Below are 72,089 nucleotides of genomic sequence, written 5' to 3'. Positions count from 1 at the left end.
ACTCGTGATCCAACATTTATACAGGCCAGGTCCTGTGCTGTGCCAGCCAATCACAGCCATGCCAAGTATTGGCATGGCTGTGATGGCTCAGGAAGTGACCACAGTCTAAATGTATGTTGATTGACTGTGCTGCAGCCTTTTAATCAGCTTTATTAGAATGGCGAACGCAAACAGAAAACCGGACATACAGCAAAAAGCCTGTGTTCAGGGTTCAGTAACAGACACTAGGTTGGGCTTAGCTCATCCCTACTCTTACAGAAGCCCTCCTATTAAATTTTGCCACGAAAACTATGTGTAAGTGTATGTACTATATTGTCAGTGTGCTAATATACTCACCTACTGCCATCTTCTCTGATGTCCAGCTCTGTTCCAGCCCTCTTCAGAGTAACTTCGCCACTCTGCAGACTGTCCAGGTCACACTGCGGCTCTGAATGATCTGAAAGTCACTTGGAGAGTCAGAACAAGGATTCATAGATTTACATTGTAAAAGACACTTCCGGCTCACATAGAGCGCAATGTGACCCCTGAGAATCTGAAGAGTGGTGACATCACCCAGAAGAGGACCGGAATGGCACAGGATACCAGAGAAGACTGTAGTAGATTAGTATATGTACACACTAATAGTACACTACATACACATAGACAGAGTTTTAGAGAAAAAAAAGTTCATGGGAGGATTTTTTTAAGTGTATGTCCCTCTTCCACATATCTTACCAATCCTGACACAAAATCCAACCAAGTCATTGTTCCACTGGAGAAATAGCGACAGTTTGCACACCACATGTTGTCACAATTCAGAAGTCTGTAGTCACGTAAGGTGAAGGAGACCTAATGATAGAATACATACTGTATATGGATCTTAAATAAACAAGCAATTTTACAGTTCAAATGGAAAAAAGACAAGCTATTAAAATGTTTTATTGCTTTATTAAAACTTTTTATTAGATTATTTTCAGAAAGTGTGTATATTGTTTAAGGGAAAACCCTGACCGCGACCTGGATCCAGGAGACAAAGTGACCTTTACCCGGCACCATGGAGAAAGGGGTTACTATGCCATTCATGCAAAAAGGTGCCTAGGACAACATACTAGTACCACTGAAAGTGGAGTGCATAACCAGGCTACATAGACCTCTGATGATGGACAATTTTCCATGGAGTCACCAGTTGTGACACACACCAAAGGACTTCCCCAGTCAGGAAGTTGTGGACACCGGGACCTGCTCTGGAAAAGGAACAAGTAGAGAGACATTCACCTGCGTGAAAGTAATGTTGTTGATTATGTTTTGTTGATCTTTCTTTCAGTTGAAAAGGACAATAGGGTAATTGACAATAATTACCTGAGAACTTTCTTGCAAATAGTTGGCACCTGTTCAGATGCCCCTCATTGGTTTTGCCATGCGCTGGTAGCGTGAGTAGGGCAGAGTTTTCCTTGTTTTGCTTTACAGACCTGAAGCAGAACTGCATGGCGTAGTGGCGACCAGGACTGGTCATCACGCCTTGTTATTTAAATGTTTGCACTTTCTTTTACCTGTGTGCACTTATAATAAATAATTGTTTGTTATTTAATGTTCAAGAAACCGTACCTCCCATAAAGGGATGCTTAAATTTGACCAGTTATCCTGTTGACATGCATGTCCAAAAATATTTTATGTCTTTAACCTGTACTGTACGTTTTTCTTTTCCCAGTCTGGGAGTACTGGAGTTAATGGGGGGGGAGTGTAACACCCCAGGTAACTGGTTGTTACAGTGTTGTTGCCTTCCTTTCGGGGAGGGCGATATTATGCATGGAGACAAGGAGGATTCTCTTTACCACATAACGCACCCACATTCAACACATTCTGAATCCATGCCAGAAGGGGGAGCTCAGGACCTAAATTCAGGGGAGCTGCGCCAGCTTTAAGTGTTCTGGTCTAGAGGAGGAGTTAGTTTAGTCTGGAGCAGACAGTGAGGAGGAGGACAGAAAAGCAGAGGGGCCGTGCACGCTCTCATGAGAGTGGTGCAGCCCCTTGAAAGAAAGTTGGACAGAGATTTCCAAGAGAGGAACAGGTCAAGGAACCTCAGCTAGGTGGAGCTAGTTAGAGAGCGGTGCAGCTGAGTAGACGTGGGAGTCTGCAGCTCCTGGCAGAAAGTGGAAGAGAGCAGTGAGAAGGACTAGCAGAGCCGTGTAGCCAGGACTGAGCAGCAGCTCAAGGAAAGGAAGTGAACCCAATGGGTTGAATGTAGTGAGCATCAGCAGGAACCTCGCATACGAGCGTAAGTATGAATGCTTACGGACCTCACCTCGGAGAGAGATAAACTATAGCCTCCAGGCTGGCCAGACTATACCACCACCTGTTCCTGGTACCCTGGACTGTGGACTGCGCCAGTAAACCAGATAAAGACTTTACAACTCTGTGTCCTCCACTTATTTGCCGGCATACACCATCCTTGCCCATACACCTTGGGAGCCCTGGGGACCCTGCTTCACCTGTGGGAAGCATCACCATCTTGCTGCAACAACATCACCCCAGAGGACCCCTTTAAAGCAGTGTCGGTCCCCTCTGACAGAGAATCACAGGTGGCGTCACGAATGAACTTTATTACTAAATTCCCTTAAAAGACTATTCCCTTTTAAGTGAGCGCCCAGGGCCACGGACCGGGTTGCAGCCACTGTGACATCCCCTTTAACAGCAACCGGACCCGGTACCGAGTACTCCACGGCCCTGGCGGGCATTCCACAAGCAACCCACCAAATGTAGACCCAACATGGAATCTACACATTTAAAAAAAATATTGTCGCACACTATTAAACTGGCATCAATTTCCACAGAGTATTAATAGTATAATTGGGCTACTCGACTCCCTTTCTTTGGCAGTCACACAATGGTATCATTATTATTATTCATTGTTAGAGTACCATTTATTCCATGGCACTTTACATGCGAAAAGTGGTATAAATAATGGTTGGAGAAGTAAACTAGTAAACATCTAGGGTTGAATAACTAAAGCACTACACACCAGAAGATGGAGAACTACACTACCAGACAACAGGGGTTGGAGAAGTTATCTACTAAACACCTAGGGTTGGAGAACTGAACCACTACACACCAGAGGATGGAGAATTAAACCACTACACACCAAGGGATGGTAAACTAAACCACTAGACACCAAGGTGTCACTAGACAGTAAGTCTTGGAATCTCCAAGGCTTGCGGGACAAACCTCTGTATCTAACACTTCCTCCAATTCTTCTGCCTCCTCCACCTCCTCTAGGGCCTCCACCAGTGCCCTCAATCTCTCCCTTAATGAGACACACATTCCAACAGTGCAACCCTGCTCTCTACTAAAAGGAGATCCGCAGTCCTGGGCTTTCTCTTTGCCGCAGGATTCGGTTTGTCTCCAGTCTGTGAAGGTTTTTTGGGGGGCTCTAGCCCTTATGTATGAAGACTCTGACAGAGTCACCTTGGATGAGTCCAGGCTGCGTCGCTTTAGCAGGGAAATCAGTCAGTGGCAACGTATAGCTCTGAATTCCGCAGGTGGGAAACTGATACTAAGTGGAATCACCCGACTCTCAGAACAAAATTTCACTGAAAGGTTGAAAGATGCCTTGGCAGTATTTGAAACCCCTGAGTCCTTGGAGGCCTCTATGTCGTTGGCTATATAGACAGACACCTTTGGGATAGGTAAGTAAGACCACCTTCTCAGGAGCCTCTTTTTCATGGTATTGCCCATTTGCCAGGAGAGCAGTCTAGCGACGAACCCATACGGGAGAGGGTGGAGGAACCCATGCAGTTCATCGTACATTTCCCAGGATGTTAGCAAAGAAAAGGGTGTGTGGGGTTTTTTTGTGGAAAAAAGGGACATTTTATTGGGGCCTGTCTTTTGATGCCTCAACAAAAGGGGACTTGTTTAACACTTGGTAGTCTAGAGTGGAATAAGCAAGGGGTGCATCTATCGTCAACATGCAGTTCCCAGTGTTGCTGAGGGAGGTGGTGTTGGAGAGCAAAACTGAGGATATTTCTGTGTTTGTTGACAGTGGAGCTGGAATTAGCATGGTTTATGCTGAGTTTTCCAGAACTCACAGGCTGGTTTGCTGTGCTTTAGCTAAGCCCATTCCCATTTTCGCCATCGACTTAGCGCCACTTGAACAGAAAGCTCTCACTCAAATTGTACAGAATATAAGACTGAGGGGGGGTCGGTTCATTCTCAAATAATTCCTTGTTATGTGCTGGACGGTCTTCCCACCCCAATTGTATTGGGTCTTCCTTTGTTGGTGAAACATAATCGGTTGGTGGATTGGCAAGCCAGGGAGATCATTGAGTCGGGGGATTACTGCCATGAGAACTGTTTAAATATTTCCTAGGGGTCTCCACTCCCCCCTTCCATAGTATTTTGCTCCTGTCCCCTCATCCCTTCTTGTTTCACTTAGTCTTTCCTACACTGTGCATTACAGGTTTCTTTCCACAAGTTGGGCTTGGGTCCCTACACTTGATGTTCCCTGATAAACTTAAGCACCTCCTGATTGTACCAGGGGATGTCCCAGTTGTAAGGATAGGAGCTGTCCCACTTCATCTGTTCAGCATGGATGGGCTGAAGAGGAGGAGGAGAAGGGAAAAAAAGATATGGAAAGTCATCCTCCTGGTGAGGACACGGAAGTATTGCCTGTTGGCCAACAATTATTACTGGTAGTTCACCCTTCTTGACCCACGCTACAAGCAGCACTTTCCATCTCTCCTTCCTGCAGCAGAGAGGTCTAGTAAAATAATCCGATACCAGAAGGCCCTTGTTGAATAATTAGTACCAAACTATGCATCTGACAATGCGAGCGGCAGTGGTCCTAGATCCTTGGGCAACCAAGAATGAGAGACGAGGGAGACGCACAACAGATCCAACAGAGGCAGGTGAACACTATCAAAGTTCTGGGACAGTTTCATTAGTCCCTCGCAGCACTCAGGCCCTGATGCCCGGGTAGTCTGACAAGAAGGGAAACATTTTGGAAGAATGTGAAGGAGTACCTAGCCAACCGTACTAGCGTCCTCCGTGATTCCTCTGTGCTGTGCAAGTATTGGATATTCAAGCTGGATACTGCCCCAATACATCTTGGAGGTGCTGGCCTCCTCTGCAGCTAACATTTTGTCAGAGTGGATTTTTAGTGCCGCCATGGGCATAATAACTGATAGGCACATTTGCATGTCAATGGAAAATGCTGACAGGCTGACTCTTATCAAAATGAACAAGGCCTGGATTGGCCAAGACTTCTCAACCCCACCGTATAACAGACCATAAAGCCAATTCAAATGTTTCTTTTTTTGTGCAATCCCATGCATCCCTTCCACCTAAAAAAAGGGTATACAGGTAACGGTTTCTTCTTTTTCTTGTCCTCCTCTTATCCAAAATTATCCCTCCTCCAGCACCTATCCCTATAATAAATGCATCTAAGGGTACCGTCACACAGTGAAATTTCCATCGCTACGACGGTACGATTCGTGACGTTCTAGCGATATCGTTACGATATCGCAGTGTCTGACACGCAGCAGCGATCAGGGACCCTGCTGAGAATCGTACGTCGTAGCACATCGTTTGGAACTTTCTTTCGTCGCTTGATCACCCGCTGACATCGCTGGATCGTTGTGTGTGACAGCGATCCAGCGATGCGTTCGCTTGTAACCAGGGTAAACATCGGGTAACTAAGCGCAGGGCCGCGCTTAGTAACCCGATGTTTACCCTGGTTACAAGCGTAAACGTAAAAAAAACAAACAGTACATACTTACATTCCGGTGTCAGTCCTCCGGCGTCTCAGCTTCTCTGCACTGTGTGAGCGCCTGCCGGCCGGAAAGCGAGCACAGCGGTGACGCGGTGACGTCACCGCTCTGCTTTCCGGCTATGGCGCTTACACAGTGGAGAGAAGCAGAACGCCGGGGACAGACACCGGAATGTGAGTATGTACTGTTTGTTTTTTTTACGTTAACGCTGGTAACCAGGGTAAACATCGGGTTACTAAGCGCGGCCCTGCGCTTAGTAACCCGATGTTTACCCTGGTTACCCGGGGACTTCGGCATCGCTCCAGCGCCGTGATTGCAAAGTGTGACCGCAGTCTACGACGCTGGAGCGATATTCATACGACGCTGCGACGTCACGAATCGGGCCGTCGCAGCGATGGAAATTTCACAGTGTGACGGTACCTTTACACTGGTATTGATAGGGAATAGAATAGAATAGAATAGAATAGAATAGAATAGAATAGAATAGATGTAACCTTGATAAGGACTGTTGGTTTTAGGTTGCAGCAGCAAGGACTTTAAGGCTATAAACACTGCATATGTGCCTCTGATGCACTCCTATCCCTTCTCCAGCAGCAATCCCTACACTAATTGAGCTAATGGTGGTCTTAATAGGGACTAGAGTAAAATAGATGGAGCCCTGATTTTATTTTCTTCAGCAACATCTGTAAAGCACTATCCCTTCTCCTCCAGCTTTCCATACATTCAATAGTACAGATTACAGCCGTATTGAATAAAATAGATGGAGCTCTGATAAGGATTTAGTTTTTCTTCAGCAATGCCTGTAGTGCACTGTCCCTTCTCCACAAGCTTTGTTGCCTACACTCAATAGTACAGATCACAGCGGTATTGCATATAGTAAAAGAAGGAGTCCTCATAAGGACAGTTGGTTTTAGGTTTCTTCAGCAAGTCCTATAACGCTCAATTTCCCTTATGCATCGACTCACCCTTCTCTTTTTCCGAGTACAGTGTGGCGAGCATCGTGACATCGAGTCTTGTGTAGACCTTATGAGGAGATGTAGCCAGTCAATCACAGTAATGCCAGGAGCAAACATGGCTAAGGCATTACCGTGATTGGTAGGCAATCCCTGCATGTTTAGTGGCATAAAAACAGCCGCAAAATATGCGGGGTGGGGAATCGAGCATGGAACTTGAGTACCCGGATACTTGATCAAGTATCAAGCGCCTTAAGCAGCAGGATGCTCGATCGAGTACTGAGCAATGTCGAGCACGCTCACCCATCTCTACTTTTATGGGGCATAACTGTGGCTCAGTGGTTGCACTGTTGTGTTGTAGTGCTGGGATCCTGGGTTCAAATCCCACCAAGGACAACGACTGCAATGAGTTTAGTTTGTGTGTTCTCCTGTTTCCTCCCACAGTCCAAAGATATACTGATAGGGAATCTAGATTGTGAGCCCCAGTGGAGACAGTGATAATAGTGTCTGTAAAGTGCTGTGGAATTAATGATGCTATATAAATGAGTAAAATTAATAAATAGAACTGGATTAAAAGAGGAGAAAAAAGGCTTGATTGTATGCATCTGGTCCACCCTTAATTCTCTGACCAAGATGAGCAGAGACGACTCCTCTCTGCTTCACACTTGAACGCACTTAGTTTTACAAATATTGCATAGCTAAAGTCTGCATGACTTTAGTCTGCAGTGTGATTCCTAGAAGTGTGTTCTAAAAGCGTGAAGATAACAGTAGAATTAAAACCTGAATTGAACCTGAAGGGAACTGAAGCTAACTGGCCAGTCACTGTAAACAATGTTTCTGTTTATTTTCACTCTCACCCCTATAATCCTTCACTTTATGCTACCTCCCCTAATCCCTACACCAAGTAAGGAACTGTTTATCTCTGCTTCAATCCTCCCCATCCATCTCACCTCCTCCTCAGAACTGTTCCTTAACATACAATCCTCTGTCTCCAAGCACAGACAGCCCCCTCATGCCCTCTCCTGCTCCCACCTGCTAACACTTTCTCTGCTCCTTCTCACTGCTGGTGACATCTCTCCAACTCCTGGTCCTCCTCACCACATTCCCACAGTCATTTCTACCTCCCAACCACGCTCTATCACAAATTTCCGTAACCTCTCTAACCTTATACCCATTCGCCCAGCCCCCACTTCCCCAGTCCCACTAACAGGAGCTCTGTGGAACGCTCGCTCTGTCTGCAACAAGCTTTCCTACATCCATGATCTCTTTGTTACTACCAAACTTTCCTTCCTCGCCATCACCGAAACCTGGCTCACCCCATCCGACACAGCCTCCCCTGCTGCACTCTCCTACGGTGGCTTCCACCTTTCTCACACACCCCACTGCAGCAGCAAACATGGCGGAGGAGTTGGTTTTCTCCTGTCAGACACCTGCTCCTTCACCCCAATCCCACTTCCACCCTCTGTTACCCTCCCTTCCTTCGAGGTGCACTGTGCGCATCTACTCCCCCTCCAGCCTCCAACTGGCTGTCATTTACCACCCCCCAGGGCCAGCCACCACCTTCTTTGACCACTTCACCACCTGGCTACTTCATTTCCTTTCCGCGGACATCCCCACTATCATCATGGGCGATGTCAACATCCCCATTGACACTTCCCCCTCAGCTGCCACTAAACTTCTATCTTTCACTTCCTCCTTCGGCCTCACTCAATGGTCTTCTGCAGCCACTCACAAAGATGGTCACACACTGGACCTCATCTTCACCCGCCTCTGCTCCCTATCTAACCTCTCTAACTCACCTCTTCCTCTCTCTGACCACAACCTTCTCACATTCTCTTCCCTCTCCACTCCATGTCTACAATCCCCACCCCACAAACTTTCACAGAAATCTTAAACATCTTGACCTACATTCATTCTCTGAATCCCTCCTCCCTCTCACAGACATAAGTTCTTTACACAATGCGGATGACGCTGCCGCTCTATATAACACCACAATAGCTGTAGCTTTGGAATCTGCTGCCCCACTTACACATACCAAAGCTTGCAAAATCAACAGACAGCCCTGGCACACCAGCCTGACCAAAGAACTGAGGCGAGCTTCCAGGGCTGCTGAGCGCAGATGGAAAAGATCCCACTCAAACGACCACTTCATCGCATTCAAACAGTCCCTCACTACTTTCAAGACCACACTCGCCACAACTAAACAAACCTACTTCTCATCTCTTATATACTCCCTGTCTCACAACCCTAAACAGTTACTCAACACCTTCAATTCTCTCCTCCGTCCCCAAGCACCTCCTCCCTCCCCACTTATCTCAGCTGAAGACTTTGCCTCATATTTCAAGCAGAAGATTGATAACATCAGAGACAGTTTTGGTCAACAACCCCCAGAGCCCTTCCTCCCGACTTCCCAGCCCTCCACCTTCAAATCCAACTTCTCCACCACTACAGAAGATCAACTCTCCGCTCTACTCTCAAGATCGCATCTCACACCTGTGCACTTGACCCGCTCCCATCCCACTTCATCCCAAACCTCACCAAAGTCTTCATCCCAACCCTAACCCATCTCTTCAACCCATCACTAACAACTGGTGTTTTCCCCTCAAGCTTTAAACATGCCTCAATCACATCTATCCTCAAAAAGCCTTCTCTTGACCCATCCTCTGTATCTAGCTATCGCCCTATATCACTTCTCCCTTATGCCTCCAAACTACTGGAACAACATGTCTACCTTGAACTGTCCTCCCTTCTCTCTTCTTGCTCCCTCTTTGACCGCTTACAATCTGGCTTCCGGTCACACCACTCCACTGAAACTGCCCTAACTAAGGTCACCAATGACCACTTAACTGCCAAGAGCAAGCAACACTACTCTGTCCTCTTCCTCCTCGACCTGTCGGCTGCCTTTGACACAGTGGACCATTCCCTATTATTACAGACCCTCTCATCCCTTGGCATCACAGACTTGGCCCTATCCTGGATCTCATCATACCTAACAGACCAGACATTCAGCGTCTCCCACTCACACACCACCTCCTCACCTCGCCCCCTATCTGTCGGAGTCCCACAAGGTTCAGTCCTTGGGCCCCTGCTCTTCTCCATTTACACCTTTGGCCTGGGACAGCTCATAGAATCTCATGGCTTCCAGTATCACCTCTATGCTGATGACACACAGATCTACATCTCTGGACCAGATATCACCTCCCTACTAACCAGAATCCCTCAATGTCTGTCCACTATTTCATCCTTCTTCTCCGCTAGATTTCTGAAACTTAACATGGACAAAACAGAGTTCATCATCTTTCCCCCATCTCATGCGACCCCCCAACGAACCTATCCATTACAGTGCATGGCTGCCCACTCTCCCCAGTCCCACAAGCTCGCTGCCTCGGGGTAATCCTTGACGCTGATCTCTCCTTCAAACCACATATCCAAGCCCTTTCCACTTCCTGCCGACTTCAACTCAAAAATATTTCACGAATCCGTACATTCTTCAAACAAGAATCTGCAAAAACCCTAGTCCATGCCCTCATCATCTCTCGCCTTGACTACTGCAACCTCTTGCTCTGTGGCCTCCCCTCTAACACTCTCGCACCCCTCCAATCTATTCTAAACTCTGCTGCCCGACTAATCCACCTGTCCCCCCGCTATTCCCCGGCCTCTCCCCTCTGTCAATCCCTTTACGGGCTCCCCATTGCCCCGAGACTCAAGTACAAAACCCTAACCATGACATACAAAGCCATCCACAACCTGTCTCCTCCATCCATCTGTGACCTCATCTCCCGGTACTTACCTACACGCAACCTCCGATCCTCACAAGATCTCCTTCTCTACTCCCCTCTTATCTCCTCTTCCCACAATCGTATACAAGATTTCTCTCTCTTTGGGGTTGCGGCGTCTCCACACATGTGCTGGTAAGATTCATTCATACTTATTTATGCTGACCACATTGATTGATTTAGTTGTACATTTGGGTTTCATGTACCTGGGTAGCTAGGACTTGGCTTGGTGTTTTTTTTTTTTTGTTTTTTTTTTTCCCCCTAAGTCTTTACACTATGCACCTTTATTCTTACCCATGGTCCAGAATCCATTTCCATCATTGTTTACATATTTAGGATTTTTTGGTTCCTAACACTGGGGTATATATTTATACTTATTTATATTTATCTCTGGTAACTATTTTATACTAGCCCTTTGTGTACGATCCCTTTTCTCCTATTCATCCCATTGTGGTCTTGCTATGTGTTTATTTATTTATTTTTGTTAATATCTTGCCCTCCTGTTGGTGACGCCTTTTGTTGCTATTTTTGACTCACTAAGCACTATTGGCTACAATATTTTACTGACTTTTTATATGTACTAATAAAGTTTTCTATCATTGTTCTTGCATACGTGTCTTTTTGTATGTTTAAATATCTGCTTTCACGTTGAACCTGTTTCCCATTAGTACTAATTTAGATACCACTATAGCACCTTCTGATTAGTGTACTTGACTATAGTATTATAATCCGAGGTATCTTTTTGCTGGAAATATCAATATGATGTAAGATTTCTCTCGCGTATCACCCCTACTCTGGAACCCTCTACCACAACACATCAGACTCTCGCCTACCAACGAAACCTTCAAAAAGAGCCTGAAGACCCACCTCTTCTGACAAGCCTACAACCTGCAGTAACCACCGATCGACCAAACCGCTGCATGACCAGCTCTATCCTCACCTACTGTATTCTCACCCATCCCTTGTAGATTGTGAGCCTTCGCGGGCAGGGTCCTCTCTCCTCCTGTGCCAGTTATGACTTGTATTGTTTAAGATTATTGTACTTCTTTTTATTATGTATACCCCTCCTCACATGTAAAGCACCATGGAATAAATGGCGCTATAACAATAAATAATAATAATAATAATAATAATAATAATAATAATAATAATAATAGTATATGGCTCAATGTGTTGCACTAAAACCACAAGATGTCAGCAAAAGATAAGGATTTTTTTTAAATTGACTATGGCTTCATTAATCAGTCATCAAACACAAACATACAATGTACTGCGACTCAGTGTAAGGGCTTTCACAAGTCCTGATTAGAGATGAGCCACCTCCCTAGTGTTCGGTTCGGTTTGGTTCGGTTCGTCGAACAGGGAGATGTTCGCCGAACTGTTCGACGAACACCGTCGAACCCCATTGAAACCAATGGCAGGCAAACACAAACGCATACAAACACATGGAAAACACATTGAAAACACCTTAAAAGGTGTCCAAAAGCTGACAAACTGCTCAGAAGACACAACAAACACATGGAAAAGTCACAACTACACATAGTCATGCGAAAAGAAAAGAGGTGGAGGAGTAAAAGGAGGAGGAGACACAGATATAGGCATGTCATGCCCTTCTAAAGTTAAGAAAGGCTGGAGTAAAAATCTAAACTCACTCTACCAACACCCAGACGTCTTGACAAAAAAAAAGAAATATCTTTAGGTAGAATGGCGGCGGGTCCATTCAGAACACTTTCCTTAGAAGACGTAGTGGTACCCCTTTGACGAGGCAATCAGGTGGGTCAAGAAGTTGGGAAGGGGCACCCTAATGGCCAAAACAGATATTGAGGGGGCGTTCCGGTTACTACCTGTGCCTCCGAATAGTGTCCTCCCATTGGGCTGCTTCTGTGAAGGAGCATACTACATAGATCACTGTTTGCCCATGGGGTGCTCCATATCCTGCTTACTATTTGAGGCGTTTAGTTGCTTCCTCGAATGTGTCGTCATGGACGTTTGTAAGGCGGCACATATTATCCATTACCTCGACGACTTCTTATGCCTGGGCCCCAAAGATTCACCACAGTGTGAAAACACGCGGTAGTCCACCTGTGAGAAGGAGAGAGCTGGAGGGAGAGTGGACACCCCAGAGCCGAGGGGTTAGATTGAGAAAGAAAGAAGGCGGTGTAGCTTGCTTCATGGGTGGGGTACTCTGCTGAGTAGCAGAAATTGCTACTAGGCCCAAAAGGATTTCCTTGGCCAAATGCCATAAAAAATAGTAGTTAGGTAAACAGGCGGTGTAGCTTGCTTCATGGGCGGGGTACGCTGCTGAGTTGCACCAAATTCTACTAGGCCCCAAAGGATTTCCTGGGCCAGATGCTGTTAAAAATAGTACTTCGGTAAACAGACGGTGTAGCTTGCTTCATGGGTGGGGTACGCTGCTGAGTTGCACCAAATTCTACTAGGCCCCAAAGGATTTCCTGGGCCAGATGCTGTTAAAAATAGTACTTCGGTAAACAGGTGGTGTAGCTTGCTTCATGGGTGGGGTACGCTGCTGAGTTGCACCAAATTCTACTAGGCCCAAAAGGATTTCCTGGGCTAGATGCAGTTACAAAATAGTAGTTAGGTAAACAGGCTGTGTAGCTTGCTTCATGGGTGAAGTATGCTGCTGAGTAGCACCAAACTCTACTAGGCCCCAAAGGATTTCCTGGGCCAGATGCTGTTAAAACTAGTACTATAGGTAAACAGGCGGTGGGTGGCTGGGCTACTCTGCTGACTAGCAGACACTGAAGCTTTGGAGCAGACCTCTGAATCCCAGGCCATAGTATGAGAAAACAACTCTGCAGACGACCCCACCCACCTGGAATTGACGACGGCAACGTCATGTAAAACTCAGCAAGGAGACTAAATCATAGAGTCTCCATTTTTTCCAAAAATTCGGCCACAGACACCACTTAAGTGGTATCAATTTCGCCAGAGTTTTTTAAAACGGTTGGTGAGGTGATTTGCAAAAATCATCAAGCTTTTAGTCTCCTCAAGATGACACAGGGGTAGAAAAGTCCTTGCGGATCCAGGATTTGTTCATCTTGATGAACGTTAGTCTGTCTACATTGTCACTGAACAGCCGCGTGAGCTTATCTGTCAGCACACCACCAGCAGCGCTGAACACACGTTCAGAGAGAACGCTGGCTGCGCGGCACGACAAGATCTCCAAGGCGTGAGTGGCGAGCTCAGGCCATTTTTCAAGATTGGAAGCCCAAAATGAGCAAGGGTCCAGTTCCACAGTCATGGCATCGATGTTAACTTGGAGATACACTTGTACCATCCTCTCTAGGCGTTGGCTGTGCGTCAGACTTCTTGTCTCCTGTGGCCTTGCAAAGGATGGTCTAAAAAAATCTTGAAACAATTGGAAAAAATTGCTGTTACCACCAGATACGATGTTACTGTTACGGTTAGAGTGATGACTCGATAGTCCCACGGTTGGCAAGTTAGAACTCAGAGATTGACTACGTGCACCACTGGTGTTTTGTGGAAAAGCAGATGTTAGATTCTATAACAGTCTCTGCTGATACTCCTGCATGCGTGAATCCCTTTCTATGGCAGGAATTATTTCGCCAAATTTGCTTTTGTACTGGGGATCTAAGAGTGTGGCAACCCAGTAGTCGGCATTACTTCGGATTCTGACAATCCGAGGGTCATGTTGCAGGTAGTGCAGCAAGAAGGCACTCATGTGTCTTGCGCATCCAGGAGGACCAAGTCCTTGTTGTCTTGGTGGTGGCGAGGTGAGAATCATGCTTCCATCATCTGCCCTCTCCCCCCAACCTCGCACAACAGAAATTTGATCAAGGTCTCCCTCATCTGATGAGTCTTCCATGCCCAGGCCAGTTCGTCCTTCACTTCTTCCTTGCCTCCTGCATCTTCCTCAACAGTTTGGCTGCTACCATGTGCCCTCGGTAATCCCTCTCCCCCAGCCTCCAATGCCAACCACCTTGGTGCTGCCAACCTTCTTGACCTTGGAGATATGATCCCTTCCTCCTCCTCTTGTTCCACCACCTGACTCCGAACACTGTGTAAGGTGTGCTCCAGCATGTAAATCACCGGAATGGTAATGCTGATAATGGCATCGTCAGCACTAAACATCTTTGTTGCTATTTCAAAACTGTGCAGAAGGGTGCATAGGTCCCTGATCTGAGACCACTCCTGCAGCGTGATTTGCCCCACCTCTTGATCTCGTTGGCCCAGGCTATACATCATAACGTATTGCACCAGGGCTCGTCGGTGCTGCCACAGTCGCTGCAACATGTGCAGAGTTGAATTCCACCGTGTGGGCACATCGCATTTCAGCCGGTGAACTGGCAGGCCCAACGACTTCTGTAGAGATGCAAGTCGTCGAGCTGCGGGATGCGAACGGCGGAAGTGAGCACACAGCGACCATGCCCTCTGCAGAAGCCCATCTAGTCTGGGATAGTGGGATAAAAATTGCTGGACACCCAGGTTCAAAACGTGAGCCATACAAGGCACGTGTGTGACATTGCCCCGGCGAAGGGCCGCACCTAGGTTTGCAGCATTGTCGCACCCGGCCTTCCCTGGCTGCAGGTTGAGTGGAGACAACCATTGATGGAACTCGGTCTCCAGAGCTGACCACAACTCCTCAGCTGTGTGACTCACATTTCCCAGACATTTCAATGTAAACACTGCCTGATGCCGTTGAGCCCTGGTGACAGCATAGTGAGGAGGTGAGCAGGATTCCTTCTGCGCAGTTACAACGCGGGTGGCATTACCAGACAGGCTTTGGGTGCAGGTGGAGGACCGAGAGGAGGTTGAGGAGGCAGAAGCAGTGGAGGAACTTCTAGATACAGAGTATCGACGAGCAACTCGTGGGGACGGCAAGACTTGGACAGCAGCCGCTTCTTCTGATGTCGCCGTAGTTACCCAGTGCCCAGTCACCGACATGTAACGCCCCTGTCCATGTCTACTTGTCCAAGTGTCTGTGGTGAAATGCACCCTGTCACACACAGAGTTTCTCAAGGAAGCGGTGATGTTGTGTGCGACATGCTGGTGTAGCGCAGGCATAGCTTTCTTTGAGAAGTAGTGGCGACTGGGCGTCTGGTACTGGGGCACTGTGATGGACATAAGGTCTCGAAAATCCTCTGTGTCCACCAGGCGGAAAGGCAGCATTTCTGTAGCCAACAGCATGCAGATGGAGAAATTCAACCTCTTAGCTTTGTCATGGCTAGGAGGAAATGGTCTTTTACTTGTCCACATCTGAGGGACTGAGGGCTGGCTGCCATGCTTAGACGGTGTTGAGTAGGGTGCCCCCGGCAAACTGCTGGTCTGTGAGGAAGGTGCAGGCGGAGATGTTATGTTGCCTTGATCAAAATGTGGTGTCGATGTCGGAGAGCGCTCAACACCAGCAGGTGTTTCCACTTGCAAATGTCCTGACAACCTGCCAATCACACTGACTGTTGCGGGTAAAGAGGTGGAAGGTCTGCATCCAAAACCATGTGCGACTGCTGTCCCCAGTCACAGAGGATGAAGAGGATGCGGATGCACTTGATGGGGCAGACGGTGGTTGACCCTGCCCACTAGGCCGCATTGTAGCACAGTGAGCTTCCCACTGCAACTTATGCCTCATATCCATGTGACGGTTCATGCATGAAGTACTCAAGCTAGTGATTTTTTGGCCTCTACTGAGATTTTGTTGACAAATCTTACAGACAACATGAGTTGGGTCATCCTTTGCAATGTCAAAAAATGCCCAGGCTATGCAAGGCTTAGAGCCCGTGTGACCTGAAGAGCCACCACGACTTCTGGTCTGAGGCACAACTGGGGTTGAGGATGCAGTTGTTGACGTGCTTCCAGTACTCTGTCTCTGTCCAGGAAGGCGCACCGTTACCTCGTCGTCAGACTCATCACTAGCATCCTCCTCCACCTCCTTTGCTGACCTCATGGACTGGCGGACTGGGGGTTGACAGTAAGTGGGGTCTACAACCTCGTCATCATCATCCTGTGTGTTCTCACACCCGTCGTCCTCAGAGCAAACTCTTCCTGCCCCGACCGAAAAGTCAACATTTTGTTCCAATCAGGTATCTCAGTCTCATCATCATCTTCCTCATTGTCTCCACCAACAGGAGTTACAGTTTGGGAACGAGGGTCTACATTATACTCAGAACCTTCTTCATCTGGGCCTGGATCCAACTCACAAAGATTTTGGGCATCAGTGCAGATCATTTCCTCGTCTGGATTCACAGAAGCTCTGGAGCAGACCTCTGATTCCCAGGCTATAGTATGCGTAAACAGCTCTACAGACTCAACCATGTGTGCTACCCCATGCTCAGACAGGCAGCTGGAGACTTGTGAGCTGTGAGGAAGCAAGTGCGATTGGGGTGACAACTCTGAGGACTGGAGTAGTTGTGATGTTGAAGTTAACATGGAGGAGAGCCCACTTGAACGAGCACTTGATATCCGTTCAAGCACCTGCTGTTTTTGTGCCTCATCTGGAATTTTTGGCGATGCTTGTAGCAATGGTCGTAAGAAAGGGATCATATCAGATTGTCCACGAAAAGAAGTAGACATCTTACTTTGGCTGGAAGATGGTCTTTCTTCTGCAGATGTTACTGTTGCTTTACCACCTACCCCATGGACACAACCTTTTTTTCCCTTTCCAACACGCCTATTCCCCTCTCCACCAGCAGCAGGCCTTTTGCCACTCATTTTAGTGCTTAATCGGCAACTCTGTATCTGAAGTTGTTGGCACAACAACCGATGGATGAAAACCGAGCAGAACTGAGTGGCCAAACTGTGGTACTAGGCCCAAAACTATCAACTGGATTAGATGCAGTGAAAATAGAGATACACAGGCGGTATAGTTTGTTTCACAGGCGGGCCACTCTGCTGATGTGCAGACACTGCTACTAACCCCAAAATCCCAAAACGATTTACTGGGTTAGATGCCGTAAAAATTGATTGAGATACACAGGCGTTGTAGCTAGCTTCACAGGTGGGCTACTCTGCTGATGTGACGTTATTTCAGCACAGATCTATCCCCCGCCCACTATACACTGAAACAGTCCATTAACAATGATAAACAGTTTTAATGTGCAAATCAAGCTAGGCTTTTGGTGAACAAACAGTTATCGAACAGAAACTCGAACAGCCAAATTTTAAGCAAATTGTTCGGGTTCGTCGAACGACTCGAACACCGCCCAAAACAGCTTGAATTTGAAATTGGCGAACAGTTCGACTCGAACACCGCTCATCTCTAGTCCTGATATTTCCGGTACCTGAAAAAAACAGTACCGGACATATCAGTGTCTGTGTGTACATGTGAGTAATACTTGTGGCATACTTGTGGGAACTGTGTGACGCATCAGTACTGCACGTACCAGCTCCAGGGAAGCATTGGTACTGTTCACTCTGTTCCTTGGCACTGGGTGCTGAAGACAGCTTTCATCATTCTCCCCTGCTCTGCTGGCGATCAGCGCTAGCAGGGGCAATATTGAGAGTTGTAGTCAACTGATAACAGCGAGAGAAGACAGCAGATGTGATTACTACTCCCAACAGCCTACACCAGCTGTCACTAGTAAGGGTATGTACCCATATGCGAGAAAAATGGAAGAGTGCAATCAGATAAAAAAAATCGGATTGCACTCTGACCAATGTTATTCAATGAGTTACATTTCATCTGCAATTTTTTTCTCAGCTCAAATCGGACTGAGAAAAAAAATTGCAACATGCTGCGATTTGCAGCGTATCTCGGACAAGGCTCACCAATGCAAGTCAATTGATGCGAGAAAAAAAAACACACACCGAGTGCTTACTATTTTTTATCCACCGGTGTCCTTTAAAAAGCCGGAAATTCATGTGCTGCATACAGTAAAATCACACTGACAGGTTAGAATAGAACAGATAGAATAGAAATATACACATACAGTAGAATACACATATACATATATATATATATATATATATATATATATATATATATATATATATACACACATGGCAGTAACACACACACATATATATATATATATATATATATATATATATATATATATAAATATATATACTCGAGTATAAGCCGACCCCCTAATTTTGCCACAAAAAACTGGGAAAACTTATTGACTCGAGTATAAGCCTAGGGTGGAAAATGCAGCAGCTACCGGTGAATTTCAAAAATAAAAATAGATGCTCCATACCATTCATTATGGCCCCATAGCTGTGCCATATAGTGCTCTGCACCGTTCATTATTGCCCCATAGCTGTACCATAGAAAGCTGTGCCATATAGTGCTCTGCACCGTTCATTATTGCCCCATAGCTGTACCATAGAAAGCTGTGCCATATAGTGCTCTGCACCGTTCATTATTGCCCCATAGCTGTGCCATATAGTGCTCTGCACCGTTCATTATTGCCCCATAGCTGTACCATAGAAAGCTGTGCCATATAGTGCTCTGCACCGTTCATTATTGCCCCATAGCTGTGCCATATAGTGCTCTGCACCGTTCATTATTGCCCCATAGCTGTGCCATATAGTGCTCTGCACCGTTCATTATTGCCCCATAGCTGTGCCATATAGTGCTCTGCACCGTTCATTATTGCCCCATAGCTGTGCCATATAGTGCTCTGCACCGTTCATTATTGCCCCATAGCTGTGCCATAGTGCTCTGCACCGTTCATTATTGCCCCATAGCTGTACCATAGAAAGCTGTGCCATATAGTGCTCTGCACCGTTCATTATTGCCCCATAGCTGTGCCATATAGTGCTCTGCACCGTTCATTATTGCCCCATAGCTGTGCCATATAGTGCTCTGCACCGTTCATTATTGCCCCATAGCTGTACCATAGAATGCTGTGCCATATAGTGCTCTGCACCGTTCATTATTGCCCCATAGCTGTGCCATATAGTGCTCTGCACCGTTCATTATTGCCCCATAGCTGTGCCATATAGTGCTCTGCACCGTTCATTATTGCCCCATAGCTGTGCCATATAGTGCTCTGCACCGTTCATTATTGCCCCATAGCTGTGCCATAGTGCTCTGCACCGTTCATTATTGCCCCATAGCTGTACCATAGAAAGCTGTGCCATATAGTGCTCTGCACCGTTCATTATTGCCCCATAGCTGTGCCATATAGTGCTCTGCACCGTTCATTATTGCCCCATAGCTGTGCCATATAGTGCTCTGCACCGTTCATTATTGCCCCATAGCTGTACCATAGAATGCTGTGCCATATAGTGCTCTGCACCGTTCATTATTGCCCCATAGCTGTGCCATATAGTGCTCTGCACCGTTCATTATTGCCCCATAGCTGTGCCATATAGTGCTCTGCACCGTTCATTATTGCCCCATAGATGTACCATAGAAAGCTGTGCCATTGCAGCTGCTGCTGCTGCAATAAAAAAAAATGACATACTCACCTCTCTTGCTTGCAGCTCCTCAGCGTCCCGTCCCGGCGTCTCTCCGCACTGACTGATCAGGCAGAGGGCGGCGCGCACACTATATGCCTCATCGTGCCCTCTGACCTGCACAGTCAGTGCGGAGAGACGCCGGGAAAATGGAGCGGCGCCCGGCGTGTGGAACGCGGACAGGTGAATATGTAATACTTACCTGCTCCCGGCGTCCCACTCCTTCCCCCGGACAGCTGGTCTTCGGTGCCGCAGCCTCTTCCTCTATCAGCGGTCACCGTTACCGCTCATTAGAGAAATGAATATGCAGCTCCACCCCTATGGGAGTGGAGTCCATATTCATTTCTCTAATGAGCGGTCCCACGTGCCATATATACAGAGCCTTGCAAAAGTATTCAGCCCCCTGGAACTTTTCAACCTTTTCCCACATATCATGCTTCAAACGTAAAGATACCAAATGTAAATTTTTGGGGAAGAATCAACAACAAGTGGAACACAATTTTGAAGTTGAATTAAATTTATTGGTTATATTAACCCCTTCATGACCTTGGGATTTTCCGTTTTTCCGTGTTCGTTTTTCGCTTCCCTCCTTCCCAGAGCCATAACTTTTTTATTTTTCTGACAATTTGGCCATGTGAGGGCTTATTTTTTGCGGGACGAGATGTACTTTTGAACGACATCATTGGTTTTACCATGTCGTGTACTAGAAAACGGGAAAAAAATTCCAAGTGAGGAGAAATTGCTAAATAAATGCAGTCCCACACTTGTTTTTTGTTTGGCTTTTTTGCTAGGTTAACTAAATGCTAAAACTGACCTGCCATTATGATTCTCCAGGTCAGTACGAGTTCATAGACACCTAACATGACTAGGTTATTTTTTATCTAAGTGGTGAAAAAAATTCCAAACTTTGCTAAAAAAAAAATTTGTGCCATTTTCCGATACCCGTAGCGTCTCCATTTTTCATGATCTGGGGTTGGGTGAGGGCTTATTTTTTGTGTGGCGAGCTGGCATTTTTAATGATACCATTTCGGTGAAGATACATTCTTTTGATCGCCCGTTATTGCATTTTAATGCAATGTCCCGGCGACCAAAAAAAACGTAATTCTGGCATTTCGAATTTTTTTCTCGCTACGCCTTTTAGCGATCAGGTTAATACTTTTTTCATTGATAGATTGGGTGATTCTGAACGCGGCGAAACCAAATATGTGTAGGTTTGATTTTTTTATTGATTTATTTTGATTGGGGCGAAAGGGGGGTGATTTAAACTTTATATTTTTTTTATTTTTTTCACATTTTTTTTTTACTTTTTTTTTTTTACTTTTGCCATGCTTCAATAGCCTCCATGGGAGGCTAGAAGCAGGCACAACGCGATCGGCTCTGCTACACAGCAGGTGTGCTGTGAGCGCCGACCACAGGGTGGCGCTCACAGCTGGCCGGCATCAGTAACCATAGAGGTCTCAAGGACCTCTATTGTTACAATATACAAGCATCGCCGACCTCCGATCATGTGACGGGGGTCGGCGATGAGCTCATTTCCGGCCGCCCGGCCGGAAGCGCCAGTTAAATGCCGTTGTCTGCGTTTGACAGCGACATTTAACTAGTTAATAGGTGCGGGCAGTTCACGATTCTGCCCGCGCCTATTACGGGCTCATGTCAGCTGTTCAAAACAGCTGACATGTCCCGGCTTTGATGCCGACTCACCGCGGTGCCCTGCATCAAAGCAGGGGATCTGACCTCGGACGTACTATCCCGTCCGAGGTCAGAAAGGGGTTAAATGTTTGTGGAAATTCAAAAACTGAAGAGTGGGGCGTGCAATATTATTGGGCCCCTTTACTTTCAGTGCAGAAAACTCACTCCAGAAGTTCATTATGGATCTCTGAATGATCCAATGTTGTCCTAAATGCCTAATGATGATAAATATAATCCACCTGTGTGTAATCAAGTCTCCGTATAAATGCACCTGCTCTGTGATAGTCTCAGGGTTCTATTTGAAGCACAGAGAGCATTATGAAGATCAAGGAACACAACGGGCAGGTCCGTGTTACTGTTGTGGAGAAGTATAAAGCTGGATTTGGATACAAAATGATTTCCAAAACTTTAAACATCCCAAGGAGCACTGTGCAAGCGATCATATTGAGATGGAAGGAGTATCATACCACTGCAAATCTACCAAGACCCGGCCGTCCCTCTTGCAGCGGCATGCTATTCCATCCGGTTTGCGTTTAGTTGGACCATCATTTATTTTTCAACAGGACAATGACCCCAAACACACCTCCAGGCTGTGTAAGGGCTATTTGACCAAGAAGGAGAGTGATGGGGTGCTACGCCAGATGACCTGGCCTCCACAGTCACCGGACCTGAATCCAGTCGAGATGGTTTGGGGTGAGAGGACCGCAGAGTGAAGGCAAAAGGGCCAACAAGTGCTAAGCATCTCTGGGAACTCCTTCAAGATTGTTGGAAGACCATTCCCGGTGACTACCTCTTGATGCTCATTAAGAGAATGCCAAGAGTGTGCAAAGCAGTCATCAAAGCAAAAGGTGGCTACTTTGAAGAACCTAGAATATAAGACATAATTTCAGTTGTTTCACACTTTTTTGTTAAGTATATAATTCCACATGTGTTAATTCATAGTTTTGATGCCTTCAGTGTGAATATACAATTTTCATACTCATGAAAATACAGAAAAATCTTTAGATGACGTGTGTCCAAACTTTGTCTGTACTGTATATATATATATATATATATACACTGTATGTGTGTGTGTGTTTTGACAAATGTTTCCTGTGAAAAAAATGTGTAAATGACAGAGAATTGCTGTATGTAAAAGCTCATGTTAAATTCGCATTGAAATCGGATAGCAATCGCAATGCATTCAGATGTAAATCGGATGCTAGGTGTGAAAATTGCATTGTACTCGCATGGCAATTGTCTGTTTTTTTGGTCCAGATATCGGAACTTTTTTTTCTCGCATATGGGTACGTACCCTTAGGCCGGCGTCACACTAGCGAGTTTTACGGACGTATGAGAGGTGCAGAAAATACGGATTGCATACGGTACAAGGATTCTCTATGGCCCAGCTCCTATCTGCCGTATTTTACTGATCCGTATTATACGGTCTTGTACCGCCGTAGAAAATCGCAGCATGCTGCGTTTGTCACCGTATTGTGCAAAAAAATTGCCAATGAAAGTCTATGGGGGCGATAAAAATACGGATTACACACGGACCATGCTTGTGTCTTGCGAGAAATACGCAGCGGTGTTAAAGAGAAAAGCCGGCAATTCAGTGCGGTGTACAGTAAAATCACACTGACAGGTTAGAATAGAATAGGTAGAATAAATGTCTACACATAGAATAGGTATATATTTATATTTCATACAGTGCTAGATATCATAAATGCCGGTAATTCAATTGCCGGCTTTTGCTATCCCCTTCCCAAACCCGACAGGATATGAGACATGGTTTACATACAGTAAACCATCTCATGTCCCTTTTTTTGCATATTCCACACTACTGTTAGTAGTGTGTATGTGCAAAATTTGGGCGCTCTAGCTATTAAATTAAAGGGTTAAATCGCGGAAAAAATTGGCATGGGCTCCCGCGCAATTTTCTCCGCCAGAGTGGTAAAGCCAGTGACTGAGGGCAGATATTAATAGCCTAGAGAGGGTCCATGGTTATTGTCCCCCCTCTGGCTACAAACATCTGCCCCCAGCCACCCCAGAAAAGGCACATCTGGAAGATGCGCCTATTCTGGCACTTGGCCACTCTCTTCCCACTCCCGTGTAGAGGTGGGATATGGGGTAATGAAGGGTTAATGTCACCTTGCTATTGTAAGGTGACATTAAGCCAGATTAATAATGGAGAGGCGTCAATTATGACACCTATCCATTACTAATCCAATAGTACGAAATGGTTAATAAAACACACACACATTATTACAAAGTCCTTTAATGAAATAAAGACACAGGGTGTTGTAATATTTTATTATTCTCTTAATCCACCTGAAGACCCTCGTTCTGTAAAAAAGGAAAAATAAAAAAGCAACAATATCCCATACCTTCCGTCGTTATGGCAGGTCCCACGATGTAAATCCATCTGAAGGGGTTAAATCATTTTACACCCAGGAGCTCTGCTAATGCAGTTGTGCTCGTGGATGTAAAACCCCGGGGAATGAATGGAAAGCAGGGGAATGTCCTTTAGTTACCTTGAGTCGCTGTGATGCGCCCTCTGCTGGATGTCCTCATATGAACTCGAGCCTGGGAATTTTTCCCACGGCAATTGAATTACCGGCTTTTATGCTATCTCGCGCTGAATTAAATATAAATACATATATATGTGTATATATATATATATATATATATATATATATATATATATACACTCACTGGCCACTTTATTAGGTACACCTGTCCAACTTCTTGTTAACACTTAATTTCTAATCAGCCAATCACATGGCGGCAACTCAGTGCATTTAGGCATGTAGACATGGTCAAGACAATCTCCTGCAGTTCAAACCGAGCATCAGTATGGGGAAGAAAGGTGATTTGAGTGCCTTTGAACGTGGCATGGTTGTTGGTGCCAGAAGGGCTGGTCTGAGTATTTCAGAAACTGCTGATCTACTGGGATTTTCACGCACAACCATCTCTAGGGTTTACAGAGAATGGCCCGAAAAAGAAAAAAAATCCAGTGAGCGGCAGTTCTGTGGGCGGAAATGCCTTGTTGATGCCAGAGGTCAGAGGAGAATGGGCAGACTGGTTCGAGCTGATAGAAAGGCAACAGTGACTCAAATCGCCACCTGTTACAACCAAGGTAGGCCTAAGAGCATCTCTGAACGCACAGTGCGTCGAACTTTGAGGCAGATGGGCTACAGCAGCAGAAGACCACACCGGGTACCACTCCTTTCAGCTAAGAACAGGAAACTGAGGCTACAATTTGCACAAGCTCATCGAAATTGGACAGTAGAAGATTGGAAAAACGTTGCTTGGTCTGATGAGTCTCGATTTCTGCTGCGACATTCGGATGGTAGGGTCAGAATTTGGCGTAAACAACATGAAAGCATGGATCCATCCTGCCTTGTATGGAGCATCTTTGAGATGTGCAGCTGACAAATCTGCGGCAACTGTGTGATGCCATCATGTCAATATGGACCAAAATCTCTGAGGAATGCTTCCAGCACCTTGTTGAATCTATGCCACGAAGAATTGAGGCAGTTCTGAAGGCAAAAGGGGTCCAACCCGTTACTAGCATGGTGTACCTAATAAAGTGGCCAGTGAGTGTATATATATATATATTGTAGCGTTTCACCCGCTACGGGTCTTGGGGATACTCGCTTGGCAGCAGGATAAACACTTCAGGCACGATATCTCACACATATCAGTCCATATGGTTTATTCAAACTCAGCATAAACCAGACAGGGTACAGTCCATTTCATTAAAGCGATGAAACAATAGACAGTTCACGTAGCAGATAGGCTTCTCTGCTGTATATTATAATCCCATTGTCTGGCGTTACCTCTCAGAAGTTCCACTCCTTACACTGACTTCAGGTCAGTCCCAGGTCCTCAACACAGACCGTCCAGGTCTACGGTCTCCAGGACGACTTCACTCCCAGGAGTCTCCAACACCAACCATCCGTGCTATGTCCAGCACGCAGGCTCTTCAGCCTGGAATGGTCTCTGTGTGCTTCCAGGACGTCCCCACTTGGAACCGTCCAACACACAGGCCATTCTGCAGTGTCCTGCCAGGACACATGGAAGTGTGTCCACCCTGACAGACACTCACACACTCACTCAATCTCTCTTATGCTACACACACCTCCTTTACATAGGTGTAACCACACCCAGGTACCTGTCACATGGCTAGTCAGGTGAGCGTGACATCACCACAGGTCCTTACACACAAAACCATCTTACGTGTTCAGACACGCCTCTTTGGGTGGGTTTGTAGGTGACTGAACCCACCCATCTCTCCAATCACCTGGAAGCCTTCCCAATGTAAACAAACTCCTCAGCAGTAGATCTGCTTGAGCAAAACATACCCAGGCTTCCATCACAGGGCCACCCACCTCTGCGATACATACCATCCATCAATCACATGACCAGTCGCTATGCTACATATTCCCCCCCTCTGCCTAAAGCCGTGGGGCTTTGGCACTTTCTATTACCCGACCAGAGATCCTTCTCTGTCGCCCCTGACAGTCAAACCGTCTGTCAAAGTCAGGGCCTGTTACTGAACCCTTTCGTCAGCATCCGTCAACCATTTCCGTCACACCCTTTGATAAAGATGACCCCTTGTCATCTCGTCTGCTACAGGGTCTCCCACGTAAGTCACTCAGCCTTGAGCTAACTGAGGAGTCACTGCCTCTAACTCTTCCTTCAGGCTGGGTACTTCCACCCCTTTGTTTGTCCACATTTCGGGTCAAAAGTGGCCGCAGCAGTCCTGTAAGGCGCCATCCTTCAACCCTTAACTGCTCCATTTCCTTCAGATATACCATGCGATACTCCAGCAGAGTCCGTATTTTGCTCAGACTCTCCACTGTTCCTACAACGAAGAAGGGAACCATACCCTTTTCTCGGGGTATTTGGTCTTCATGGACACCAGGTATTATCAACCTTACCACTCCAGACTTATCCACCATCTCTTGCATGGCTTGACCATTCCTTCCAATGACTTTCTTCACCCTAGAGATGGGTACCTGTATTACATCTTCTCGAAGACTCCGAGCTTTCCTCACATGCTCCAGCAGTCTAGCAGCTTCTTCATTCCGCAATTGGGCCATCCATTTTGTACGCACATATCTCAGGTGCATGTCACTCAGGGTAGCTACCCTCTTAGCTGTGACATCAGTTGTGGACAGTATCACTAACTGATTAGTCTCTGGGGACCAATTCACCCCACATGCCACCACAGCCTTCCTGAACTCTTCATGCATAGACTCCCTGGCACAGGCCTCTCTCAGGTCCTCAGGTACGTCTATCACACATCTGAACAAGGAACTCTCCTTCTCTTCAGCTGTCACCAGACACCCATTTTGTTCAGCTTTCAGAGCCAACTTCCTCTGAACATCACCAGCTTCCAGACGTTTGGCCAGGATAGACACCTGCCGCTCCACCTTCTCCCAGGCTGCTTTATACATTGACTGGCTTTCTTTCAGGCGACCTCTGAGCTCCGCCACCTCTTTCTCTAAGGCACTCACACGACACTCAGCGGCCTGTCTCCGAAGCTCCTTTTGCTTCAAACGGGTATCCACAGCCTCTTGGACCATGCTTAGCTCGCTCCCTCCATCCTCTGGATTGGCTGAGCTTTCATCACACGAGGTGGTATCTACTTCAGGCCCCACTCCTTTGGTGGCCCCCTCCAGCTCTTCACAAGCTGCAACTGGTACCACTTCTTTGCATCTTTTACGTCTCCGGCGACGGGAGGACTTTTCCTTCTGGTGGGGGCTCTTCTTTACTGTACTCACTTACTTCCTCAGAGTCACAGTCACCAGCATAGTCTGTGTCATACCCCACAGTATGGTGAACCCCCAAGTCACACTCTTTCCGGGTGTCAGCTCCACACGTTTTATCTACCACATCACTAACAGTCATATTGTGGCACACATCAGGTGATGTCATGTCCGTAAGTTGGGACCCTTCACTATTTTCCTTGGTCACGCCTGACTTAGGACTCTCAACTAAAGGGGGTGCATTCTCTGCATTAATTTTCATACACATCAATTCCACAGACACTTTCCCTTTTATCCACCAGTCCCACTGGGTTTCCAAATCTCGCCCTATTACCATAGTGTACAGTAAGTCCGGGACTACTCTTACATCGTGATACGTGGACTCCTCTGTCAAGTCAATGTAGAGGCAGGCTGCCAAATGTCCTTTAATGTCCCCACCTGTGTCATTCACTCTTGTCCCTAACCCAGGTGACACAGTGCATTCAGAAGGGGTTCTCAGCAAAGTCGCTTTACTCCCTGGATCTATCAGTCCTATCACACATTCACCATCCAACAAAAAGGAGCACTGCCGTGATAAACCATTAACTGAGCAATCCACGGTATAACATGGACCTGCATAGTACAATTTCCCCTGGGGCCCACCGGTCTGCGCCACCCCTTTAACTTCAGGAGGCTCCGCCCTTTTTGTGGACACTGGCATTCCCTGGGTTACCGCTCCCTTTTGGGACTCCACCCCCTTTAGGGTTACCACCTCTTTTTGGGCAATTACTCCCTTTTGGGATACCACCCCCTTTTGGGACTCCGCCCCTTTTTTGGCAACCATCCCTGTTTGGGTTTTCCACCCCATTTTTGATGATGTTACCCTTTAGGGACACCACCCCTTCCCTCGGGTACACCCTGTGGACTTCCCACAGTACTCTCAGGCCCCAGTTCGCACAGCACACCAATGTGACTCTGGCCCTTTAAGAGTCTGCATGCTCTAAACCAGCAATGTCTTTTTTTTTTCCTCTTTGCTGCAACCGCGCTGCACAGCTCAACCGCAGACTTCGTGGACCCGCCGATCCACAGCAAGCCGTTTGTCACCTTTGTGACCCCACTGAGCCACAGCAAACTTCGTGACCTCACAGAGCCACAGCAAGCTGATTCTCAGGAAAAAAAAAACTCAGTCTCTCACTGACCCCGGTCAGAACACCACAGACTCCGGTCTGTTACGCACCCGGCTTTACACACAGCCCAAACATAGTTTTTCGCTGACCCCGGTCAGTACAATACACGGTTTTCAGACCGTCACCCGTTGGCAACTTCATGGGTTCCTGGACACCCCTCGGCCTCAGAGGTGCCCAGACACAACAGTTTTCTCACTGACCCCGGTCAGTATTTACACACGGTTTTCAAGACCGTTACCCGTCATTGCCGCACAGGTTCCTGGGACCCTCTTCTCGAAGGTATCCCACCAATAACAATTCTCACTGACCCTGGTCAGTACTGTATTACTCACGGTTGTCAAGACCGTCCACTCTTCTTGGCTCAGCCCAGCCAGCGCTGCAACATGTGCTCCTGGATCTTTGCCCGCATCAGAAACACCAATTGTAGCGTTTCACCCGCTACGGGTCTTGGGGATACTCGCTTGGCAGCAGGATAAACACTTCAGGCACGATATCTCACACATATCAGTCCATATGGTTTATTCAAACTCCGCATAAACCAGACAGGGTACAGTCCATTTCATTACAGCCATGAAACATTAGACAGTTCACGTAGCAGATAGGCTTCTCTGCTGTATATTATAATCCCGTTGTCCGGGGTTACCTCTCAGAAGTTCTACTCCTTACACTGACTTCAGGTCAGTCCCAGGTCCTCAACACAGACCGTCCAGGTCTACGGTCTCCAGGACGACTTCACTCCCAGGAGTCTCCAACACCAACCGTCCGTGCTATGTCCAGCACACAGGCTCTTCAGCCTGGAATGGTCTCTGTGTGCTTCCAGGACGTCCCCACTTGGAACCGTCCAACACACAGGCCATTCTGCAGTGTCCTGCCAGGACACACGGAAGTGTGTCCACCCTGACAGACACTCACACACTCACTCAATCTCTCTTATGCTACACACACCTCCTTTACATAGGTGTAACCACACCCAGGTACCTGTCACATGGCTAGTCAGGTGAGCGTGACATCACCACAGGTCCTTACACACAAAACCATCTTACGTGTTCAGACACGCCTCTTTGGCTGGGTTTGTAGGTGACTGAACCCACCCATCTCTCCAATCAGCTGGAAGCCTTCCCAATGTAAACAAACCCCTCAGCAGTAGATCTGCTTGAGCAAAACATACCCAGGCTTCCATCACAGGGCCACCCACCTCTGCGATACATACCATCCATCAATCACATGACCAGTCGCTATGCTACAATATATATATATATAACTGTATATATGTTTTAACGAACATTTGAGCCCATAAATCCATTAGATGTCGGTTTTGCAAGCCTGCGAGAAAATATCGCAGTTCAGATGCCTTACGGATTACATACGGAGGATGCCATATGCAAAATACGCTGCCACACCCTGCCTACGGATGACATATGGATCACTATTTTGGGAACATTTCTGCGTGTTACGGCCGTAAAAAACGGACCGTATTTTCATACGCTGAGTGTGACGCCAGCCTTACAGTGAGAACAGGTGGTGGCTGACAGGAGTATTCATCAGCCGCCTCCTGCGCTATAGATAAATTGATTGATTAATTAATTAATTAATTAATTAATTAAAAACCGTTGTGTTTTCCCCTTTTTTTTAGATAACCAGCCAGGCAAAACTCACAGCTGATGGCTGCAATCCTCGGCTGTCAGCTTCAGGAAGGCTGGATATCAAGAATGGAGTGGTCCCCATGGTGGTTTTTTATTTAACCCCTTAACGACATAGGGCGTAATTGTACGCCGATGTTGTTATCCCTCGCTTTGATGTGGTGTAGTGTGAATATAAAAATGGCCATTTTGGGTCCATATTGAAATATACAGAATGCATTTTGACCATTACAGAGCAGCATTTCTTGTCATACATTTACAGACAGACAATGCTCATAGTAACACAATCTTGACAATTGTCTGCTTATTGTCTGAAGCCCTTGCAGTTCACAAGCAGTTCTATGTTTCTGTTTGTTATTGTAAAATATTAAGGTTTATTTAACCTCTGTCTCTAGTGGTTTTATCTAACCCTTGTGGGCTTTTATGTATCTATGGGTTTATGGCCCATTGTCTGATGTATGACTGGTATCTTGGTCTCATCCTATCTTGAAAGCTGGCCACTTGAAGGGCAGGGAGAAACCAGAGTTACACATAGTGCAAATCACTATATAAGACCAGAGAAACATGACTATGTCAGAAGCATAAACTGGGGTACCTGGACTTACACGTGTACAGGGACGCCCGTGCAGTGTTGTGAATTTCCCAGGGTTTCTCTGTCTTGGTGTTGCTTCTATGATTTTCCAGACGGATGATGTTTAAAAGCCCCTTGGTGACGGATGATGTGAGTATATATACTTAATCATTATATGTATTTAATCTTTATATGTACTTAACCTTTGTGTCTTAAAATATACAAAAGTTTACGCAATCATACTATTCCTTTAATTTTGTACTTTAAAATAAAATTGTGCTATATCGCAAGTAGTAGCCTTCTTTAAAGCCATATCCGAACCTTAGTGTTAGAAACTTGGCAATTCATGTGGGCTCCGACAGTGAGCCCACATCTTTTCAGGGCACGCTAACTAGCTAGGAGAACACTTCTCAAATATAAAACATAACCTTTATTGGTACCACTTCTAAAAATTCATATGGACAATACAGTACAAAGGTGATAAAGTGCAAAAATAGTGCTCATGTAACCAGTGCTCAATAAAAAGATGGTTTGATCTCACCAAATATGTTCTTTCCTTTGCAGGAGCATCTATATGTCTTGAGGGGGAGGGGAAAACAGTAACTGTACTACCCGGTCGTGCCCCTGTATTGCTCCTGCCCTGACAAGGGCAGTTCCCAAGTCAGGCTAGTACGTTGTACCCACCATAACCAAATGTATTTCCCTACGTGTTTCCTCTCCCATAGGGGAGATTCATCAGGGGAACAAAACTGAAAGAGATGTGGGATATTTTTCTTTGTGGAGGGGAACCCCTACATTGGAAGGGAGTTCCTATGTCCGTTACACCCGGTTGCAGGTACGGACTATGGCAGGGTGAGAAAATGGGTGATCACCTCCCACTTAAATACCTTCCCATTTTTTGGGAAAGTAAAACAGCGTTCTACCTCATTTCCGGCCGGTCTCGTGTTCTTAAGGCCCGCCTGTATAGGAGAAGGTAAAAACGCCATTTCAAAATTGTACTTCCCTCTAAACTCAAAAAAACTTCCGGTCTATGCGTCATCTGACTGTGTGCGTACGGCGCACAGTATAGTGCATCCGGTCTGTACGTAACCTGGTCCAGCGCATACGGCGCACAGTATGGTGCCTCAAACCTATAACTCCGGTTCCGCCTGCACTTCCTGTTCGCGCTCCTATCAGGAACACGCCCAGGTGTACCGGACATGCGCTTACGTCACAGAGTGTAGTGCACCCACCATATCCGTCCGGCTCCGCTTGTAATTCCGGTTTGAAGACGTGCCCAGGAATATATGGCACCAAGTGTAGTGTACAGGTGCCGGCCCCCAGGTGTGCAAAGACTACCGATTCAATGTAAGAACCCGTGGCCTGCGATTGCCGGACGTGACGTTGCGAGCGTTTCCAGGCAACTTGTCAAGGCGTCATGATAGATGTAATTATTAATGTACACACCTCCAAGAATGCCGGGTGAATTGTTAGTGACCAGATACAATGTCTAAGGATTTTTTAGACATGTGTGGATGTATATACCTTAGCCGTAAATTATCACATATGCATTTTTAGTTTTCTACATCAAAGAGGGGAAAATAACTTGCAAAGTGGAGGAGATCATCCTGTCAATTCGTAAATATCCATGTACAACCATATGTATAAAAACAATTCCCTGTTTTAAACCATATCCAATCGAGGCCAGAGAAACAGGTATCGCAGATACAGTAGTGACTGTTACCTGCTTACAAATCATAATAGACTCTGTTAAATAACTGTTTTTTTGGCTGGAATTATCCTTAGAAAGCAAGACCCTTTAAACAAAACCCATAAGTTCACAAAAATAACCTATGTACGAAAAGGGAGTGAAGGGAAAAAGTAATCATAGGAAGCATTTATAACTCAATTGCTCACTAAGCCCATGGGGATGACAGGTATCCAGACCGAATATCCATCTGGATTCCCTCTGAAGCAGAATCCTGTCAAAATCACCCCCTCTCCTGGGTGGCTTGACCCTCTCAATCCCCATAAATTGTATGGCCTTAGGATCCCCATTATGTGACCCATTAACATGTCTAGGCACTGGTGTGTCTCTTTTATTTCGGATATCACCCAAATGTTCTCCTATTCTCCTCCTGAACTCTCTGATAGTTTTTCCAACGTAAGACTTGCCACATATACAGGTAATACGATAGATGACCCCCTTGGTTTTACAATTAATAAAGTCTCTGATCTCAAAAGACTTGTTGGTGCTGTCAAAATTTCTGCCTATCTGTATGTATTCGCAGGCCACACAGTCCCCGCACCGATAGCACCCCTTCGTTCTAACTGGTAACCACGTAATATTTGTCCTAGGTGGGACGAAATGGCTATGGACCAAACGATTTCCTATCGTCCTACTTTTTATGTAGGTAATGTTTGGTTTATCCCACATCTCTTTCAGTTTTGTTCCCCTGATGAATCTCCCCTATGGGAGAGGAAACGCGTAGGGAAATACATTTGGTTATGGTGGGTACAACGTACTAGGCTGACTTGGGAACTGCCCTTGTCAGGGCAGGAGCAATACAGGGGCACGACCGGGTAGTACAGTTACTGTTTTCCCCTCCCCCTCAAGACATATAGATGCTCCTGCAAAGGAAAGAACATATTTGGTGAGATCAAACCATCTTTTTATTGAGCACTGGTTACATGAGCACTATTTTTGCACTTTATCACCTTTGTACTGTATTGTCCATATGAATTTTTAGAAGTGGTACCAATAAAGGTTATTTTTTATATTTGAGAAGTGTTCTCCTAGCTAGTTAGCGTATTCTAATCTGAGGACTTCTAGGGGTACCACATTTGATACACCCTTGTTCTGGCTTTTTTTGATTTCACATCTTTTCAGGGAAACGTCAGCTGCCAGTGCCAGCAGTGCTGAACATTGTCTCTATGTAGCAGTTCCAATCGAGTTGTGCTAGCTTCTAGTCTCCTATATAGACTATTAAAGCATGGCAAAAGTAAAAAAAAAATGTTTTTTAAAATATAAAAAAAATAAAAAAATATAAAAGTTCAAATCACCCCCCTTTCGCCCCATTCAAAATAAAACAATAAAAATAAAATCAAACATACACATATTTGGTATCACTGCGTTCAGAATTGCCCAATCTATCAATAAAAAAAAGTATTAACCTGATTGCTAAACGGCGTAGCGAGAAAAAAGTCAAAATGACAAAATTACGTTTTTTTGGTCGCCCCGACTTTGCATTAAAATGCAATAACGGGCGATCAAAAGATCTTATCCGCACCCAAATGGTATAATTAAAAATGTCAGCTCAGCACACAAAAAATAAGCCCTCACCTGACTCCAGATCACAAAAATGGAGACGCTATGGGTATCGGAAAATTGCGCAATTTTTTTTTTTAGCAAAGTTTGGAATTTTTTTTCACCACTGAGATAAAAAAGAACCTAGACATGTTTGGTGTCTATCAACTTGTAATGACCTGGAGAATCATAATGGTAGGTCACTTTTGGCATTTAGTGAATATGGTAAAAAAAAAACTGTGGAATTGCACTTTTCAGTTTTAGCATTTAGTGAACCTAGCAAAAAAAGCCAAACAAAAAACAACTGTGGGATTGCACTTTTTTTTTGCAATTTCACTGCAATTGGAATTTTTTTCCCGTTTTCTAGTACACGACATGGTAAAACCAATGGTGTCGTTCAAAAGTACAACTTGTCCCACAAAAAATAAGCCCTTACATAGCCATGGGAAGGAGGGGTGTGAAAAATGAAAGGCAAAACCGAAAAAAGCTCCAGGGGTGAAGGGGTTAAATAAATATTTTTTTTTTTAAAACTACGTTATTAGCTGCAGCAGGTGTAGGCTGATGAGAGTAGTAGTTCCATCAGCCACCTGCTCTCGCTGCTATTACTTGAATACAACTCTCAACATTTTCCCCTGCCTGCGCTGTTTGGCAGCAGAGCAGGGGAGAGCAATGAGAGCCGTCTTCAGCACCAGGTGCCAGGGAATAGCGCGAACTGTACCGCTGCTTCCGAGGCACTGGTACATGTCACACGGAGGACACACCGATGTCACCCATGTGTTTTCAGTGTGTTGGACATTTTGCCGCCCATGCTGCTGTTAAAAAATGGACATGTCAGTGTAGTTTGCCTACAGACACACACACGGTCCATGGAAACACACTGACATGTGCACAGACCCATTCACTTGAATAGGTCTACGTGTGTCAGTGGCTCCGGTACGTGTGAAAACTGCCACCACACATACCGGACACACTGACGTGTGAAAGAGCCCTGAGCTGATGCATGGCTTTCGAAGCGGGTAAAATAAGTTGCAAAAATTAGAAAACATGCACAAGTCATGTTGACATTGCAGTGCATTTATTCATTCATTTTGATTTTTTTTAACCCTTTTTTAATGCGGATATTAGACGGAATCTGCCTGACACCGTGTACGCATAACCTAAGAAAATATTTCTTCTATACCTCTTGAAATGAGCTTTAGCAATCTATATTATTTTTTTTAAAAAAAGAAGAAAAGCTACACCAAAATACAGGAGCGTTTCCTGAAGTGATTTCTGCTTGAACTTCTTAAAAAATCAACTCAAATGAACTAAACTCTGTAAGTGTTTGTTATTATTCACCCTGTTTCTTGCTACAATCACACATGCTTGATTTTCCCATTTTTGGTTTGGTCACTGTAGACACTTTCCAGGCAGACCAGAAAAGTCTGCAGCAACTGCAGAATCATGACAGTATGCAGTGTACACACTATCAACAATTTGGTGGTCAAGTGACCTCAACTTTGCAATTTGCCTGTGCCAGCTAAATTTTGATTGCATTTTTTTTTCAATAAATTGTAAAAATTAAAATAGACATGGAAATATAAATCTATAATATATTAGTACAGTGTGTATATATATATATATATATATATATATATATACAATTGCATTTGGGAGAGGCACTGAAGAATTTGGTCGGCTGGAAACTGCAACTTTGCAATTTACAAATTTAAAGGGGTTTCAAGTGGGTTGGTCTAGCCATTAAAGGGTTAATTAGCTCACAGTTCATATATGTAAAGAAGCTGTAAGTGCTTAGGACACAACAAGCTGTGAGCAGAGTTGGAAGTGTGAGTAAATGGCAGAGGCTGTGGAAATGTGTTTTCTGGGAGCTGTCCTGTATCTGCTCACCAATAGTCCATTTGGGACCCTTCCCATGTGTATTGCCCAGACTGTACAGTATGTTCTCACCTGGCTGGCAGGTCTTTCTTTGATTTGTATATACCTTAATCCATTAATATGATGCAGAAACAACTGACTTAAATATATGGGGCAGGTTCAAATGTTTCCACTGAACTTTCTGTGTCTGTTCCACTCCTGTCTTTGGCTTATGCAGCTCAGTGTGTATTCTCCTGGAGGGCTTTTTTTTAAATGTGGATGATTTAAGAGCTAATTCTTTTCCCAAAGCTACATGTCAAACCTCTTCAAATTCACTCACTCATTTTATAGAGCAAATAAGACTCTGGTGCACACAGTGCGTTGTCGTATTTTCCCATGTGAAAAACTTTTGGTGTGTGTTTTGTCGGGGGTGGGGGGAACACACTACAAAAACTTATTTTTTTTTACTTTTTCTCCTCCCTATCTCTGGTCAGCGTTTAATACCAAATGGCGTATGTGTGGGGTGTTTTTTTTATATAATCTGCTTTTTGATGTCATGCTTTTAAATAAGGCACTTTGGTTTTGATACTACTAAACAACCTGTGCACAATATATTAAAGAGAAGAAAAAAAAATTGCTCCAGTTTATTGAAATTAGTCGTTTTTTGTTTTTTTTTTAGCCATTTAAAATTTGCCTTCCTTAGGCCACGTTCACATGTTCAGTATTTGCAAGACAAAAAAACCTGTCTTTAAGGCTAGTGTTCATTTGTGTAGTTTAAATTGAGAATCTGGTGACACTATCCCTTTTAGTTAAAGCCACCATCTTTAACTAACTACTCTATTGTATGTATCCATGTATCCATGTATCCATGTATCCCTGTAGATCATAAAAGTGCCTTAAGGCCCCGTCTCACATAGCGATTTACCAACGATCACGACCAGCGATACGACCTGGCCGTGATCGTTGGTAAGTTGTTGTGTGGTCGCTGGGGAGCTGTCACACAGACAGCTCTCTCCAGCGACCAACGATCAGGGGAACGACTTCGGCATCGTTGAAACTGTCTTCAACGATGCCGAAGTCCCCCTGCAGCACCCGGGTAACCAGGGTAAACATCGGGTTACTAAGCGCAGGGTAACCCGATGTTTACCCTGGTTACCAAAAAAAAACAAACAGTACATACTCGCCTTTCGGTGTCCGTCAGGTCCCTTGCCGTCTGCTTCCTGCTCTGACTGTCTGCCGGCCGGAAAGTGAGAGCAGATCACAGCGGTGACGTCACCGCTGCACTCTGCTCTCACTGTACAGCGGCACTCAGTCAGAGCAGGAAGCGGACGGCAAGGGACCTGACGGACATCAGATGGTGAGTATGTACTGTTTGTTTTTTTTTTACATTTACGCTGGTAACCAGGGTAAACATCGGGTTACTAAGCGCGGCCCTGCGCTTAGTAACCCGATGTTTACCCTGGTTACCAGTGAAGACATCGCTGGATCGGTGTCACACACACCGATTCAGCGATGTCAGCGGGACCTCAACGACCAAAAAAAGGTCCAGGCCATTCCGACACGACCAGCGATCTCACAGCAGGGGCCTGGTCGCTGGTACGTGTCACACATAGCGAGATCGCTACTGAGGTCGCTGTTGCGTCACAAAACTAGTGACTCAGCAGCGATCTCGCTATGTGAGACGGGGCCTTTAGTGTATTTGTTAAATACCCTGCCTAACCAGTGATTAACACACAAACACATGTCTTTATAAAGTTTGCTTTTCCTATGTTCCTAATTAGTCTTTTGACACGTGTGTGTGTGTGTGTGTGTGTGTGTGTGTGTGTGTGTGGTTTTTTTTTTTTTTTTTCTCCTGCCCCGTAAGTGGGTCAGAGTAAATTGTGGCTGTGCTTCAACAGTGTAGGCACCTGAGGATGGTGCAACGCATGTCATCCACATCAATCCAGGCAGGAGGATGGTGGTTTTGCCGATAGAGGCGGACCAGACCATAAAATTACATCGGATTGGTCCGTGAGTGCTATTCGCATCTGGCATGTGAGACTTCTATAAAAAAAAATACTTTTGTTATGGAGGCCTATAAGCAGGTTGATGGACCAGCAAAGGTGGTGGTTTTACACTATATTAGGAATACATGTGGTGTTTTTTTTTTTTTTTTTTGTTAAATACTGGAACAAATGAACTAATAAATGCAATTTCCAAAGGTTCTCACTGGTCTGGACATTGCTCCCTGAAGACCTTCATGTCAGACTCTTGCCTTTCTGGTTTCTCCTGGATGCATCACAGCTTTCATCTTTTGAACAATTCTGGTAAAATAAAAGCTATGCTGTGATTGGTAGATATGGGCAACAAAGACTTGGAGTGTGGTTTTTATTTATTTTTTTTGCCATAAGATCAGAGAGGCAGAATAGATCTGAAACGCAGACAGTTGAAGGTCGTAGGATTAGAAACATTTACAGTGGTAGGCATGAATAAAAATGTATTGACTGATCATAAACTATGCACAGCGCCATGTCTCCTCCTGCCGGCTATGCCCAGTTGGCCATGCGCAGATCATGGAGCAGTTACAGGAGTAATTATTCCGTGCTATGGGGAGAGCAAGGAGCCTGAAGTGTAGTCTACATTGGTCTCATAGGCAGCACTGGAGACCATCCAATTTACTGCACAAAGTCTCAATTTTGGACAAGCTGAGGCCAGAGCATCCGGCGGCCCTGCGATTCCGGACATGCGGCTCGTCTTTTTAGAACGCGCCTTGTCTGTTTACCTTGCAGCGACGCTGCGCCACCGTAAGTTAAAACACAGGGCCCTATGTGTGGCGTGCGATGATTCCGGATGTGTGCAATGAACACATCCGGCATAATCGCCTCTACAGAAGGGGGCGGCGCTTTGGACGGAGCGAGTTTTCTGCTCCGTCCAAAGCGCCAGCCATCCTGAATGTGGACACATACCCTAACTCAGCCTGGGATTGCAATGAAATGTTCGGACTGGCTGTCCACTCTCCCAACTGAGACTAACGGCTGCATAGCAATACAATGTTGTCACACTCAGTTCGGGAGAGCCGCCTAGATAGTCCAAGCACCACGATCCTCGTCTGAGTTTTTAGACATCTTGCTCTTCTCTAATGATTCTTCGGTAATCCAGGAACATGAAAATTTACTACCACCGAGTACTAGGATAGAGCAAAAAAATGTAAAACTGCCTTTAGTTACACGTGATGAATCCTAAATGGGAAGACCAGTAAGTCAAGTGTTGTATAATTACCTGTAGGCCATGATCACACGTTTCAGTATAAGCCAAAATCGGTAGTGGAACAATCAGAGGAAAAGTATAATAGAAACACGTCACCACTTCTGTATCTTTCACTCATGCCTGGCTTTGGCCTACAAATACTGATGTAAAATACTGAAAGTGGCCTTACACTATATTTGGTTAAAGTCACTATTGACCTGGCTCTGATATATGGAGATGGGCTTGGCGAAATTTGTCTGCATGTATTTCTGGTCTTATGTAATTAAAAGAAACCAGGTTGGCACTACAATGTGATGGTGCACAAGCTCGACTGCTAAATAAGTTATAAAATGTATATCATCATCAAGATGGTGCTCAAATCCCCAACTATGAAGGTTTGTATAAAGTACAGGTGTAGAAAATATGGTATGGCACTCACCAGGTAATATCAGAGACTTCATTACCTTAAGTGCTGTACAATTGGGAGAGGTGCAGACAGCGTAATGGCCTTTCATGCAGCTCTACGCTTCTTCTGGCCTCATAGAATGCTAGAAGCAGCGCAGAACTGGGCGAAATGGATGTTTTCTGTTATGCTGTCTGCATCTACCAAATTTTATTGCATGTTATGAACATGGTAAAGCCTCTGATTTTCATCTGGTGAGTGCCATCCACTTAAACTTTATACATGAAATTTACTAAAGGTCCACAGTGTATCTAACTTCGTAATCTAATAAATACATTTTAAAATGCAGCAAATGGCATTTTGCAAACATCTATTACTAGAAACCATGGCAATGCTTAAATTATTAGTTGTCCATGCACAAGATAATTGCTAAACTGTAATATAATTTTTCTTCTTTTATAGAACAATTCCAGGCTCAAAAACGAAGAAAGACTTGTTTTTAAACATCAAGTTGCATTTGCTACTTTTCTGAAACACATTTTTTTTTTTTTTTTTTTAAATGGCTTTTCGAAGACCTATATCAAAAACATGTGCAATTATTCTCATCTTGCACAGTTTTCTTCTATTTCTATTACTTACACTTTACTTTGGCATGAGACTACCTGCAAGCAAAACTTATTCTGCAAAGCAGGGAATTGTGCCAAATTGTTCAAGGTCTTCATTAAAAGTCAACTCAAGAACATTGCCAGAACAGAGGTCAACAAATCTGGCGTCACAGATTATTCTACTTTGGACATGGCCTTCAGGGCACACTTTTGCTCTTAATGATTGCCCAGCATCAATTGATTCATCTGGCTGCTTGTTTACAGCAGACCGCTCTCTGTATTATCTGGCTAATGCTGTTGTTTTTCACCACAGAGATGTATCTAGGTCCAAATCTTTGTTACCACAGGTGCCAAGGCCTCCCCATCAGTATTGGGTCTGGTTTAGCTTGGAGTCTCCATCGAATATTAGAAACATATCGATGATGGACAATATCATGAATTTGACCATGTCCTACAGGCTGGATTCTGACATCTTCATTCCGTATGGGAGGCTAGGAAAGCTTGATGAAGAACAGAGTTTTACAATTCCTAAGAAAATTGGGTTGGTTGCTTGGATAATAAGTAACTGGAACTTGAAACACAAAAGACATGCATATTATTTGGAGCTGAAACAACATATTCAAATAGATATCTATGGAAAACATCATTTACCTCTTCCTAGGCATCTGCAGTTTCTTAATCTGGCCAAATATAAGTTTTACCTTGCTTTTGAGAATTCAATTCATGAAGACTATATAACGGAAAAACTCTGGGCCAATTCATTCTTCATAGGAACTGTTCCTGTTGTAATGGGTCCTCCACGTAAAAACTATGAACGTTTCATCCCACCAGACTCCTTCATACATGTAGACGACTTTTCTAGTGCTAAAGAACTTGCCCACTACCTCTTATCACTGGCCAAGGATGATCAAAAATACCAGCAGTATTTTAATTGGAGATCTAGTTTTCAGCTTGTAAGAGTGAGAGATATTTTTGAAGCCGCATACTGTAAAGTGTGTAAAGTGCTGAAGGAAGCCCCAGGGTATAGGACAATACCAAGTATTGCTACATGGTTCACATAAATCTGAGGGCTACAGCTGAAGAATTTGCCTGAATGCTCCTTGTTTGTGTTTATAGAATTAATAAATAAACATATTTTCTTTTACTCTAAGTTGGTCGTGAATTTTTTTTTTTTTTTTTTTTTTTTTTTTAAAGATGCTTTTAGTCATACCTCCCAACTTTGAAAGATGTGGGAGAGTTACTGCTAAAATGTGTCCCTAAGCCCCTCTTTAAACTTGTCCAGTCCATCAAATGTGTCAAAATGGGAATGTTGATCCTAGTGATCCTATATTGTCTGTACAAGTCCCCTCTATAAGTTGTAAAGCGCTGAGGAATATGTTGGCGCTATATAAATAAAAATTATTATTATTACAGTGAAACCCATTGGTGTTTCCACATAGTATAGTGCCACTTTCATAGGTTACACAGTACATCATGCACCCACAGTTTGTGATCCCTCTTGCCTGTATTATGTCAGACTAGATGGTAGAATATGTATAGATTCTAGAATATGTATGTAGTATGTAGCACAGCCCACGTAGTATGTAGCACAGCGACATACTATATAACACAGCCCACGTAGTATATAGCAATGTGGGCACCATATCCTTGTTTAAAAAAAATAAATAAATAAAATTAAAAATATTATCCCTTCCTGCGCACCCAGAGCCAGGCCTTTACCGATGCTCGTCGCGACACTCCATTCCCAGTAATGCCTTGCAGCAATAACACGTGATGATGTAGCGGTCTCGCGAGACCGCTACGTCATTGCCGCAAAGCATTCTTGGGACCGGAGCGTCGCGAGGATCGGGAAAGGCTGGCGTGGAAGGTGACTATCATTTTTCTTTTTCATTATTATTTTTAACATTTGTAGGTTTTCACTATTGATGCTGCATAGGCAGCAGCAATAGTAAAAAGTTGGGCACACTTACAGTTAATGGCAGCGTTAACGGACTGCATTATGCCGTGTGTAACGCAGTCCTAAAATGCTATGTGGGCGCTAACTGGAGGGGAGTATGGAGGGGGTACTGACCGAACGGAAGTAGGGAGGGGCCAATTCGCAGCCAGACTGTGCCTGTCGCGAATTGATCGCGACCAATCAGCAACCCGGGATTTCTGTTACAGACAAACAGACGGAAGTACCCCTTAGACGACCTCAAGGTCGTTGAATGTCCTTCAGTCTCTCCTCAGGTGGAGTAGGGGGCTGACTATTCTTTACGCCACCACATTATTCAACTGTGTCTTGGAGTCAGAATATACAGCTTCCCAAATTTTGGGCTATCCTTCTAGATCCAGTATGGTTGAAATATAAAAGTGATATTTTGCATATACTGCACTGCTGATCTGTGGGGATTTCTAGTGGGCGTTTTCTATGATTAGTTAAAAAAGGCTGTTTTATTTTCCAGTAATGGATCCACTGATCTTGCACGGTCTCTAGTTTTCCAGCTCCTCTCAATTCTTTTATAAATGGGTTTAGCTAGAAGAGCAGATGGAGGGTCTGAGTAAGGGCTCATTTCCACATGCACACGTCCGTATCTCGCATGTGGAAACCAAGCTGTGGAGCCGGCACTCAGGAGCGGAGCGTGCGGCCGCATAGGAACACATGGAGCTGCACAGCTCCGCTCCAAAGTGCCGGCGCCAGAGCTTGGTTTCCACATGCGAGATACGGACGTGTGTCTCGCATGTGGAAATGAGCCCTAAGAGTAGTACTATTCAGTTTCTGGAAATGTAGCAGATTCTATTTTCAGAAAATCCCTTTAAGAAAGACACAGCAGGAATTGCAAAAAACGAGACTACTGGTAATTACTTACCTGATAAAATTATGTGCCAGTTCAGTGTATGACTTGCAGTTTTTCAACAGCAAATGTACCACAGGTTCAAGACACTAAAGGTCCCCATATACATTAGAATAACGTAAATGGAACCCACTGATATTGGTGGGATTAGCAGACAGTATAATGATGGCAAACGGGTCAGATCCTGCTCTTCCCCGATATCTATCGGCTTGTTAACAGCTGTTCCTTTTATCTGAGATTATGCACCACCAGAAGTCAGATGACACGTCTTTCATAAACAAAGAAAAATAACACATGCGTATTTGGTTGAGCATTCCTATGAATGGGGCAGTTAAGTGGCAGAGATATCTAAATGATTGATGTGTACGCGTGGCCTTAAAGAGTATGTCCACTAGGAGAGAAACTTCCTTCTCAATCTGAATGCTTGCCCCCAGGACCCTCATTCTGTATCGGCACTTGCATTCCTGGGGCTCACATGAGGTTTTTATGTCACGTGAGCTCGGCGCCAAATCAGTGCTGGCATCGACGTCTATCTCTGGCCGTACAAGCAATCAACAGGAAGTGGGCACCCAGCCACAGCTCTGACTTCTTGTTCATTACGTATATGTCTAAAGGCAGGTACAGCAAAGCCAGCACTGAAAAGTTGCTGACACGGGAGGAGAGTGTGTGTGTGTTTTACTGGAAAAATAAAATGGTGATCTGCTATGAACTCACAAAGCTGAACTGTGGTGAACTCGGTGACTTTATCATGGTGCTGATGTCATCGCAGTTCAGCCCAGTTGGCAACGTGGCTTCAGTGACCAGCGGTAAAATTGATGTGAAGTCACCACTGCTCACTGATGCTGTGCTTGCTTTGTTCCTCTTCAGTCATGACAGCACACTTGATAGAGGGATCTGCCAGCAAGGACGGGAAACCTACTGAAATGAAAAGGTGATACCTCTCCCCTGCATCAGTTGGTTTCCTATCTTTGATGGGAACCCTTGTGCTGGGAATTGCCAGAGGAAAAGTGAAACTTTCTTTAACAGTCAAATTCTGATTGCTCCATTCTGGCCAATAAGACCATGGCTTTCCCTCTTAAGGTCGGTGTCAGATCATTGATCCTGCCGGAGATCCCAGACCTTCTCACTCATGGTCAAATATATCACTCTCAAGTGAAGGGCTTTCATCTAGCAGTGTGGAATTTGAGATTGCAATATGGAGTCAGGAAGGTTTCTCACCAGGGTTAGTCTCTATCCTGTTTAAAAAGTTATAAAGCAAGAGCAAGGACTGACGGCAGGACATGGAAGAAACTTCTAGAATTTTCAAGGCAACCTCTAGGGCAGGGGAGGGCAATTCATTTTCCCGAGGGGCCACATGAGACCATGACTGTTGTGGAGGGCCAAGCTCATAGCTTTAAACTAATTCTACTCAATATTAATTGTATCACTTAATATTGAGCATAGTTGGGTATGCTGACACCCCCTATATATCTTTGAACCCCCCCACCACAGGCCCTTATATACAGCATGAGGCCCCATACAGCCTCCCCATGTTCACATACATGGGGAAAAAAAAACACCACATACTCACCTCGGCCCGTTGGCAGGTGCCCTGCTTCTGTTGTCTCCGATGTGCTGACTCTCCAGTGGTACACAGCTGATGCGATGACATGACGTCATTGTGTCAGCTGTTTCACATGCTGATTGGTGGAGGAAATGGCCGGAGGCCCCTCCTCCACCAATGCTGACTGCGGGAGACAGCGAGCAGGCACGGTGGGGACCTTAAGTTCTCAGCCCCACAGCTCTCGGTCTGCGGGCCGGACTGAGACAGCCAGAGGGTCGGATGTGGGCCGCGGTCCGCACTTTGCCCAGGTCTGCTCTAGGGAATAAGTCTACAGTAGGATCCATTCTAAAGTTCCTGCAGGCAGGGTTGGACCTAGGATTAGCAACTAGTACCCTCAAAATGCAGGTCTTGTGCACATTATAGAACTGTAATCTTGCGACAAATGGGTGTCATGATTCATAAAATCCTGTGGTAGGTTCAGGCCGGTCACAATCCCAAGAATTCTAATCTGTTACTAAAGGCACTTATGAAGAACTCGTTTGAGACTCTACAGGAATTATCATCCAAGTTCCTTGCACTTAAAACAATTATTAGTGGCTCTAACATCGCCCTGCAGGATGCACGACATACAGGCCCTGTCCATTTGCCCTCCCTATACAGATATGAGGATAGGGTTATATGAAGACCTGACCTGGCTTGCCTTCCTAAGGTAGCTCTTACGTTCAATAGGAGCCAAGAAATTATTTTGCCCTCCTTTTGTAACAACCCTAGGAATCCAGGGGAGGAAAGATTACATGTCAGAAAGACACTGTTAGAATATATATCTATCATCAGTCAGTGGAGGAAGCCCAATCCCTGTTTGTAGCCTTTCAGGGTAGCAGAAATGGATTGGGAGTATCCAAGGATACCATTGCCAGATAGATCAGGGAGGCCATTAGTTTGACTTGCACTGCGAGTGGTGCTCCGGTTGCTGAAGGCATCAAGGCTCACTCCACCTGAGCTGTGGCATCCTACTGGGCAGGGAAAGCGGAAGTATCACATTTGTAAGGCCTCTGCCCAGGTCCTCACATCTACCACCTTTGGGCAATACAGATAAATCTGGCCTCCTCTGCAGACTTTTTATCTTTAGTAGATGGGTGCTGCAAGTGGTGGTCCTTCCCTAAGGTGTTTCAGTTCTACAAAAAATATCTCAGGTGTGTAGTCATGGCTGAAGGGTTAAACACCAAGGTTACTTATCAGTATTTGTTATTTCTAGAACCCATGACCGCACCCATATACCACCACCACCACCCCAACCCCCTTCCTTTCTCACCATATGGGTGTGCACTATAGTTTGGGTGTTTTTTATGATGTGGTGTTGGTTATGTGAAAAAATTAACCTGGAGGTCCTCTCATTCTCTAACTCAAATTATGTGGGGGAGAAGTACCTCCTTCATTTCAGTAGGTTTTCTGTCCTTGCTGGGCAGATCCCTCTCTCAGATGTGCTGTCATGGGTTCTTGAAGAACCAGCCTCCAGTAAATAAACTTGGTTAATCCCTAGACATGGATTACAACATGGGACAGAATGTCAGATAGGTGAGGTTGTTTATTTTTGTTTTATTACAGGAGATGAGGGTTTTAATGGAATGGGTGTTGAATAACTGGTGAGAATAACTAACTGATTTTTGTTTTTAAATAAAAATGGAAATGTATATTTTTATTTCAAATAAAAGACTTTATACTTGCTGTGTTTATTTGCAATACAACTATAAGATTAATAATGGATAGGGAGCCTCTACATTACTAACCTGTGGGCTTGATGTCACCTGACAATACAAAGGTGACATCAATCGCACAAATATGAACACCATTTGCCACAGGACAAGTGGGAGGAGCCGATCAAAGCGCCAGAATTAGCGAATCTAATAGATGTGGCTGCGGGATGCTATTTTAAGGCTTGGGGGAGGCCAATATCCATAGCCCCTTAGTAGAGATGAGTGGATACCTGGATGTTTGGGTTCAGCTGAACAGTTGCAAAAAGTTCAGGTACTAGAACAGAACCTGGACCCCATTCACTTGACATCCAGTGTTTGCCATGCCATCATGTGCATGACAGTGCGGAAAATACCACATTTGATTGGTGGTAAAATCATCATCGCCGGTCAGACAGCTGTGGTGTGCAAGTTGTCAAATGACAACGTGAGCGTGCAGCTGTGACTGGAGGTATAAAGTTTACCTCTGGTCACTGGTGTCAGCTGATGGGACTACTGGTACCATCAGCCTATGCCTGCTGCTGCTAATAACAGTGAGAACAGGTGGCGGTTTATGGGAGTACTCATCAGCAGGCGTCCTCACTGTAAATTATTTATTAAAAAAAATAATCTGCTTAGGTTTCCCTGTATTTTTCATAACCAGCCGTGCAAAGCTCACAGTTGTGGTTGCAAACCTTAGCTGTCAGTTCATCAAGGCTAGCTATCAAGAATAGAAGGGTCCCTACTCCAATTTTTTTTTCTACAATTATTTAAATAAAAAACAGCTAAGCCCCCCCCCTTTTTTTTTTTAATTAAATAACCAGCCAATGTAAAGCCAACAGCTGGGGGCTGGTATTTGTAGGCTGCTAAGGGGCCATGGATATTGCCCCCCAACCTAAAAATAGCAGCCTGCAGTCGCCCAGAAAAGGTGCATCTATTAAATGTGCCAATTCTAGCGCTTTTGCCCAGCTCTTTCCTCTTGCCCTGTAACGGAGGCAAGTGGGGTTCATAGCGGTGGGGTTGATGTCACCTTTGTACTGTCAGATGACATCAAGCCCATGGCTGAATAATAGAGCAGTGTCTATAAGACATGTGTTACATCCATTACTAATCATGTTTATATTGTAAATAAACACACATCCAGAATAAAGTCATTTAATTGAAAGAATGACCATACTCGCATCTATGCCCATTCCATTGAATCCAGTCTGGGCTCCCCATTTTTGCTTAACATAGAACACCCTGCAGCACATCACACTGGGAGTCTTCACCTTCTCTCACAGGAGCAGTTAAGTGCGCCCTTTAGCTGCAAAGCCTATCTCTAAACTACTATTTCACAATAGCTCAGACAATATGGCCACCAGTCTAATTATGTAAGGGTGGAGAAATATGGAAATCCTTGCATTTGTTGCAGATTATGGGCTGCCTTTGTATCCTATATTGTTCCATGTCCTGTTAATGGGAATTTTTCCCTGTCATGAGGTTCATAACCCCTAAGGCAATTATAGCATCCTTGTGTAGTGTAGAAAAGACACCGGAAATGAAATATGCCACTCTGGTCATTCGTACACTTAACATTGCAGAGAAAAGAAACTTTCATCTTAGGCTTCTTTCACACTAGTGTCGTGCACCGCACGTCGCTATGTGACGTTGCGGCGCACCGACGCTAGCAGTGAAACCGCCGCACAATGGGGGCAGCGGATGCAGTTTTACATCGCATCCGCTGCCCCATTGTGATGTGCGGGGAGGCGGGGGCGGAGTGCCGCGCATGCGCGGTCGGAAAAGACGCTGACGACGCACAAAAAAACGTTACATGTAACTTTTTTTGTCGCAGTCGTCGCACGACGGTTGCGACGTGTGGCAATGCGTCGCACTGCGTCGCTAATTCAAGTCTATGGAGAATAAACGCATCCTGCAAGCAATTTTGCAGGATGCGTTTTTTCTACAGAACGACGCATAGCGACGTGCAGTGCACGACGCTAGTGTGAAAGAGGCCTAATAGACAAGTGAACATACCGCAATACACACCTTGTAAATTGTAGCTTGAGGAATGCTCAGACCTAGCACTGACTCTCCTTCCACTTTCCCTATGCATTAAATTACCAACACCCCTGTAGTATATAAACTTGGCACAACTTTACTTAGTTGGAACCTGACCGGTCCCCCATGCCCTCCAGCTTCAGAGACATATTGCGCATGTCCGGAAGTGAAGAAGCCATCTACAAAAGAGTGTTTCTAGGAACAATCATTAATGTGCAGAATAAATCAACCTTTACTCTCGCGTGGAGACCCATACATAATCATTCACCCAAGTTACTACTTCTCTAGATGGTGGAAGTGATTGACTTATACAGTAACTTGTCATCATGCAATCTTGTTAGGCTGCCGTCACACTATCAGTATTTGGTCAGTATTTTACATCAGTATTTGTAAGCCAAAACCAGGAGTGGGTGATAAATACAGAAGTTGTGCATATGTTTCTATTATACTTTTCCTCTAATTGTTCCACTCCTGGTTTTGGCTTACAAATACTGATGTAAAATACTGACCAAATATTGCTAGTGTGACGGCAGCCTTAGAAGGGTTGCCAGCCATCCAGAAAGTCCTGGATAGTCTATAACGACAGGCCACCTTTTTTTTTTTTTTTTTTACCCAACTATTAAAAATTTTTATGTTGTGTCCGTGATTTCTCTGAAGCTGGAAAAGTCATATACCTAATTACAATCATAATAATCATCATTTTACAGTTAATAGTGAATGTAGTTGATAGATTCATACCGGGCCGCAATCAGGGCATGACTGGCGTATGGGGCCCGGTGGGCAGAGGGGGCCTGCATCGGGCCCCATCTCATCTGCTCACCGGGCCCCTACCGGCAGGCTAAACCAGGCCCTTAGCGGGACTGCGGCAGCAAAGATATTGATGTGTGGGCCCGTGCCCGCACATCAATAGTTAACAGCCGCCAGCCAATCGGAGGCTGACAGCTGACGTCAGCCGCAGCGCGCACGTTGCCGGCGTCTGACGTCATTGTCAGTCACCGGCGAGTGCGCGTTTCAGCTGAGTGGAGGGAGCTTCGCCTTAGCCGCAGGGGTGCGGCCAGGTAAGAACTTTTTTTTTTTAATATTATTGAGAGCAGCGATCCGGGGGGCCCCGGGGCACAATGCTGGACACACTGGAGGCAGACTGCTGGACACACTGGGGGCACAATGCTGGAGACACTGGGGCAGAATGCTGGAGACACTGGGGGCAGAATGCTGGACACAATGCTGGGGACACTGGGGCAGAATGCTGGGCACACTGGGGGCGCAATGCTGGACACACTGGGGCAGAATGCTGGAGGCACTGGGGGCACAATGCTGGACACACTGAGGGCAGAATGCTGGAGACACTGGGGGCAGAATGGAGATAAGGGGCATGATTGGAGACACGGGGCAGAATGAAAGACACGGGGGCAGGATTGGATCATGGGGCAGGATGGATACGATGGAGACTGATGGGGCAGGATGGGGAGATCATATGGGGCAGAATGGATACTCATTAGGGCAGGATGGGAGAACATATGGCTGACGCCAGGAATAAGACACACGGGGGCCAGGATAGTGAATATTATTACCATAGGGGATAATTAAGGGATATTATTACTGCAGTGATGTATTTATTTTATTTTTTGAGTATACTGTTTTAAATGGGGGGGGGGGGCGGTCCTGTTACTGTGTAGAGTGATACTAAGTCTCCTTTTTTTCTTCATGTGGTGTAATGTAGAAGTTGGGAAAAATTAATTGTGTTCTACAAGCGGAGCTCGAGATAACTGTGTTATTTCCTGCAGAGACAAGCCCTGGATGGAGTAAGTGAAGGTGATCTGTGCTGGATGAAAAACAGAGATGTCACTGGTGAGTCAGCATGTTACCTATACACTGACACTATACACTGTATACTATATACAGAGCTCCTGTGTTATGACCCCAATGGCGAGGGTCTCAGAGATATCAGCAAGTCTGCGAAGTACAAAAATCCAGCTCATAGAGCAGTGGTAACTGGGTTGACCATATATCTACTCCTAACGCCAACCCTAGAAGTAGCCGGGGAACATGCCTACGTTGGTCGCTAGATGTCTCGCGCCAGCCGGAGAGCTAACTACCCCTAGAAGAGGAAAACAAAGACCTCTCTTGCCTCCAGAGAAAGGACCCCAAAAGTAGGATACGAGCCCCCCACAAATAATAACGGTGAGGTAAGAGGAAATGACAAACACAGAGATGAACTAGGTTTAGCACAGAGAGGCCCACTTACTAATAGCAGAATATAGTAAGATAACTTATATGGTCAACAAAAACCCTATCAAAAAATCCACGCTGGAGATTCAAGAACCCCCGAACCGTCTAACGGCCCGGGGGGAGAACACCAGCCGCCCTAGAGCTTCCAGCAAGGTCAGGATAAAGATTATATACAAGCTGGACAAAAATAGCAAACAAAAACAAATTGCAAAAAGCAAAAAAAAAGACTTAGCTTAATGAAGCAGGAACCAGGATCAGTGGATAAGAGCACTACAGATTAGCTCTGATATCAACGTTGCCAGGCATTGAACTGAAGGTCCAGGGAGCTTATATAGCAACACCCCTGACCTAACGACCCAGGTGAGCATAAAAGGAATGACAGACATACCCAGAGTCAAATCCCTAGTAGCCACTAGAGGGAGCCAAAAAGTAAATTCACAACAGTACCCCCCCCTTAGTGAGGGGTCACCAAACCCTCACCAAGACCACCAGGGCGATCAGGATGAGCGGCGTGAAAGGCACGAACTAAATCGGCCGCATGCACATCAGAGGCGACCACCCAGGAATTATCCTCCTGACCATAGCCCTTCCACTTGACCAGGTACTGAAGCCTCCGCCTGGAGAGACGAGAGTCCAAGATCTTCTCCACCACGTACTCCAACTCGCCCTCAACCAACACCGGAGCAGGAGGCTCAGCAGAAGGAACCACAGGCACAACGTACCGCCGCAACAAGGACCTATGAAATACGTTGTGAATGGCAAACGACACCGGAAGATCCAGGCGAAAAGATACAGGATTAAGGATCTCCAATATCTTGTAAGGACCAATAAATCGAGGCTTAAATTTGGGAGAGGAGACCTTCATAGGAACAAATCGAGAAGACAGCCATACCAAATCCCCAACGCGAAGTCGGGGACCCACACCGCGGCGGCGGTTGGCAAAACGCTGAGCCTTCTCCTGTGACAACTTCAAGTTGTCAACCACATGATTCCAGATCCGCTGCAACCTATCCACCACAGAATCCACCCCAGGACAGTCAGAAGGCTCCACATGTCCCGAGGAAAAACGAGGGTGGAAACCAGAGTTGCAGAAAAATGGCGAAACCAAGGTGGCAGAACTAGCCCGATTATTAAGGGCAAATTCAGCCAACGGCAAGAAGGTCACCCAATCATCCTGATCAGAAGAGACAAAACACCTCAAATACGCCTCCAGAGTCTGATTAGTTCGTTCCGTTTGACCGTTAGTCTGTGGATGAAAAGCGGACGAAAACGACAAATCTATGCCCATCCTACCACAAAAGGATCGCCAGAACCTGGAAACAAACTGGGATCCTCTGTCCGACACAATATTCTCAGGAATGCCGTGCAAACGAACCACGTTCTGGAAGAACACAGGAACCAGATCAGAAGAGGAAGGCAGTTTGAGCAAAGGAACCAGATGGACCATCTTGGAGAAACGATCACATATCACCCAGATGACAGACATGCCCTGAGACACCGGAAGATCCGAAATGAAATCCATAGAGATGTGTGTCCAAGGTCTCTTCGGGACAGGCAAGGGCAAGAGCAACCCGCTGGCACGAGAACAGCAAGGCTTAGCTCGAGCACAAGTACCACAGGACTGCACAAATGACCGCACATCTCTTGACAAGGAAGGCCACCAAAAGGACCTGGCCACCAGATCTCTAGTGCCAAAAATTCCCGGGTGCCCTGCCAACACAGAGGAATGAACCTCGGAAATGACTCTGCTGGTCCATTTAGCAGGCACAAACAATCTGTCAGGTGGACAAGAGTCAGGCCTACCAGCCTGAAATCTCTGCAACACACGTCGCAGATCTGGAGAAATAGCTGACAGGAGTAACTCCTTCCTTAAGAATACCCACAGGCTCAGCGACTCCAGGAGCATCAGGCACAAAGCTCCTAGACAGAGCATCGGCCTTCACATTCTTAGAACCCGGTAAATATGAAACCACAAAGTCAAAACGGGAGAAAAACAATGACCAGCGGGCCTGTCTAGGATTCAGGCGTTTAGCAGACTCGAGGTACATCAGATTTTTGTGATCAGTCAAGACCACCACACGATGCTTAGCACCCTCGAGCCAATGACGCCACTCCTCAAATGCCCACTTCATGGCCAACAACTCCCGATTGCCCACATCATAATTTCGCTCAGCCGGCGAAAACTTCCTAGAGAAAAAGGCACAAGGTCTCATAGTAGCACAACCAGGGCTTCTCTGCGACAAAACGGCCCCTGCCCCAATCTCCGAAGCATCCACTTCAACCTGAAAGGGAAGTGAGACATCAGGCTGGCACAAAACAGGCGCTGAAGTAAACCGGCGCTTCAACTCCTGGAAAGCCTCCACGGCAGCAGGAGCCCAGTTAGCCACATCAGAGCCTTTCTTGGTCATATCCGTCAACGGTTTAACAACGCTAGAAAAATTAGCGATAAAACGACGGTAGAAGTTAGCAAAACCCAAGAACTTCTGAAGACTCTTAACTGACGAGGGTTGAGTCCAATCATAAATAGCTCGAACCTTGACTGGGTCCATCTCCACAGCAGAAGGGGAAAAAATGAACCCTAAAAAGGGAACCTTCTGTACACCAAAGAGACACATTGAGCCTTTAACAAACAAAGAATTTTCACGCAAAATCTTGAAAACCATCCTGACCTGCTCCACATGCGAGTCCCAATCATCAGAAAAAAACAGAATATCATCCAGATAAACGATCAAAAATTTATCCAGATACTTCCGGAAAATGTCATGCATAAAGGACTGAAAAACTGAAGGTGCATTAGAGAGCCCAAATGGCATCACCAAGTACTCAAAATGACCTTCGGGCGTATTGAATGCGGTTTTCCATTCATCTCCTTGCTTAATGCGCACAAGGTTGTACGCACCGCGAAGGTCTATCTTGGTGAACCACTTGGCACCTTTAATCCGGGCAAACAAGTCTGACAACAACGGCAAAGGATACTGAAATTTGACAGTGATCTTATTTAAAAGCCGATAGTCAATACAAGGCCTCAAAGATCCGTCTTTTTTAGCCACAAAAAAGAATCCCGCACCAAGAGGGGAAGAAGAAGGACGGATATGCCCCTTCTCCAGAGACTCCTTGATATAAGAACGCATCGCGGTATGTTCAGGTACCGACAGATTAAACAGTCTTCCCTTAGGAAACTTACTGCCTGGAATCAAATCTATTGCACAGTCACATTCCCTATGAGGAGGCAATGCACTTGACCTAGACTCGCTGAAGACATCCTGATAATCAGACAAATACGCCGGAACTTCCGAAGGCGTAGAAGTAGCAATAGACACGGGCAGGGAATCTCCATGAATTCCATGACAGCCCCAACTTGACACTGACATTGCCTTCCAGTCCAAGACTGGATTATGGGTCTGTAACCATGGCAACCCCAAAACAACCAAATCATGCATTTTATGCAGAACAAGAAAACGTATCACCTCCCGATGTTCAGGAGTCATGCACATGGTAACCTGTGTCCAAAACTGCGGTTTATTTTCTGCCAATGGCGTAGCGTCAATACCCCTAAGAGGGATAGGATTTTCTAATGGCTCAAGAACAAAACCGCAGCGCTTGGCAAATGACAGATCCATAAGACTCAGGGCAGCACCTGAATCTACAAACGCCATGACAGGATACGATGACAGTGAGCAAATCAAAGTTACAGATAGAATGAACTTAGGTTGCAAATTACCAATAGCGACAGGACTAACAACCTTAGTAAGACGCTTAGAGCATGCTGAGATAACATGTGCAGAATCACCACAATAGTAACACAAGCCATTCTGGCGTCTATGAATTTTCCGCTCATTTCTAGTCAGGATTCTATCACATTGCATTAAATCAGGTGCCTGTTCAGATAACACCATGATGGAATTTGCGGTTTTGCGCTCCCGCAACCGCCGGTCAATTTGAATTGCCAGGGCCATGGAATCATTCAGACCTGTGGGAATGGGAAAACCCACCATCACATTCTTAATGGCTTCAGAAAGGCCATTTCTAAAATTTGCAGCCAATGCACACTCGTTCCACTGGGTCAGCACGGACCATTTCCGAAATTTTTGGCAATACACCTCAGCCTCGTCCTGGCCCTGAGACATAGCCAGCAAGGCTTTTTCTGCCTGAATCTCAAGATTGGGCTCCTCATAAAGCAAACCGAGCGCCAGAAAAAACGCATCAATATCAGCCAATGCCGGATCTCCTGGCGCCAGCGAGAAAGCCCAATCCTGAGGGTCGCCCCGTAAAAAAGAAATAACAATTTTCACTTGCTGAGCGGAGTCTCCAGAGGAACAGGGTCTCAGGGACAAAAACAATTTACAATTATTCCTGAAATTTCTAAACTTAAATCGATCTCCGGAAAACAGTTCAGGAATCGGTATCTTAGGTTCTAACATAGGATTTCTGGTAACATAATCTTGTATGCCCTGCACACGAGCAGCAAGCTGGTCCACACTTGTAATCAAGGTCTGGACATTCATGTCTGCAGCAATCACAAGCCACTCAGAGGTAAAGGGGAAAAGAAAAAAAAATGAGAGAGAGAAAAAAAAACTCAGAGCTTTCTTTCTTATAATCCCACTTCTGCAATGCATTTAACATTTAATACTGGCCTGGCAAACTGTTATGACCCCAATGGCGAGGGTCTCAGAGATATCAGCAAGTCTGCGAAGTACAAAAATCCAGCTCATAGAGCAGTGGTAACTGGGTTGACCATATATCTACTCCTAACGCCAACCCTAGAAGTAACCGGGGAACATGCCTACGTTGGTCGCTAGATGTCTCGCGCCAGCCGGAGAGCTAACTACCCCTAGAAGAGGAAAACAAAGACCTCTCTTGCCTCCAGAGAAAGGACCCCAAAAGTAGGATACGAGCCCCCCACAAATAATAACGGTGAGGTAAGAGGAAATGACAAACACAGAGATGAACTAGGTTTAGCACAGAGAGGCCCACTTACTAATAGCAGAATATAGTAAGATAACTTATATGGTCAACAAAAACCCTATCAAAAAATCCACGCTGGAGATTCAAGAACCCCCGAACCGTCTAACGGCCCGGGGGGAGAACACCAGCCGCCCTAGAGCTTCCAGCAAGGTCAGGATAAAGATTATATACAAGCTGGACAAAAATAGCAAACAAAAACAAATTGCAAAAAGCAAAAAAAAAGACTTAGCTTAATGAAGCAGGAACCAGGATCAGTGGATAAGAGCACTACAGATTAGCTCTGATATCAACGTTGCCAGGCATTGAACTGAAGGTCCAGGGAGCTTATATAGCAACACCCCTGACCTAACGACCCAGGTGAGCATAAAAGGAATGACAGACATACCCAGAGTCAAATCCCTAGTAGCCACTAGAGGGAGCCAAAAAGTAAATTCACAACATCCTGTGTATAATGTCACCAGTGATCACTGTATTACCTATACATTATATACAGAGCTCCTGTGTATAATACCACCAGTGATCACTATTACCTGTACACAGACACTGCATACTAAGTACAGATCTCCTGTGTATAATGGCACTTATGATGATAGTATTGTGGGGGGGGTTTATTACTGATCAGTATTGTACTATTCAGTCACTATGTGGTGGTAACATGTGGTCTGGACATGGTGTTGCGCTATTTGTCCCTTGTATGTGCTATTTGGTCACTATGTTGTAGTAATATTTGTTCCTTGTATGTGATATTATTCAGTCATTGGTGGTAATATGTGGTCTGGTCATGGTGTTGTGGTATTTGTTCCCTGTATTTGATATTATTCGATCACTGTGGTGGTAATATGTGGTCTGGACATGGTGTAGCGGTATTTGTTCTTTGAATATGATATTATTGGAAATTTAAAAAATTGAAAAATAAATAAAAATATACCTAAATTGTATTGCATATTTTAACAAATATTTAACAGGTTACAGCAGAATAGGGCCTGGCCAAAAGTGTCTACCTTGTTATGGTGGCGGCTTAAAAAAATCTTTTGGCCAAACCAAAAGCTGCCGGCTTTATGTGTGATCTGGTGATGGGAACTGTTAATGTGTGATAGGTGAGAAGTGGAGTTTTTCTAAGAGAGAGCGGTGGGACTGTGGACAGTTCGAGGGGTGGAGCATTGGAGGCGGGGCTGGGGTGGAGCCTGGGCGGAGTCTCAAGGAGGCCCCGTAAATTTTGCCCGTATGGGGCCCCGAAACTTCTACTGGCAGCCCTGGATTCACAGCAGAATTATGAGCTGTAGACATGAATCGCTTATAATCTTGATGGTTTATTAAGGTTTTCTAATGTGTCTGTAAAAAAACAAGTTGTCTGCCTGAGATTTTTTTTGAGAAGTTGTCCAGAAAAAAAAAGTTGGCAATCCTGCCTCACCGTATGTTAAATCATTACCATCTAGTAGGAGAGTATTACTCTCAAACAAGGTTCATCCTTTTCCCTAATCTTTTTCTTGGGAACAGAAATCTAGGAATCTGTACAGGTGAGGAGTAAATGTTTTAGCACTGGAGGAACGTTACCCCTTAGGCTTCATAGCAGTGGAATAAAGGGGGAATTTCACTCAATGTGTTGCACCAAAACAACCACAAGATGTCAGCAAAAGATAAGGATTTTTTTTTCTCATTCCCATGGCTTTATTAATCAGTTATCAAGCACAATCATACAATGTACCGTGACTCAGCACACGATAAATAATATAATTTACCATATATAGCATGAGAATGCAATAAACTGTATGGGTACAAGAAAAAAAATCAAATACCACAGTATAACATTAGAATTTTGCAATTCTGTAACATAGGAAATTATAATTGGTTTTGTAAATGATTAATAGCTGCTGCTGGGGAAAAAAAAAGTGGATTGTATACAGATGACCAGTGAGAAAAAATGATGAAGTAGAAGATATAGAATGGAACAATGACATGGACCCTGAAGCACCGCAATAAATGTGTATGGCAAACAATGTGGAATTTTTTATTTTATTTTTTAATCCGTGGATCAATACTGTTGTTCATGACAAACCTGTTGCATCATTTGCTGTACAGGAAACATTTTGATACGTTATAATATATTTATTCACTTTTACACTTGATAAAGATGCCAGTACAGCATTGAACCATGTTAGTGGACAATGAAGAACCTTCTAATGAATATCCCAGAAAGAGACTTCTTTCCAGCAGCGCAGGTAATTTTTAACCGTGTGGGTTTTTTTTCTGTTTTGGTAATATTTATTCACCAACCAGTCATCTGTAGATGCACCTTCTGTCTATCATATGCGTTCCTGATTTCCTAGTCTTTTGCATGTTTGTCACACAAATCTTTCAGATCACAAAACAAAATTAAATATTAGACAAAGATAACACAAGTAAACACAAAATATAGTTTTTAAATGAAGGTCTTTATTATTAAGGCTATGTGCACACGTTCCGGATTTCTAGCAGAAATTTCCTGACCAAATCCGGACATTTCTGCCAGAAATCCGCTTGCGGATTTTGCACGGTTTTTGCTCGGAATTAGCGCGGAATTAGCGCGTTTTTTGCGCGGATTTTCCCAAATGTTTCCCAATGCATTAGGCAGTGGGAAATCCGCGCAAATTCCGCAAAATTAATGAGCATATTCATTATTTTTCCGCAAAGCGTTTTTAGCGCGGAAAAACGCACATATGCACAGAAATTGCGGATTTCATTATAAATGATGGGATGCTTAAAGTATGCAGATTTTTAGCGGATTTATAGCGTTTTTATAGCGCAAAAATGCTAAAAATCCGCAAAAAATCCTGAACGTGTGCACATAGCCTAAGTGAAAAAGAAATCCAAACTTACTAGGCCCCTGTGTGAAAATGTAAGTACCCTCCCCCTCCCTAAAACCTGAATTACCTGGGGTTAATTACATCTTTTGAAGCAAAAGTTACCATATTTTTCACTTTGTAAGACGTACCGGATTATAAGACGCACCCCTAATTTTGAGGAGAAAAATGGGGAAAAAACTTTTTTTAATAAAATGGTGGTGCTTCTTATAACCCATGCGTCTTATTGCTTACCGGGGTGGTGGCTGAGGTGAAGCCGGGTCCCAGGGTCACTGCTGGAGGAGGCAGGAGTGGAGCGTTGCTGGAGGCTGGGATGAGGGGCTGTGCGGGTGTCCTGTGCTGCGGGTGGGCTCCTGTGCTGCGGGTGTGTCTCCGGTGATGCTGGAGTCTCCGGTGCCACGGGGGGGCTCTGCCGACATTTTGTGAGGCGGCGCATTCGCAGAAGGAGATCTCGGAACCAAGATCTCGAGAGATGAAATCTCAGAGCTGAAATCTCATCTCTCAAGATCTTGGTGCCGAGATCTCTATCTGCACATGCACAGCCTCCCGGCGGCCATTTTCCTGAAGTCTGTCACACAGGAAAGCATAGACGAACTGCTGGGGGGCCCTGGCCTTTCACAAAATGTCGGCAGAGCCCCCCCCCCCACAGCACCGGAGATGCCAGCATCACCCTCGGCAGCGGCGTACACCCCCTCATCCCAGCCTGCAACGGGTAAGCGGAATATCCGCATTGTAAGACGCACCTCCATTTCCCCCCCAAATTTTGGGGGAAAACATTGCGTCTTACAAAGTGAAAAATGCGGTAAATTCCCTAACCACACCCAGGCCTGATTACTGCCACAGAGTACCACCACAAATTAAACTGCCCAAACAAAAAAGTAAATGTGGTATAAAAATTTATTAAATCTTTATTAAACAAAATATAATCATGAGTTAATCATTAAGCTAAAAGGCAGATTCAATGGGGAAATTCCAGCAAAGACAAGAGTGGCAATTAATCCATTATACAAATAAATAACACATGCTATAATACTGTAAACCTTATCCTAACATGTATTGACAGTAGCTGCAGCTCAATATACTTAATTCTGCTCAATATTAAGGCTGTGTGCATACGATGCAGATTTAGTGCGGATCCGTAGGATTTTTCCCACGCAGAAACGCTGCAGTTCCGCACAGTGATTTACAGTACAATGTAAATCAATTGGAAAATAATAAAAAAGGGCTAACGGTGCGGAAAAATCCACATTAAAACCGCTGCGGATCAAAAGAAGTAGCATGCTACTTCTTTTGTGCGGAACTGCAGTGTTTCTGACCCCTTCCATTATAGAAATCCGTGGGGGGAAAAACCGCACAAAATCCGCACAAAATCTGCATCAAATCCGCACAAAATCCGTATAAAATCTGCGGCAAATCCGCACCTGCGGTTTCTGCCAGGAGATGCAGATTTTGTGCGGAAAATTCTGCACCTCAATCCGCAATGTGTGCACATAGCCTTAGTTATAAAAGTATAAAATGATAGTACTAATAATAATAAGCAAAATTAAGGGTCTCTTTTCTATGCTAAAAAAGGTATGATCAGTGCAGACCCTCTCAACTTACAGTGCTAAATATCATGCTATTATAGACCCAAGGATGCTTGAGTGGGACCTACAAAATATTTGGCAAGTTTTGTTTTGTTTTTTTGCTTCATTTCCATATTTTCTTTAAATGCAGATTACTTTTAACAATTAATCTGATATGCACATTTTCCTTTTGTACATAGGGTATTTGGTTAAAGGTTCATTTTTATTGATCCAGAACAGCACTAAATGACTAATCATTGTAAAAAATGATAAAGCAGCAGATGTATGTCATAAACATTTATTGTGCTGCTCTCTGTGTCTATCCATAGACTGTGACTTGATTCTTCAGTTCTGTTGTCTGCAGATTTTTTTTGGTGAGTTAAAATAATATAATTAGAGTTCAGCGAATAAATTCGAGTGGAAATTAATTCTACTCGAATTTTACCAAAATTAGGATTTCATTAAAATTCATTTTGTGAGTATTTTGCCTCATGTTGGTCGCTAGCTGTCATTTTTTCCTAACCCTAAAGGCCATGAAAAGTTTGAAGAAAAATCCTTATATTCAAATTACTGCTCACCTTTCCGGGATCTCTCAATTCCTCACTATAACAAATCTGGTCCTCATCACATCTTCTGATCCCTGCCAACAGCGCTGAAATCTTTGGGCCTCTCACACTAAACCTGAACTTCTGGCTCTGATGAGGCCCAGGACGTCACTTGTCTCTGCATGCCGGATATTTTTACAATGCACACTGACAGTGTGCTCTATTGCCATCTCATTCCTACTGATTTGAGCCAAAGAGGGAGCGCACTGTCATTGTGCACATTGCATAGTGACAGAGCAGAGACTAACCCAGCCCCTGAAATGAAGGTCACCGATGACACTTCATTTTAAGGACGGGGCAGGGGATGCTGTAATGACCGAATCCTCTGCCCCCTGATGACGCTTCGTTTCAGTATCCCAGCATGCACTGAGATTCTCAAACGAAGCATCATCAAAAAGGAAGTTGTAAAAAAAAAAAAAAAGTTAGATTGTGTAGTTAGGGAAGGATATGGAATGTTTAATTAAAGTATATTTAAAATATATTTGAATAGATTGGGATTTATGCTAAAAATTAATTTGTATTTCATATTACCCCTTTTCAATACAGTGTGTAAAGTGGAAATACAGTAAAAAAAAATCAGGATTACCCTTTTTAAAAGAAAAATATACTATATATATATATATATATATATATATATATATATATATATATATGTGTGTGTGTGTATATATATGTGTATATATATATATATATATATATATATATATATATATATATATATATATATATATATATATGTATATATATATATGTGTATATATTTTACGATGGGAGAAGAAGGCACGCACTCACAGGATGTCCGATGCAGGTAACTTTATTGTAGTAAAAGACACATCTTCACAGCCGGGGGTGCTGTACAAGGAGTGCGGCGATGCTAGACAACAGCTGTTTCGCGCCTGGCTGGCGCTTCAACAGGTCAATGAAAGTGTGCACAGAAACGCCGGGTGAAATAGAAACAGGTGAGGACGAGGCGCCACCCATCTACTTCCTCCCTCCGTGAACCGATCACACCCCACCTTGAGACAAGATCTTTAAAACATACCTTAAAAACAATGCACATAGTACCAAGAAATATTTCCAAAAGGAAAAACAACGCAACTTATAACAGCCATGATTAATATGATCTTCATACCACAGTAGTGTACATTAGAAGTGCAGAATTATAACATTGCCTGAGAACGAAAAAAACGAAAAAAACACGCATGAGCATGTGGTAGGAAGCAATAGAATCTTGACATTATGCCTACTGAGTGGCTTAATTATGATGAGAAGAACAGGTTATAAGAAAATGGCCATATCCACCCTGTCATTAAAACCTAATGGGCCCATAGCGTTAGTTTGCATAATCCACCGGGCTTCTTTTTGTTGAAGCATATTATGAAGGTCCCCCCCTCTTTTTGGTAGGGTGACCTGCTCGATGCCGGCAAATGTCAAAACGCTAGGGTCACCATTATGACTAACGCGAATATGTTCAATTAAACGGGGAACCCCTTTGCCTGTAACAATAGTGCTGCAATGTTCTCGAAAGCGCATATATAAACAGCGTATAGCTTTTCCAATATAAAAACGTCCACACGGACAAAATATAACATACACGACATTTTTCGTTTTACATGTTATGAATGTGTTGACTACATGCTTCACGGGTCCAATACTGAGACCCGTGAAGCATGTAGTCAACACATTCATAACATGTAAAACGAAAAATGTTGTGTATGTTATATTTTGTCCGTGTGGACGTTTTTATACAGGGGTACAATCTTTAGCAGATATGAATGCAGATGGAGCTTTATTGTTAAGTTTAACTGATGATACAGCCATCACTCCGGTTTTACCCACCCCGTCAATAGAACCATTCACGGGTGGGGACCCTTCTAAGTACATGCCACCTACATCCCCTGGCAATGTGATCGACCTTTTTGAAACATTAGTCATAAAAGATGTTGAGGCACTAATATATACAAAAGTGCCATCTAATCTGTCTAATGCAGAACGCAAGGCGTTAAAAGAAATTTCCAATTGGTCGGACACAGTAATTAAGGCCCCGTCTCACTAAGCGATTTACCAACGATCACGACCAGCGATATGACCTGGCCGTGATCGTTGGTAAGTCGTTGTGTGGTCGCTGGGGAGCTGTCACACAGACAGCTCTCCCCAGCGACCAACGATCAGGGGAACGACTTCGGCATCGTTGAAACTGTCTTCAACGATGCCGAAGTCCCCCTGCAGCACCCGGGTAACCAGGGTAAACATCGGGTTACTAAGCGCAGGGCCGCGCTTAGTAACCCGATGTTTACCCTGGTTACCAAAAAAAACAAACACTACATACTCGCCTTTCGGTGTCCAGGTCCCTTGCCGTCTGCTTCCTGCTCTCACTGACTGCCGCCGTACACTGAGAGCAGAGCGCAGCGGTGACGTCACTGCTGCGCTCTCACTTCTCACTGTACGGCCGGGAGTCAGTGAGAGCAGGAAGCAGACGGCAAGGGACCTGGACACCGAAAGGCGAGTATGTACTGTTTGTTTTTTTTGGTAACCAGGGTAAACATCGGGTTACTAAGCGCGGCCCTGCGCTTAGTAACCCGATGTTTACCCTGGTTACCAGTGAAGACATCGCTGGATCGGTGTCACACACACCGATTCAGCGATGTCAGCGGGGCCTCAACGACCAAAAAAAGGTCCAGGCCATTCTGACACGACCAGCGATCTCGCAGCAGGGGCCTGATCGCTGGTACGTGTCACACATAGCGAGATCGCTATGGAGGTCGCTGTTGCGTCACAAAACTTGTGACTCAGCAGCGATCTCGCTAGCGATCTCGCTATGTGAGACGGGGCCTTTAGGCAAGCGGACAAGGGAGGAAAGATTGTGCTGATCCCTAAAACCATGTATCTCAAAGAAGCCGATAGACAATTGGCAGATAAGAACACGTATGTTATTGGCTCAAGACCCCACACAGAAATTTAAGGGGTCCCTACAGGCCTTTTTGAAAAAATCAGTTGAAACAGGTATTATCTCACGCAGTAAAGCGGAGAAGCTGCTGCCGGAGTTCCCCATTAAGCTTCATTGGTATTACGTCCCCAAAATATACAAGTCCGAAAAAGACCCTCCCGGACGCCCCATAGTATCCGGGGTGGGTTCTCTTACAGAACCCCTGTCGAAATACATCGATTGGCTGCTTCGCCCCATACTAATGAGCGTCCCGTCTTATTTGAAGGACACTAATGCATTCCTTAAAGCTATCAAGCATTTTCAATGGCAAACCGGGTTCGCTTTAGCTTCAGTCGATGTAGCCAATCTTTACACTAGGATCCCCCAGCAAATGGGGGTGGACTCTATTAGAGTTATCTTGGAGTCCACTGATCGATCCCAGTCTTTTATCGACTTTGTATGTGAGGGGTTGCAATTTATATTGATGCACAATGCATTTACCTTCAGAGACTTGTGGTATAAACAGGTAACTGGGACTGCAATGGGGACTCCGGCAGCATGCACCTTCGCTAACCTGTTTTTAAGCCTCTTTGAGGAGAAATACATTTATGCCACACAAAATACGTTTTCTAAACACATAAAATTCTACCGTAGATACGTGGATGATATGATTTTCGTATGGGACGGGTCTGAAGATACATTTTCCTCCTTTGTTGCATATCTTAATGCCAATCAGATGAACATGTCGTTCACATCGGAATTTGGAGGCACAAGCCTCAATTTTTTGGATGTTTCTGTGGAGGCAAAAGAAGGTACCCTGGCTACAACACTGTACCGTAAACCTGTTGCAACCAATTCCCTATTACATTTTACAAGTTACCATCCATCACATGTCAAACGGTCCCTCCCCTATAGCCAATTTTTACGGGTTAATAAAGTTAACAGCACACAATAACCCAGTCTAATGAGTTGTTCAATAGGTTGGCAAACAGAGGATATCCTACTAAGTTGCTTAATGATGCCAGAGTAAGATCTGACATGTTCAACACTGGGAACATTACACGTACACCATCAGGCAAACGTTTTAATTTTAGTTTTCAATTTAGTTCGGTAGATAGTTGCATACGCAGTGCAATACGCAAGAACTGGCATATTCTCGAAAAAGACAGAGACCTAGTAGATATTGTCAAAAGGGGCCCTTTAATATCAAATCAACGCAGTAAAAATCTAAGGGATGTCTTAGTGCGCAACCGTTTACCAAGTGATCATAATAATTGGTTAAATTCCAGTACACCGAAAGGGAACTTTCGATGTGGCCATTGTTCACACTGCAAATATCACCTTACGGGGCGTTTTCTCAGTATTGGACCCGTGAAGCATGTAGTCAACACATTCATAACATGTAAAACGAAAAATGTCGTGTATGTTATATTTTGTCCGTGTGGACGTTTTTATATTGGAAAAGCTATACGCTGTTTATATATGCGCTTTCGAGAACATTGCAGCACTATTGTTACAGGCAAAGGGGTTCCCCGTTTAATTGAACATATTCGCGTTAGTCATAATGGTGACCCTAGCGTTTTGACATTTGCCGGCATCGAGCAGGTCACCCTACCAAAAAGAGGGGGGGAACCTTCATAATATGCTTCTACAAAAAGAAGCCCGGTGGATTATGCAAACTAACGCTATGGGCCCATTAGGTTTTAATGACAGGGTGGATATGGCCATTTTCTTATAACCTGTTCTTCTCATCATAATTAAGCCACTCAGTAGGCATAATGTCAAGATTCTATTGCTTCCTACCACATGCTCATGCGTGTTTTTTTCGTTCTCAGGCAATGTTATAATTCTGCAGTTCTAATGTACACTACTGTGGTATGAAGATCATATTAATCATGGCTGTTATAAGTTGCGTTGTTTTTCCTTTTGGAAATATTTCTTGGTACTATGTGCATTGTTTTTAAGGTATGTTTTAAAGATCTTGTCTCAAGGTGGGGTGTGATCGGTTCACAGAGGGAGGAAGTAGATGGGTGGCGCCTCGTCCTCACCTGTTTCTATTTCACCCGGCGTTTCTGTGCACACTTTCATTGACCTGTTGAAGCGCCAGCCAGGCGCGAAACAGCTGTTGTCTAGCATCGCCGCACTCCTTGTACAGCACCCCCGGCTGTGAAGATGTGTCTTTTACTACAATAAAGTTACCTGCATCGGACATCCTGTGAGTGCGTGCCTTCTTCTCCCATCGTAATCCATTGATGCATCTCTTTCACGGAGCTTCGCACACAGGACTGGAGGCTTTGGCTATCAGCACGCAGGTGAGCGGTTCCCATCACGTCTTCTGTACAGGCTGTTGGTGCGGTCCGATTTTCTTCTCATTTTGTGGATATATATATATAATTTTTTTTTTTTTTTTTTTCAAATAGCACAATACAATCTCTACACAAATGCTAATAATTGGTGCTCTATAAACATTTATTTGTTTATTTGTTAATGGCTGCATTAAGGAGTTATTTCCACAACGCTAATGTTTTTTACAAAGCCCAGTATCTGAACAATTATTATATACAGTATGAGCAGCCCAACTTAGTTTATTTCTGGTACTTTTGTGTCTCTTTCATCTCTTAGGTACATAGTTATATACGTTCAAAAAAGACTGTCCATCAAGTTCAACCCTCCTCCACCAGTTCTACACTCTCTATAGGTCAATGACTTATAAAACACAATATACAGTTGTGCTCAAAAGTTTACATACCCGGCAGAATTTTTGCTTTCTTGGCCTTTTTTCACAGAATATGAATGATAACACCAAAACTGTTTCTCCACTCATGGTTAGTGGTTGGGTAAAGCCATTTATTTTCAAACTAATGTGTTTTCTCTTTTTAAATTATAACGACAACCCAAAACATCCAAATGACCCTGATCAAAAGTTTACATACCCTGGTGATTTTGGCCTGATAACATGCACAGAAGTTGACACAAATGGGTTTGAATGGCTACTAAACATAACATCCTCACCTGTGACCTGTTTGCTTGTAATCAGTGTGTGTGCATAAAAGCTGAGTGAGTTTCTGGGATCCAGACAGACTCTTGCGTCTTTCATCCAGCCACTAACGTTTCTGAATTGTGAGTTATGGGGTAACCAAAAGAATTGTCAAGGGATCTACGGGAAAAGGTAGTTGAACTGTATAAAACAGGAAAGGGATACAAAAAGATATCCAAGGAATTGATAATGCCAGTCAGCAGCATTCAAACTGTGATTAAGAAATGGAAAATCGGGCTCTGTAAAAACAAAATCACAGTCAGGTAGACCCACAAAAATGTCATCCACAACTGCCAGGAAAATTTTTCAGGATGCAAAGAAAAACCCACAAATAACATAAGCTGAAATATAGGACTCTCTGAAAACTAGCAATGTGGCTGTTTGAAGATGCACAAAATGGACTGCATGGTTGAGTCACCAGAAGAAAGCCATTACTGCACAAATGCCACAAAGTATCTCACCTACAATACGCAAATCAGCACACAGACAAGCCTCAAACCTTCTGAAACAAGGTCATTTGAAGTGATGAGAGCAAATTGAACTTTTTAGGCACAACCACAAACATTACAACAAGGCCTATGATGAAAGGAACACCATTCCTACTGTAAAGCACGAAGGTGGATCGCTGATGTTTTGGGGATGTGTGAGCTACAAAGGCACAGAAAACTTTGTCAAAGTTGAAGGAAAGATGAATGCAGCACATTATCAGCAAATACTGGAGGCAAATTTGCAACCATCAGCCTGGAAGCTGCGCATGGGACGTACTTGGACGTTCCAACATGACAACGATCCAAAACACAAGGCCAAGTCGACCTGTCATTGGCTACAGCAGAACAAAGTGAAGGTTCTGGAATGACCATCTCAGTCTCCTGATATCAATATCATTGAGCCACTCTGGAGAGATCTCAAGCACGCAACTCATGTTAGCACAGGAATTTACAGAAACTGGAGTCTTTTTGCCAAAAAGAGTGGGAAGCTTTACCATCTGAGAAAATAAAGAACCTCATCCACAACTAGCACAAAAGACTTCAAGCTGTCATTGATGTTAGAGGGGGCAAAACACTGTATTAAGAAATGCTGTATGTGAACTTTTGATCAGGGTCATTTGAATGTTTTGGGTTGTCATTATGATTTAAAAAGAGAAAACACAGTAGTTTGACAATAAATGGCTTCGCTCAACCACTATCCATGAGTGGAGAAACAGTTTTGGTGTTATCATTCATATTCTCTGAAAAAAGGACAAGAAAGCAAAAAAAATATGCAGTGGCATGTAAACTTTTGAGCACAACTGTCAGGGCCGGCTCCAGGTTTTTGAGGGCCCCGGGCGAAAGAGTCTCAGTGGGCCCCCCCCCTTTAACACATACCCCGATTTATGATGCACAGATACGGCAGAGAAATGTATAGTACAATGCCAGATTTCACTTCTTACATGACTGACAGCTATTGTAAATTCTGCAGTGTATATATACAGGACAGGATGAGTGGTACTGTGCAGTGTATATATACAGGAGGAGTGGTACTGTACAGTGTATATATACAGGACTGGAGGAGTGGTACTGTGCAGTGTATATATACAGGACTGGAGGAGTGGTACTGTGCAGTGTATATATACAGGACAGGAGGAGTGGTACTGTGCAGTGTATATATATACAGAACAGGAGGAGTGGTACTGTGCAGTGTATATATACAGGACAGGAGGAGTGGTACTGTGCAGTGTATATATACAGAACAGGAGGAGTGGTACTGTGCAGTGTATATATACAGGACAGGATGAGTGGTACTGTGCAGTGTATATATACAGGACAGGAGGAGTGGTACTGTGTAGTGTATATATACAGGACTGGAGGAGTGGTACTGTGCAGTGTATATATACAGGACTGGAGGAGTGGTACTGTGCAGTGTATATATACAGGACAGGAGGAGTGGTACTGTGCAGTGTATATATACAGAACAGGAGGAGTGGTACTGTGCAGTGTATATATACAGGACAGGAGGAGTGGTACTGTGCAGTGTATATATACAGGACTGGAGGAGTGGTACTGTGCAGTGTATATATACAGGACTGGAGGAGTGGTACTGTGCAGTGTATATATACAGGACTGGAGGAGTGGTACTGTGCAGTGTATATATACAGGACAGGATGAGTGGTACTGTGCACTGTATATATACAGGAGGAGTGGTACTGTGCAGTGTATATATACAGGACAGGAGGAGTGGTACTGTGCAGTGTATATATACAGAACAGGAGGAGTGGCACTGTGCAGTGTATATATACAGAACAGGAGGAGTGGTACTGTGCAGTGTATATATACAGGACAGGAGGAGCGGTACTGTGCAGTGTATATACAGGACAGGAGGAGTGGTACTGTGCGGTGTATATACAGGACAGGAGGAGCGGTACTGTGCAGTGTATATATACAGGAGGAGTGGTACTGTACAGTTACAGTGTATATACAGTACTTCAGCATCTCAGCAGCAACCTGCAGCCGCCCAGCTCACCCAGAACCCCAGAATACAGGGATACCATTGCACTCAGAGTCACTCAGGCGCCGGTAGGAGCTCCTCCGGAATCTGCCTGATAAGTTCAGCACGCAGGAGCCGCTCGCTCTGTATTGCCGTGTGTACATGAAGGTGTCTTATGTATCATGGGGTTCATTTATGTGCTACTCTATTATGGGGGTGCTACTCTATTATGGGGGCACTGGGGTACACAGGACGGCTGCAGAGCAGGGCACACAGGCAGGGTGAGGGTACAGGACGGATGCAGAGCAGGGCACACAGGCAGGGTGGGGGTACACAGGACGGCTGCGGAGTGGGGTACACAGGACGGCTGCGGAGCCTGGCAGGCACACAGGCAGGGTGGGGGTACACAGGACGGCTGCAGAGCCTGGCAGGCACACAGGCAGGGTGGGGGCACACAGGACGGCTGCGGAGCCTGGCAGGCACACAGGCAGGGTGGGGGTACACAGGACGGCTGCGGAGGGCTGCGGAGCGGGGCACACATGCACTCACTGTAGCCAGCCAGGGGCGGAGAGCAGGCTGCATGCACTCACTGTAGCCAGCCAGGGGCGGAGAGCAGAGCAGGAGAACGTGCTCTCTCCGCCCACAAACAGTCACGGCTGGCTACGTTCTCTTAACCCCTATGTGCCTGCCTGCCTGCCTGAGTGACGAGTGAGAAGATGCTTGTGCCATGCATCTATGACAGCGTGAGTGGGCCGTCCTGTGTCACCAGGGCCCCGGCACTTGCCCGGGTGCTGACGCCGGCCCTGACAACTGTATATGTTATAGTGTCTGCCATTACTACCTCTTGCGGTCGGGCATTTCACAGTCTGACTGCTCTGACTGTAAAGAACCTTTTCCTATATAATGGCCAGAATCTCATTTCCTCCACACATGAGTGCCCCCTCTTCCTTTTTTGGAAGCAATAAGTCATCTGCCAGTCCTTTGTATTGACCACACATGTATCTATACATATAAATGAGATCTCCTCTGAATTTTTTTTTTTTTACAGGTTGAAAACTGTTTATCCCCAGACATGGATTACGGCTTGGGACAGAACGATGGACAAGTGAGGGATATAGTGGTTTTTAAATTTTATTTAAATTTTATTAACTTTATTACAAGAGACAAGGGATTCAATGAAATGGGCGTGACGTAAGTATGGTTTAAAGGGACTCTGTCACCTGAATTTGGAGGGAACAATCTTCAGCCTTAGGGGTGGGGTTGTCGGGTGTTTGATTCACCCTTTCCTTACCTGCTGGCTGCATGCTGCAATCTTGCCTTGCCTTGTGCAGGCGTGTACTATGGAGGACAGAGAATGAACTTCAATCCAATATTGCAGCCAGCATGCAGCCAGCGGGTAAGGAAAGGGTGAATCAAACACCCGAAAACCCCGCCCCTATGGCTGAAGATTGTTCCCTCCAAATTCAGGTGACAGAGTCCCTTTAATTTAGTATCATTAAAGGAGTCTGAGTCATCCTTTCAATTAAAAGACTTTTTTCTGGTTGTGTGTTTATTTACAATATAACTATAGGATTAGTAATGGATAGGTGTCATATAGATGCTTCTCCATTACTAATCCATGGACTTGATGTCACCTGACAATGCAAAGCTGAAATCAACCCCACAAATATTACCCCACTTGCCACCTCTACAGGGCAAGTGGAAAGAGCTGGGCAAAGCACCAGAATGGGCAAATATAATAGATGTGCCTTTTCTGGGTGGCTGCGGGGCTGCTACTTTTAGGCTAGGGGGAACCAAAATCCATGGACCCTTACCAGCCTGAGAATACCATCCCCAGCTGTCTACTTTAGCTTGGCTGGTTGTCAAAAGTGGGTGGGACCCCACGTTGGTTTTTTAATTATTTATTTAAATAATTTAAAAAAACGGCTTGGGGACCTTTATATTCTTGATAATTAGCCTTGCTGTAGCTGACAGTTGAGGGTTGCTGCCACAGCTGTGAGTTTTCCTGGCTGGTTATCAAAAAAACAGGGGAACCTATGTCAGTTTTTTAAATTATTCATTTATTTTTATTTAAATTTGTCACAGTCTACTGCAGAGAGCTCTCCGAGAGCTGCACCCTGAGACTTTCTCACGTGCTAGCAGGATCTCACTGAGGTCACCACAGTTCAGTCTGGCTGGGAACGCAACCTCAGTGACAGGCAGTAACCTCGATGACGTCACCGCTAGTCACTGATGCTCCAGTTCATTCACCAGTGGTTCTCAGCCTGGATGGTCGCATCTTGGCACTGTCCAGGTTGAAAACTGTTTATCCCCCAGACATGGATTACGGTGTGGGACAGAACGATGGTGAGGTCAGGGATATTGTTGTTTTGTACTTTTGTTTTATTACAGGAGACGAGGGATTCAGTGGTGTTAGGTGTTTCTGTTAAAAAAAAAAAAAGTGTTTTTTATTTCACATAAAATACTTTTTTCTGTTTGTGTCTTTATTTACCATATAACTATAGGATTACAAATGGATGGGTGTCTTATTTGACACCTTTCCATTAGTAATCCATGGGCTTGATGTCATCGGACAATAAAAAGGTGACCTCAACCCCACAAATATGAACCCCACTTGCTACCACTACAGGGCAAGTGGGCAGTGCCAAGCAAAGCAAGCGCCATAGTTAAAAAATACAGCATGGGGACCCCTCTATTCTTGATAACCAGCCTTGCTGAAGCTGACAACTGAGGTTTGCAGCCCGCAGCTGTGATTTTCGTCTGGCTGGTTATCAAAAATAAAGGGGAACTCAAGCCATTTTTGTTAAACTGTTCATTTGCAGCGCAGGCACCAGCTGATGAATACTCCCATCAGCCGCTCCTGCTCTTGCTGTTATTATACAAAAAAACGGGGCATAAAGTGTAGGAGCTCTGCCATATAAGCTAAATGAAGGTTGTCGTCTCTCCTTTCCTATTGCGTTTATTTTGATTTGTGTTTAAATTTTTTTTAATAATTTATAATAAAATTTATAGTATTTTTTATCTAGCTTTAGAGTCATTTTCCTTTGGTTTGGGGTCTCTCCTTCCACGTCCAGGTGCAGGTTGGTTCACTATACCTTACTTTTATTTCCCTGTATGTCACCCTACATCTCCTTCTATCTGAACTTTCATTGTGCAGTGGGATTTTCCTTATATACCTGATATTGTCACCTTAATAAGATATTACTTTTACTTTCCTTGCGGGGACTTACTTACAGTACTAGATACTGTCATAATATCTAAAGAGT

At 44.8% G+C, this 72,089-nt stretch overlaps 1 protein-coding gene across 3 annotated transcripts; it reads left to right on the top strand.

Annotated features, from left to right (window-relative positions):
• The first annotated feature begins 35,256 nt into the window (after nt 1-35,256).
• LOC143806828 (3-galactosyl-N-acetylglucosaminide 4-alpha-L-fucosyltransferase FUT3-like) lies at nt 35,257-41,190 on the top strand. 3 transcript variants are annotated; one of them, XM_077287773.1, is made up of 2 exons: nt 35,257-35,275; nt 39,904-41,190. In XM_077287773.1, the coding sequence occupies exon 2, from the start codon at nt 40,001-40,003 to the stop codon at nt 41,105-41,107; it is 1,107 nt and encodes a 368-aa protein (XP_077143888.1). In that variant the 5' UTR covers nt 35,257-35,275; nt 39,904-40,000; the 3' UTR covers nt 41,108-41,190. The 3 variants fall into 3 exon arrangements, with proteins under 3 accessions (XP_077143888.1, XP_077143886.1, XP_077143889.1); XM_077287771.1 differs by lacking the exon at nt 35,257-35,275 and adding an exon at nt 35,708-35,785; XM_077287774.1 differs by lacking the exon at nt 35,257-35,275 and adding an exon at nt 38,101-38,119.
• Nucleotides 41,191-72,089: the final 30,899 nt, after the last annotated feature.

Source organism: Ranitomeya variabilis, chromosome 2, assembly GCF_051348905.1.
Source record: "Ranitomeya variabilis isolate aRanVar5 chromosome 2, aRanVar5.hap1, whole genome shotgun sequence".
NCBI classification, from domain to species: domain Eukaryota; kingdom Metazoa; phylum Chordata; class Amphibia; order Anura; family Dendrobatidae; genus Ranitomeya; species Ranitomeya variabilis.
Note: the sequence above shows the minus strand (reverse complement) of the source record. Positions and strands in the feature narration are given on the sequence as shown.

Excerpts from the sequence above, each read along its gene's own strand:
- LOC143806828 (XM_077287773.1), top strand. The coding sequence starts at position 40,001 with ATGGCTTTTCGAAGACCTATATCAAAAACATGTGCAATTATTCTCATC.